We start from the raw sequence: 72,089 nt of genomic DNA on the forward strand, positions 1-72,089 counted from the left end.
AACATCCGGGTATTCACAAACCACTGGCACAGATTCAGGCTTCTTTTCTAACTCTTTGTCATCAAGTACATACGCAAGGTATGCTTCACACCCCTTTCTTTCATATTTCTGAGCCAACATCGACGATATTACAGCTGGCAACCTATTCAAGTCAGTAGATTCGACTCGGATTATCTCGTTATTTACACACCTCAAATCGATGGTTTTTCTTTTGCAATTTACAATTGCATCATGTACGGTCAACCAATCCATACCGAGGATAACATCAAATTCGTCAAACGGTAACAGCATCAAATCAGCCAGAAAACAGGAACCTCAGATTACTAGGGGACATTTCTTGCACACTTTGTCGACAAGCACGTAACGACCCAAGGGATTTGACACCCGAATCAAAAACTCAGTAGACTCAACAGGTAGAGTCTTACTGGATGCTAAGGTTTCACATATATAAGAATGAGTAGAACCAGGGTCAATCAAAGCAATCACATTAGTATCAAAAAGAGTAAAAGTACCGGTAATAACATCTGGCGAGGAAGCATCCTCGCGTGCGCGTATAGCGTAAGCTCTAGCAGGAGCACGAGCCTCAGATCTGGTTGTAGCATCTCTAGATCCTCTCTGACCGCCACTAGCATTGCCCGTATTCCTAGATGGTCTACCCCGGGCAGTAGTAGCACCAGGTTTCCCACTCTGATTTACGTTTTGTTCAGACAATCTCGGGCAATCTTTGATAAAGTGGTCGGCTAACCCGCACTTGTAACAGGAGCGGTCATGGAATCTACAACTCCCCGAGTGCCATTTACCGCAATACCGACACTCCGTTTTGTCTCGACGATCATTTCCAACACTGGCGACCGAAGTAACTCCTGCACTCACAGAGGGTCGATCACGGTCTCGTCTAGAAAAACCCGAAGTGTCTCTAGATCGCCCCAAGTCATCTCTGAATTTCTTCGATGACTGTTGAAAGGGCCTCCCTAAAGACCTCTTACGAAACTCCTTTGCTCCCATATCAGCTTTTCTTTTCTCCATACTAAGCTCCTCGGCTTTGCAAGCTCGCTCGACAAGTACCACAAATTCTCGGATTTCCAAGATGCCAACATACAGCTTTATATCATCATTTAGTCCATCCTCGAAACGTTTACACATTACGGCTTCTGAGGAAATGCATTCTCGTGCGTACCGGCTAAGCCTCACAAATTTTCGTTCATAGTCGGTAACCGACATGGAACATTGTTTAAGTTCAAGAAATTCCTTCTGTTTTTGATCCATAAATCTCTGACTGATATACTTTTTCCGAAACTCGGTTTGGAAAAACTCCCAAGTTACTTGCTCTCTGGGCACAACAGAAGTCAACATATTCCACCAATAGTAGGCAGAATCATGTAGCAAGGAGATAGTACACTTTAGGCACTCATCGGGTCTGCAAGATAGCTCATCGAGTACCCGAATAGTGTTGTCCAACCAAAATTCAGCTTGCTCGGCATCATCGCTATCCGTAGCCTTAAATTCAGTAGCCCCGTGTTTTCGGATTCTGTCAACTGGGGGCTTATTTGACCTTATTTGGTCAGTTGCCGGAGGTATTGTAGGTGCGGGGGTGGCATTAGTCGGGAATGGAGGTTGTGGAACAGCCGTATTAGTTCGAATGTATTGGTTGAACCAATCATTCATCACGCAATAGAAAGCTTGTCTAGCTTCATCATTCGGATTACTAGCAATAGGTTGAGAGTCCGCCGGAGCTGTCCCTTGTGCGGGAGCAGGCGCTACACTCTCATGATCATCAGCTACCGCTCGGTCGGGATCGGGATCCATTACTATAAATTAACACATTTTCAATAGTCAGAAATCACCACACTATCAAATAATCACAAAATGGCATGTATAGCTAGACCCAAACGTATTACGGTAGTCCTAGAATCGACTAAACCGTAGCTCTGATACCAATAAAATTGTAACACCCCGTACTCGAGACCGTCGCCGGGGTCAGACACGAGGGGTTAACAGCCTTAATTCACTTATTTTCATAGTCCATTTTAAAAATTTCCAGACAGCTGGCTGACTGCGTCACAGTCACCTTAAAAATCATATCTTGAGTTCCACAACTCGAAAATCAGTTTCGTAATTTTTCCTTGAAACTAGACTCATATATCCATCTACAACTATTTTTCTAGAATTTTTGGTCAGGCCAATTAATACATTTTATTAGTTAAATTCTCCCCTGTTACAGGGTTTGACTACTCTGACCGTCCTGAAATGCGACTTAGATAACTCCTTGTACAGGGCTTTAATTCTTATGACGTTTGTTTCTGATGAAACTAGACTCAAAAATGAATCTATACATATATGGCATGACTTCTAATTATCTCTGGTTAATTTATAATGAATTTCCAAAGTCAGATCAGGGGATCCAGAAATCGCTCTGGCCCAGTCCCACGAAAACTTAAATATCTCTTAAAATACAACTCATATGACCGTTTCGTTTCTTCCATATGGAAGTAGATTCATCAAGGTTCGATTACATCATTTATTCACTATTTAATTACATTCTTACTATTTTTAGATATTTTTCAAATTCACACCACTGCTGCTGTGAACATCTGCCTTTAGGGTAGACTTTACCTATTACATAGTTTCCATGATTCAACTAACCCTTTAGCATATATAGCACAAATTATGATAGTGAATAACCATTCTAATGGCCATTCCTTGCCAAGCATATCCACACCTCTCAATAACCATATTCATACCAAATGATTATAACATTATGCTCAAAACATATATAAGCCATTTTCGCATGGCTATCCAAAATTATACAAATCCAAAGGGTCCATGACCCACAACAAAAAGAGTAGTCCTATACATGCCATTTCAAATTTCAACCAAAAGTGTACCAAAAAGGGGCTTTGATAGTGTGGACGACTTCGACTTCAACAATCCCGAGCCCGATAGCTGACGAACCAAAATCTATAAAACAGAGAATCAAAGAAACGGAGTAAGCATTTAATGCTTAGTAAGTTTGAGCCATGAAATTAGACACAACCAAAGTATAGCATTCATATGGCTAAACGGATAATCTCATATGCACAAATTCTCAATATCATACTTACTTCACATTACCAACCCTTATATTCATACACAAAAGATCAACTTAGCCAAGGCCGGAAGCTCATTAATTTACTGAGCGAATATTATTTAAACGGAATCACTACCCCAATGCATATACGAAACGTACCTCATCGTTGGGTTTTACGAGCGTATCAATTTAAATTATTACAGCAAGATCACTCGTTCTCAAACCAAGTACCTTCGGAGTTTAGCCGGATATAGCCACTAGCTCAAATGCCTTCGGGACTTAGCCCGGTATAATAACTCGCACAAATGCCTTCGGGACTTAGCCCGGTATAATAACTCGCACAAATGCCTTCGGGACTTAGCCCGGATATAATAGCTTGCACAAACGCCTTCGGGACTTAGCCCGGATATAGTAGCTCGCACGAATGCCTTCGGGACTTAGCCCGGAATTAGCCACTAGCACAAATGCTCTCGGGACTTAGCCCGGTTATCATCCGAACATTCATGCACATATCAATAAATCATGACACATCTAATTTCATTTTCATAATTAGAGTTCAAACACAAGTCACGTATTAAGCATTCCCATTTTGGCTCACTAGCCACATACAAACAGCATGGTTTAGTTTGCTTTATAACACGATCTCTATGCACATACGGCTACCCGTCATACGTATAGACTAATTAACTCAACATATAATTCAAGTAAAAATCATCATATCACTGTATATTTGTTATGCTCATACATTATGACTTAATCAAATCATAAACTAAGTCTCATTGCTCGAAAACTTACCTCGGATGTTGTCGAACGATTTCGATGGCTATTCGACCACTTTTCCCTTCCCTTTATCGGATTTAGTTCCCCTTTGCTCTTGAGCTTAATTTAACAAATAAATTGATTTAATCATTTGAGCATCAAAAGAGGAACTCAAGGTACTTAGCCCATATATATACATTAGACACTAAAGTCACATACATATGAAATCATGAATCAACTCAACATATTAGCCAATATTCACCTTAGCCGAATTTTCTAAGTCAAGATAAAGCCATCAATATGTTTACCTATGGCCGAACATACACATCAACCTATGTACTCATTCATGTGGTCGAGTATACATATTCCAATATGATATCATTTCCATTTCGTTTAACACTTAACTTTTACCACATATCAAATAACCCATTTCTTTACTCATGTGGCCGATTATATTCGGTCATGCATACACACATAAAATCAATTTGGAGACTCTATCAATCCAACATACATTCGGCAATAGTCCATATTCTCTCTCTCGGCCACTCATTTCACACTTAACAAAGCTTCCATTCGAACTCATTAGTGAGTATCAATTAACTTAAGCTATCTTTTAAACCTTTATTTATCACTTCATGCCAAATCAAAGACCACATTCGGCACTTTCATCCACCATTCTACCAAGCATGCAATATTCAACCACAACCAACTCACATTCGGCCCTAGTTCATAACAAGGTAGCCGAATTCTTTTTATGGTTCAAACACTCATCCATCATCATTCACCTAACTTTAACATGGAACAACAAAACTCACCATTATTAACTACCATAGTCAAAAACCTTACTCAATCCAAAATCAAAATTTCATCATGGGTTACAAAAAAAATAACTTGATATCTCACTCAAGATCAACTAAAATTTCAAGAACTAATATGAACACCTTACCTTAATATTGACCTAAGATGGCCGATTGCTTCACTCCTTTCTTCCTCCTTTCAATTCGGCCAAGAAGAATCAAAGGACACAACTTGTTTTCATCACCGAATGCTCTTGTTCCCTTTTTTTTTTCTTTAGATTCGACTAGCAAGAACATGAATGATGATCCCTTTTTTTTTTCTTTCATCATTTTCCTTTTTCCATTTCTTTATTACTAACTTTTTATTTTGTTGTTCCTCCCATGATGCACCAACATAACATGTCTATGACATGTTTTGCCCATCACACCTTGTCCACCCTATTTGTCATGGCCGGCCACTACTAAATGGGGGGGAAATTGACATGCAAGTCCCCCCTTTTTCTTACATGCACTAATAGATCCTTATGTTTTGATCTATCACATTTCAAAAGTGTCACACATAAGTCCTATTGACTAAATTCACATGCAATATACTAAATCGAAGCTTAAAACTTTCACATATTTATATTCACATATTTTAGACAATAAATATCATATTCAAATAATTTGGTGACTCGGTTTATCAGTCCCGAAATCGCTTTCCGACTAGGGTCACTTTAGGGCTGTCACAATCCTGAGTCCGATAGCTGACGAACCAAAATCTATAAAATAGAGAATCAAAGAAACGGAATAAGCATTTAATGCTTAGTAAGTTTTGAATAATGAAATTAATTCGGCTAAGGTATAACATTCATATGGTTAAATGAATAACTTCATAAATGTACATTCTCATAATTATACTTACTTCATGCTTCAATCAATATATTCATACACAAGGTATCAAACCTAACTAAAGGCCGAAAATTCGTTAATCAATTGAACGAATATTATTTAAAACGAATCGAACTTTCCGATGCATATACGAAACATACCTTATCGTTTGGAATTTTATGAGCGTATTAATTGAAATTATTACAGCAAGATCGCTCACTTCCAAACCCAAGTATCTTCGGGATTTAGCCGGATATAACAACTCGCACAAATGCCTTCGGGTCTTAGCCCGGATATAGTAACTCGCACAAATGCCTTCGGGTCTTAGCCCGGATATAATCACTAGCATAAATGCCTTCGGGACATAGCCCGGATATAGCAACTCGCACGAATGCCTTCGGATCTTAGTCCGGTTATCATCTGAATAATCATGCGCATATGTCCACAAATCATAACACATTTTTATTTCGTTTCCATTACTAGGACTCAAACACAAGGCACTTATCTACCATTACCATTTTCGGCTCAATAGCCACATACAAAGAGCATGGTTTTGATTCGCTATATAACATGATCTAATCGAATCATAATCTAAGTTCCATTACTCGAAAACTTACCTCGGATGTTGTCGAGCGACTTCAACGGCTATTCGATCACTTTTTCCTTTCCCTTATCCAACTTTGATCCTCTAAGCTCTTGAGCTAAATCAAACAATTTGCTTCCCAATCAAACACAATCACATGGCATCCATATATATTTTAAAACCATTCTTAACATACTACTCATTTACAAAACAAAACACTCATATCACATTTATAAAACTACAAGCCGAATATACCTATACTTACCTCACTTAAACATCAACCCTCAATTCATGTACATTCTCAAATAGAGTAATCCTTACTTGAACTATTAGCCAACTTTATCAAATGAACAATTTTACTTAAAGTGCCATATATATATATATATCTACATAAGTGCTTAGATACCATGTTTCCAACAATTATTTTCTAGCTTAGTAGCCGAACCAATATTCAATAACAAACTCCTCTTTGATCAAATATATATTCGGCAAGGACATGATAATTTATACTACATCAATTTTAAGCACATAAATTACTCAAACATAACCAAATTCACATTCGGTCTTGGCACATAATAAGGTAGCCGATTCTTTACCCTTAGCACCCAATGCTCACATATGATTATTTGTATAGTTCAAACACTCATCTACCATCGTTCATCTAAATTTAACATGAAACAACAACAATATATCTCTTCCATTTTCTACCATGGCCGAATGCTCTAGCTACCACACCGTTTCAAATTTTGCCATGGGTTAAGCAAATGACTTAATGACTAACTCACAAATGCTAAAAAGAAAATCCAAGAATCATCAATCCACCATCACATGTATCATTTCAAAGCTTCACACTTAGCATGCTAATGACATCAACACAAATCCACCTTAGCCGAAACTTAACTCATACAAAACCTATCTTCAAAACATAAAATAGGTAGAATTTAACTAATCATCCAAATGGTGCATAAGTTTTTTTTTTCAAGAATGGCATTGAACTTACCTTCCTCTTGCTATCCACCTTGGCCGAATTTCTTCCCTAAAGATTTTTCTTCCTCCTCTTTCTCTAGTCACGGCAATGGGGGAGTAAGGGTGAGACAACTTTGGTTTCTCCTACCACTCACCTCATGTTTTATCATTCTTAATTCACTATTTTATTTTCTAAACTAATAATGCTAATAGAAAATTCATATTATCATCAATGACCCATCCATGGCCGGCCACTACTCATTATAATTGGAAATTTGACATGCAAACCCATCATTCTTATAACATGCATTAATTGATCCTTATAGATTAACCTGTCACATTTTAAAAGTGTCACACATAAGTCCTATTAGCTGAATTCACATGCAATCGACTAAATCGAAGCTTAAAACTTTCACACATTCATATTCACACATTTTAGACAATAAATATCATATTCAAATACTTCGGTGATTCGGTTTAGCGATCCCGAAACCGCTTTTCGACTAGGGTCAATTTAGGGCTGTCATAACTAAAAGTAATCCCCCATTACAAATAGTAAAATGGAATAAGAATGAGTTTGCCAAAGTAGCAAAGTCTACTGAAAGTCAGCATAATACAAAAATAACAACAAGTTCTTTGGGACCAACGAAAGGTAAGAGGGACGTTGCCAAGGACTAATCCGACTATGGAAGTTCACCAAGAAGGGTATGTCTTAAGAACACTTGGGTGGAAAGGTGAGAAAGCTAATATGGAGGTACAATATGGTAGATGGGCATATAGCCAAATAAGAAAGAGAATGACGAATACCCTAAATGTGGGTGTATGAAAAGAAGGAAAGATAAGAAGTAAAGATAGGAGTCGCGAATATGATGAGGTGTTTGGGTTGCGAATAATAAGAGAGTCTGACCAGAGGAAGGTCTCATAGCGAGTCGAGTAGCTTTAAGAATTGAGTGGAGTCCGCCACCCTGATATCAAACATTCACCTTGAACAAGAAAGGAGTACTTATGTTATTTTATTTTACATTCAGTATGTAACGCCCCATACCCGAGACCGTTTTCGGAGTCGAACACGAGGTATTTACGGACTTATTTCATTTACTTACACAGTTCATTTTTAAATTTCCAGACATGCTGGTTAAATCCATCACAGTCACTTTAAAAATCATATCTCGAGTTCCAAAACTCGAAAACTGATTCCGTAAATTTTTCCTGAAACTAGACTCATATATCTATCTAAAAATTTTTTTCTAGAATTTTTGGTTGGGCCAATTAGTACAGTTTATTAGTTAAATCTCCCCTGTTTCAGGGTTCGACTACTCTGCCTTCATGCATTACGACTTAGATATCTCCCTGTACAGGGCTTCAATACTTATGCCGTTTGTTTCTAATGAAACTAGACTCGAAGAGGAATCTGTACATATAGGGCATGACTTCTAATTATCTCTGGTTAATTTATAGTGAATTTCCAAAGTCAGATCAGGGGATCCAGAAATCGCTCTGGCCCTGTTTCACGAAAACTTAAACATCACTTAAATTACAACTCATATGATCGTTTCGTTTCTTCCATATGAAAATAGACTCATCAAGGTTTGATTACATAATTTATTCACTATTTAATTCCATTTCTACCATTTTTAGTGATTTTTCAAATTCACATCACTGCTGCTGTTGGTATCTGTTTTTAAGGTAGACTTTACCTATTTCATACTTTCCATGATTCAACTAGCCCTTTAACATACATAGCACAAAAATATGATCGTGATTAACCATTCCAATGGCTAATCATTTCCAAGCATTTCCACACCTCTCAATAACCATATATATACAAAATGATTATAACGCTATGCTCAAAATATATAAGCCATTTTCGCATGGCTATCCAAATATATACAATACCAAAGTACTTGACTAACAACAAAAGGGCAGCCCTATACATGCCATTATCAGAGTTCAACTAAAAGAGTACCAAAAGGGCTTTGATAGTGTGGGCGACTTCGACTTTGACACTCCCGAGTCCGATAGCTGACGAACCAAAATCTATAAAACAGAGAATCAAAGAAACGGAATAAGCATTTAATGCTTAGTAAGTTTTGAGCAATGAAATTAGGCACAACTGAAGTATAGCATTCATATGACTAAACGGATAATTTCATATACACATATTCTCAAAATCATACCTACTTCACATTTCCAACCCTTATATTCATACATAAGGGATCAACTAAACCAAAGGCCGGAAGCTTATTAATCGACTGAGCGAATACTATTTAAAAGGAATCAACTATTCCAATGCATATACGAAACATACCTCATTGTTGGGATTTTACGAGCGTATTAATTGAAATTATTACAGCAAGATCGCTCATTCCCAAACCAAGTACCTTCGGGATTTAGCCGGATATAGCTACTCGTTCAACTGCCTTCGGGACTTAGCCTGGATATAGTAACTCGCACAAATGCTTTCGGGACTTAGCCCGGATATAGCAACTCGCACAAATGCCTTCGGGACTTAGCCCGGCTGTCATCCGAATATTCATGCACATATATCAATAAATCATATCACATCTATATTTCATTTTCATCACTAGAACTCAAACACAAGACACTTATCAATCATTCCCATTTTCGGCTCAATAGCCACATACAAAGAGCATAAATTGATTTGCTTTATGACATGATCTCTATGCACATTCGGTTACCCGTCATAGGTATAAACTAATTATCTCTACATATAATTCAAGTAAAATCATTATATCACTGTTTATTTGTTATGCTTATACGTCATAACTTAATCAAATCATAAACTAAGTTCCATTACTCAAAGACTTACCTCGGATGTTGTCGAACGATTTCGACGGCTATTCGATCACTTTTTCCTTCCCCTTATCCAACTTTGATCCTCTAGGCTCTTGAGCTAAATCAAACAATTTACTTCCCAAATCAAACATAGTCATACGACATCTATATACATTTTATACTAGCCGAAATGTACCATCAAGATATACTTTACTCAAATAATTTACTTTGGCCGAACATGTATAATGTTTTGTAGCTTAATAAATTTAACATACACCATGTATTTATAATATTTTTGCAGCCAACTGTCCATAGTCATGCACACACAATCAAAAATAAATACCCAAAATTTTCATATCCTTATGCCCTAAGCCGAATACACTTGTCATGTTCACCTACATTTTTTTTTCAAGTACAACATCCCCATATTTGGCATTAGTATCAAGCATAATAGCCAATTCTTCCCACTTTGAATCTATGCATCCATTTAATCATAGTTTGTTCAAGCACTCATACAACAAGACACATCCATATGACTAAAAATTTTAAGTTTAAACACAATACAACATTTTAGCACCATGGCCGAATACTTCATGAAGTTGTTAAGACCCATCCTTATCAAATTCTCACACACACTCACATTCAATCCTTTTTATTAAGCACTCAAATTCAATCATCTTCATGCCTTATCACCATAACATCAAACACCAACCAAGAAGACAACACCCATGGCCGAGTATCATCTCCATCACATAGCAAAGATTTAAACCATGGGCTAGGTAGAACTCAAGCTAACAACTAAAAATTATGCATGAATCTCATGGAACAACATCAAACATACCTTAACCTAGTTACAAGCATGGCCAAACCTCTTCAACCTTTCTTCCTTTCTTTCCTTTGATTTTTCGGTCAAGAAGAACAAAATGAGAACCTTTTTTCTTTTTCTTTTTCATCACCCCCCCAATTTTCATTATTTTATTACTAACCCTTTTTATTTTATTATTTCTAACATAAAGCATTAACACAACATGTTTATAATAGGTTTTAACCCATAGCATGGCCGGCCACTAGTTCAAATTTTGGGTAATTTGACATGCAAACCCATCATCTTTATAACATGCATTAATAGGCCACTTACATTTGCCTAGCACATTTCTAAATTTTCTCACATAAGTCCTATTAACTAAATTCACATGCAATCGACTAAATCGAAGCTTAAAAATTTCACACATTCATATTCACATATTCTAGACAATAAATATCACATTCAAATACTTCGGTGACTCAGTCTAGCGGTCCCGAAACCACTTCCCGACTAGGGTCAATTTAGGGCTGTCACAAAGTACCCTCATACGATAGAGTTTAATTATGAGTGACCTTGTGAAGGTACTCACTAAGTTCATTTGAACTTATAGCAATGTGAAAGATGTTCGCAGGATTTGCGAGGTTGATCAAGGACTCAGAAGAGCAACCAAGCCAGATGGAGTAGAGATCGAGGATTGTTGATGGATCAATTTATGTACATAGGGGTACCATTGGAGGCTTTGCTTCAGGATCAATAACAATGAAGCTAGATAACCTCCCATGGAATCTGGATTTTTAAGACAGATAGTCCTTAGTAAGATTTTAAGAGTTGTATTGTAAACAAATAGTTAGACTAGAGATAGAAATTTAATAAACAAGCACTCAATGGCTTAAGGCCTTAGTTGTAGGAATTATGATTATTATTGATTTTATGTTTAGAATATTTTATTTTAGACTTTTTTGTAGCAATTAAGTTAGTCAAACTAAGTATGGGTCCATTTGTGACTCCTCATACCCGAATTTAGTGGACGGATCGGGCATAAGGTGTTACAAGTTCTCTGTAACATTGCTCTTGGTTGTTTACTCATTTGTTCTCCTTTGCTTTAATGCAAATTTACTCCTCAGGTGGCCGGTCTTGAGAGCTTTAACACTATAAAATTGCTCACTCAAGTTTCTCTCAAATGTAAAGAAAATGAAGAAATGAAAATGAGAGAAGAGAGATGCTTGAATGACTGAGGAATGATGAATGCTTGAAATGGAGAGCAAAGGCCTCTATTTATACTAAATGGAGTGGGATGGCCGACCCTTGAATTGTGGAAAAGGAATGGATATGCTTTCATTGTGGAGCTTAATTTGTAGAAGAGGTTGCATGGAATGAGAATAAAGGTGAACGATTTGCAATTTTTGAGGAATGAAGGCTTTTTGCTTATTTTGCTATTTACCAAGTCTTTTTTGGACGGTTGGGCATCCCAATGGGTAGTTTGGGGTCTTTCTTCCCTTAATGGATGGTTTGGGCCTAATTTTTCGTGGCAGGCTGTCCAGCTTTAGTGACCCAATTAAGAACTAGGTTAAAATGAAATTAGAAGTCCAATAATCTTTATTTTGAACGTCCCGAGCTAGTAATTTATTAGCTCAACACATAAGTCCCTTTGTTGTGGAAATGCTACAGTATTAAGCCTCAACAAGTAAGTTTCAAGCTTTAATTTCTTTCTAGTGCACAAAATTCTAATTAGTTTATATTTTTTAAATAACTTTACTTTAAGAAAAATATATTTACTTTATTATTAAAATAAAGGGATTTTATGAGTAAAAATCATAACTTAAGGGCTTACTTAACTATAAAAATAGGTTAAGGGCTTGTTTAAAACACAATATAGTGAGTTAAACGGGAATAAAAAAAATAATAAATAAGGAGGACTTACAAGGTAATTAGCCACATTTAAGGTTTGATGCCTAGGAGCACCCATTCACCTTTTTTTTTCTCTAGCAGCCACTTAAAATAAAAATTTTCACATTAAATCTCTTAATACTTTAGATAATTACATTTCAGTCTAATACCACCAATTTAATAGGCGCACCAATAAATTCTTACAATTTTAGTAAATAATCTTATGGACATCATTTCAGTTATTAATTTTATTTTTTTATATTATTTAGGTAAAAAAAAAACCTACAAACCACGTGGTAAATAATTGTAAAAAACCCCCAAAGTAGGAAACGCTCGGACCAGTTTGTTATGCTGGCACTTTATAAGTTCTCTAAACCTCACGCTTTTCAACATGACGCCACATGTCAGAATTTCATTAGCTGGCTTACTCAAATTTTCACTGGCCTTCTAATAATACGCCCTTCGTTTTATAACAAAAATACCTACATGCAATATTAAAACAATCTTCTGTATTTGGGCATATTAGTAAAAGCATAAACCATACGCGGATTGAAGCTCGGATAAAGTCAATGCATAACGTTAAAATTAAAGATAAATAAATATAAATAAAAGAGTTGACTACTTTCTAAACTATTTTCCTTTGTATCAACTGAAAGCATGGGCCATCTTCTTCTCCTTTAATCTTCCAAAATACTATCCCTCCTTGAATCTCCTTTTCTTTTCTTTTCTTTTCTTTTTAAAATTTTTTTCTGAAAATCACTCAACGAAACTCTTATAAATTTATTTTATCAACATTTGTCATGGCTGTTCTATCACTGAATTCACTGCCTACCGGATTTCGGTTCCGACCAACGGACGAGGAATTGATCGATTTTTACTTACGGGCTAAGATAAACGGAAAAAGAAACGATGAGGTTGAAGTCATTCGTGAAATCGATGTTTGTAAATGTGAGCCCTGGGATTTACCTCATATGTCTGCTATAGAGACTCGTGATCCCGAGTGGTTTTTCTTTTGCCCACTCGACAGGAAGTATCCAAACGGCAATAGGCTTAATAGGGCTACTAAAGCTGGTTACTGGAAGGCTACGGGTAAGGATCGTAAGATTAAGTCTGGGTCCTGCTTGATCGGCATGAAGAAAAGTCTGGTGTTTTATACCGGCAGGGCTCCTAGGGGGAAGCGAACTAATTGGGTTATGCACGAGTACCGTACTACACTCATTGAGCTTGACGGCACCAAGCCTGGACAGGTTCCTCCTTTTACCCTTTACTTACCCTTTTCCCTATGATCATGGAAGATAAAGGTTGGTTTTGAATATGAGTAGTGTAAATTAGTTGACATCACGAATTTCCTTGATGTGGTTTAATTTTGGTGCAAGAATTGTTATGCGACTCCGTTTACATTGATTTCTGTTTTCAATTGGGTTCATAGTTCTGTTTTGTACACGATTTCTAGTGTTGTTGGGTCAATTGTTGATAATGTGTTGAAGTTCGGGTGATAGTTTTTTCACATATTCGTTATTTTTGTGCAGAATCCGTTTGTAATTTGTCGTCTCTTCAAGAAACAAGACGAGAGCATTGAAGATACCAATGGTGATGAAGTTGATGTATCTTCTCCTACTGAAGACATGCAGTCTGAGTTAGAAGGGCCTCAAGACTCACCTGCGCTGGAAGGGGTAGCCCAACCAAAGTTTCCCCATAACAATGGAACTTTTTCTTGGGGCCCGCCAAATGATGTGGTTTCTAACGCTGTTCCACCTATGTTAGAGTGCAATATCGTTGACTCTAAAGCTTACAGTGTAACCGGTCAAGTGGCAGAAATTGTGACTGACAAGGTGAAAAAGGAAACTGAATTTGGATTTTAGATTTTGTTTTTTAATAATTGCTATAGCATTAATGTTGTTCGGTTTTAGGTCGATCAAGTTGGAGAAGCTTTGAATCATTTTTATGATCCCATGGTGGAGCCACCGGACCGCAAATTCTTTTCTCCACTGCGCTCACATGTTGAAGCAGAGCAGGCTCCTTGGACGTTCCATCAAGTGGGGAGCAGTTTAAGTGCGGTGGAGGTTGAGCATGAGACAAATAAAAATGATGCTTCTATTTCTGATTTCTTAAATTCTATCCTTAACAATTCAGATGACTACTACAGTGTTGATTCTAGCAGTCAGCAGTATTCAGCTAATGAAAGTGAGACCCCTAAAACCATGGCCGTTGTTGAGGATGGTAGAATACGCAGTGAACAAGATGCTGAAGTGGCCCAAGTATTGATGATTGGAAGCCAGGTATGACATCTTGTTTATTTTAGTACTTGCTTAACATTGTACAGTGTGAAGATTCATTCAAGTGTATGGTTCAGACTGGTCTATGAATTATGATTGCATATATGCATAGTTTCATATTTGCATCTTCTAGCATTGGATATATATTTCTTTTCATTGCAAATTATCCTTTCTTCCTCCCTAAAACGAGAATTTTCCTTTGGAACAGCTTGGGAGAGAAATTGCTGACAAAGGAACTCCTCTAGAGATTAAAGCCACTGCCCAATATTGCACGATTCCAATAAACAAGGACATTGTGTTAAATAGTAAAGAAGAACCAAGCAATCATGTGACTACAACTTGTAATCTTGATAATGCTATCACCGGAATCAGGATTAGGTCTCATGCTGCTCAAAGTCAACCAAACACTGAGAACTCCGTGACACAGGGTTATGCCCCAAGAAGAATACGTCTGCAGTGTAAACTTCAAGTTGGCACTTATTATAGTGAAGGAAAAAAACATGGTTCAAAACCAGTTGTTACCAAGGTGAGAAATTTATAACTGATATAGTATAAAACCACTGCTAAATCCAGATATGTATTGGATCTTATTAGAAGCTGTCTTTGCAGGACGTAAAAGTCATGGAACAGAATATAGTATCTGGTACTGATGCTGCCTGTGGCACCATGGACATACCCCATGAAATATCCCTTTCTGAATCAAGCATAAAGGGTTTTTTGAAGTCAAAGGCCATTGTTTCAGCTGGTTGCTCAAAGCAGTTTTCCACTAGCCGCTGGCATAAGCAGTTTGCTGTTATGTTTCAAGTAGCTTTGATGTTACTCTTGCTTCTTGTTTTGGTTAGCAAAATGAATATCTTGTAATTCGATGCTCTGTTTTCTATTGTGTATAGCTGACATGTTTCATTTAGAGTCCTCCTATTAATTAGGACTACGGTGATGATTTAGTATTACAATTATGTGTACGAGTATATCTGTTCAGTGTAATCTACAGAGCTTCAGTTTATGCAGTATGTAAGTGCTTTTTCCTGTCTTTTTTGCATATTGCTTCTGGGAAGCTCTGCCATTGAGGATACTATGAGTAATACCATTTCTTTGTGTACGAGGCCTTCGGTTTTGGTCTGTGAGTGTCAATACGAGCTGTTAGATGTAGGACCGGAATTTAATATGCTTTCTGAATACTTCACTGTCGAATTTGCAATATCATCAAAGCAGGTAGGAACTCGAATTCCTCGACTACAGCTCTTAAATTACAGACCTTTAATTGGTTAGTCTTTAAATTGATACAAGGTATACTTCAGTGGAATATATGGGATTTGGAATTTAAAATCAGGGATTTGTACAAAGGAAAAAAAAAAGAAAAAGAAAAAACTCGACCTCAATTCTTGAACATTGCAATTTTTCTTTATTTATTTTCATTTCTTGAACATTGCAACATTTTCTTCATGATTCATTGTTACATTAGACGAAGGCTAAATATGGCATATATGCTGATTTTTTTTATTTGGCCTTTTAGGTCTTTTTTTTTTAATTTAGGGAAATAGATCGTTTTAGAGAGAACATGTGAAAGTACATCCAATTAGGTGTGCTTTCCGCCAACGGTCATTTTTTTTAAACATTGGCAACGGTAAAGTTTTTGAAGGGTCCAATTATAATTTTTTGTTCATTTAAAAACCAAGCTATTTTTCATTCTTTTCATTCAAATCCAACTTTCTCAATTCTTTTTAAACTCTTAATTTTCTCAAGTTTTATTCTAAATTTTCCAATAAGCTTGTTTAAAAATATTATAGTTTTATTTAATTATTTTGTATATTATTCGTTTCAATTAAAATTTCACGAATGACTACCTTTTCGATTCATTTCGACGACAAACACATTTTTGTCGCTGACTATCTCTTCGATTCATTTCGATGACAAGTACATTTCTGTCGCTCAAGCGATAATGGTAGGACGAAATTTAAATTTCATTATTTTCAATTAAGTTAAATTTAAAGTATTCTATTTTTGAAAATATTTTAAATTAAACTTTTTTTGTCGATATAAATAGACGGATGATCGTGTTTTGAAGGGGGTTCATACATAACCTGTCAAAGAGTCCAGATACCAAAATTCGTGGTTACTTGCAAGACACGAGATTCTTGCATGCATCCTATGCTCAAGGGTTGCAAACTTGATCCTACACTCATCAGAGCATTGGTGGAAAGATGGAAGCCCGAGACACACACTTTTCATCTTTCATGCTGCGAGTGTACAATCACACTCGAGGATATAGCTTTATAACTCGGTTTACCGGTAGATGGGCCAATCATCACGAGGTCAGCAGTCGCTTCCGATAACGAGGACATTTGCGAGGCATTTTTGGGGAAGATGTCAAATAAGTTTTACAATGGCAGGATAGATATGAAGTGGTTGAAAACCAATTTCAAAGATCTTTTTAAGGACGCACCCAATGTTGTCAAATAACAATACACTCGAGCATTTATCTTGAGGTTAACCGGGGGCATTTGAAATGCTCGATAAATATCAAAATTTGGTACACATAAGGTGGCTACTGCACCTAGTCGACTTCAAAGAAAGAGGACGGATGAGTTGGGGATTAGCTATGTTGGCTACATTGTACTGGGAGTTGTGTTGGGCGACGAAACTAGATAAGATGTCAATCGGTGGTTGTTTTCTCCCACTGCAATCATGGCCTAGTGTCACGGACTTAGAGTTTTCACAAGCAATCCGTGCGGCCTTAGGCAGTTTCTTCGCTAAAAAATGCCTAAGTCAGCCTAACTCGCAACAACTGAGGATTCAACAAAACTCCTCTAAGGCACCCACGAAGAACAGCAGAAGAACAAAGTAAGAACAAACTTGAAAGATGAACAAAAGCCACAAAAAAGCAAGAACACTTGAGAGAAAAGTTTGAGTGAATACTCTTAGAATTCTATTAATAACTGAATGAAGTACAATGAGGGGGAGAGGCCTCTATTTATAGCTGAGCCTTCCTAATATCAACGGTACAGATTGAAATACATCAATGGCTAAGATTTAAAGATATCTAGATGTAACATCCCGAATTAGGGCCTAGTCAGAACAGTGGTTTCGAGACCACAAATTCGAAGATAGAAATAATCATTTTATGATTCTTATGAGATTTATGTTATGAATGCATGCTTGTGTAAAAGTTTCATGAAAAAATTCTATGCATAAAATGTCTAATTGCATTTTAGGGACCAAATTGAATAAAGTGCAAAACTTGCATTCTAGAAGCTTTAAGCATGAAATTGCATTAGATATTGAATTAGAGGGTCCTAATTAGCAATTTGACCAATTTCTATAATTCTGGACAAAAATGGACATGAATGGAAAAAATGTGAAAGAGAAACCCTAAGGGCATTTTGGTCATTTGGTAATTAAAATAATAAAAAGGGAAAATAGGTCAAAATTGGTGTCTATCTTCTTCCTTCATTGCCGAAAATTGCAAGACACCATAGCTAGGGTCTGTTCAACATTTTCAAGCTCAATTATCAAGAAAAATGTGAACCGGGACTTGATCGAGGAAAGAATAAAGTACACAACAATTAAGCTCGATTATCATCATTTTGTACCGAGGTAAGTACATATGCAAATAATGTGGTGTTGTAGCATGTTTTAATGTTTTAATATGTACTGTAATAAATGTTTTATTGTAATGATGAACTATATGCTTGCTGATTGTTATGAAAATATGAATGTTATTATGGTCGTTATCCATGATGTTATGAGTAAGTACGATGGAGATGCTATGTGCAATGAGAAAAACCCTGTTTGAACCTTAGGAATAGTTTAGGATACAAGTGACATGTCACTAGGAACTAAGACGTCCGAGCTCGTTGAGTGGTCCAGGTTCTTGAGATATGTGGCATCCGAGCTCGTTAAGAGGTTCGAGTTCATTATGGATGCGAGCATCCGAGCTTGTTGAGTGGTCCGAGTTCATAATGGATGCGATTCATGCTGTAACACCCCTTACCCGTATCCGATGCCGAGACAGGGTTCGAGGTATTACCAGACTTAAACGTACACCATTTCATAAAACTGGACCATAAAATTTCATTTAAGATAGAAACATTCAATCACATGCATAATGTCCCTTACACGAGCTACCGAGGCTCTAAACAAAAATTAAAGGCAGTTTGGAAATAAACCAAAAACTTTGGAAAGTTCAGGAAAGTTTATAAATTTTTTTTCCATAAAGCAGAGTCACACGCCCATATGGACACAGGGACACGCCCGTGTCCTCAGGCCGTGTAACTCCCTGACTATGATGTCATATTGCAAAATGAACCACACAGCCAAGCCACAAGCCCGTGTGCTAGGCCGTGTCCTCCACAAGGCTTAGACACATGGCAGTATCTCTGCCTGTGTGGCCAACACTTAGGCTATTTTCCAAGCCTTTTGTTGTCTTTAATTCTCTCCCATACTTAAACACGTCATAGGCACAAATTATAACATTAATTTAATGGTTAATCATCCTTTAGTACCATTCAACTAAAGCATTTGCATGTTGTCATACATGTGTTTATCACATATACTCATGTTACACCAAGTTGGGCTTACCAATTCACACTCAATAGTCCTATCATACTGATGACCATTTTTACCAATTACCCATAATATTTTACCCAACACTTAATCTCTATTTAATCAACAATGTTCATGTTCAATCATTATCAAATTATTACCATGCCACACATTTATTCCATGGCCATGACCACCTTGAATGGTCCTAGGGCATTCATAATGTGCATATGCCATATACTACCCATTCATAGTAATAAGCATAATCACATCACAAGGTATTAACACATAGCATGGATAAATTGGCTTACGAGCCATAACCATTATAAGCCACATCCCATGGCTATATACAATAAATCAATATATACCAATACATTTGGCTAATCATAATAACATCTATCATAAAAACTAAGTCCCTATACATGCCACTCACTTATGTACACTTGACTTATACATGTTAACACTTCAAAGGTGATTGCTTGATAGTGTGATGCTGCCTCCGACGATCTCCAACCCCGAGCTAACTTGACAACACTAAAAGAAATGGAAATGAGGGACTAAGCTTTACGCTTAGTAAGCTCGCATGAAAATAATAAGCAAGGAATTAATATGCTATTTCAATTTCTCACTATTTATTCAAAATCCAGTAAAGTTGTTTACTTGAGTCACAATCACTAAGTTATTTATATCTGGAGCTACGAAACTCCAAATTAAGATCCGCTAATTTTCCCTGAAACTAGATTCACATACCTTCTTATCGTAAAATTTTCAGAATTTTTGGTTTAGCCAATAAGTACAGTTTATGCTTCAAATTTACCCCTATTTTGCTGTCTGGCAGTTCCGATCTCTCTTCACTATGAATTAATTATCTCATAGTACGGGACTTAGATGATGATTTTGTCTATTTCCCTTGAAAATAGACTTATTAAGGATTTTAAGTATAGAAATTATAATTCATAATCGTTTTTGTACAATTTTTAATGATTTTCCAAAGTTAAGATAGGGGAGTCCGAGATCACTCTAACCCTATTTCACAAAAATTCGAATATCTCATCATATGAGATTCCTTACACTGTTTCCTTTATCTAAAGCTAGACTCGATAAGATCTAATTTCATATTTTACTCAGCCTCTAACTCAATTTCCATTATTTTTGGTGGATTTTCAAAGCCGGACTATTGCCGCTATCCAAACAGTTTTAGAGAAATAAAATGATAATCATCATAAGATTGCCATGAAAATTATTCACACATGAATCACTCATTCATTTGCATTCTTACCACAAATCCATTTCATTTCACATGTCAAACACATGTTCGTGGGTTTTGAGTATGTACCTGTGCTATCTCTTAGCACAACTACTCGTCCAAACATGACAATCTTATATATATATAGTAAGAACTTTTAATTCATTTCTCGTATTAATCCCGTTAAATTTTCTCAGAAATTTCGATGGATATCCCATGTACCGTCAAGTCGTACAGGTGATCGTTTCAAGTACGCACTCCCGCGAACCTCACTCATTACTATAGGATTACCAGTCCAGGCTAAATCCCCTATATCATAACTTACAGAGTGTTGTCGGGATTACCAGTCCAGGCTAAATCCCTTACAATGACATACACTCTCATAAACTCAGATTTGAATCACCAGTCTAGGCTAAATTCAGTCCTTAATCAGATTACCCGTCCGGGCTAAATCCTTTTCTGCAACACATGCAAGATCTCATGTCATGTAAACAATGATTTATCCATCGGATATCCCTTTTTATTCTACCGAGAGTTTTCTCTTTTCATCAAGTATATCAATATGCATATATAATCATGCAATGTACATTCAACTCAACACATTCTCATGTTTATTTGGGCATTAGTCCATACAATAAAAATAACATATTGCCTAGTTTTCATACAAACTTATTCATCTTATTCATTTCATTTAAAATATCATATTCCATCAAATTTCCATTAACATCAAATTCAATACAATCATAGCAAGATGTATTCCATGTATAACAACAATAACTTGAATAATAGGCTTATTAAATCATGCGAACTTACCTCGAATACGGAAATGGCAAAGTTACCATTTTAATCCATAACCTTATATTTTCCTAATTTAATCCTGAATCTCTATTTCCTTGATCTATCATTTCAAATATAGCCTATTCAAGACTCACATTGTTCAAATTGTCCCAAAAATCATATTTTGATAAAATTACATTTTTGCCCTTAAACTTTGTCAAAATTACACTTTTTCCCCTGGGCTCGTAAAATGATTTTTATTCAATTTTCTTGCTCTATAGGCCTAGCCGAACCATTTTTTATAACTATAGAAACCTGCAATTCTCATCAAAACACCATTTTATACCATTTTTACAACTTTTACAAAATGGTCCTTTCGGACGTTTTCGTCGAAAATCGTTTAGTAAAAGTCATTTGTTTAGCACCCAACACTCATTTTCTACCATTTGACATCAAAATTCATACATGTCAGACATGGGTCAATTTTTAAACATGAACCCTAGCTCAAATTAATGGTAGAAACAGATAGATCTTGTTACGGGGATTGGAAAAACATAAAAATCATTAAAAACGAGGCTAGAACGGACTTACAATCGAGCTTGGAAGCTTGAAAAAACCTAGCCATGGTTTCTCCATGCAAGTTTTTCCAAGAGGTTGTAGATGGATGAAAATTGGCTTTTAATTTTCTTTTTAATTCATTTTAATAACTAAATGACCAAAATGCTCTTAATGAAAAACTTTGGAAACATGCCTAACCATGTCCATTTTTGTCCACCAACTTAACCAATGGTCTAATTACCATATAAGGACCTCCAATTTAAAATTTCGTAACAATTGGACACCTCTAGCATGTAGAACTCAACTTTTACACTTTTTACGATTTAGTCCTTTTGACTAAATTGAGTGCCCAAACATCAAAATTTTCAAATGAAATTTTCACGAAATCATTCCGTGAAATTGTAGACCATGAAAATATAATAAAAATAAAATTTTCCTCATCTGATTTGGGGTCCTGAAACCACAATTTCGACTAGGCCCAAAATCGGGATGTTACACATGTAACATTTGAGCTCGTTGAGAGGTCCAAGTTCATTATGGATGTGTTACATGTTATGTGGTAGCTTTGGCTATGTTGTATATGTGGCACTTATGTGCAAGGTTTCTGCGTATCCAATAGTATTCTGAGAGTTCAACGGGTAATGTAATGAATGTAATGAGAGTCCCGAGAAGGACATATGAAAGATGTATGGTTATGGATACTTTACGATGAATACAGGTATGTATGCTAAACTTATGAGTAATGCCTTAATAAATATCGATTTACGATGAGCACGTATATATATATGTCCGTATGATGAATAAGCAAGAAGGTTTGAATGATGAATACTATCTATGAATATGTTGCTATGTTTCTACATGTTGATTCCTTACTACCATTTATATTATTTGTATGTTGTAACACCCCATACCTGTGCCCTACGCCAGAATAGAATACGAGGCGTTACTAAACTTAACACATGCATTCCACATTTTGATGTCATTAAAACTCGGTCATAATGAAAACTTTTTCCAAACTTTGTCTAAAACTTCTTCTCAATGGACTATAAGGTCCAAAACACCTCTTAGAAACCACTCGGGACCCATTTCAGATCCTTTAACCAAGACTAGGAAAATGAATTTTAAAACTGGATACACGTCCGTGTGGATGGGCAACATGCCAATGTAGCTGGGCAACACACCCGTGTGGTCGTTAGAACATGGCCGTGCTGATGTCCCGTGTGACACACACGACCTAAGCATCTAGGGACACGTTCGTGCACCATGCCCGTGTGAATTTAATTCCAAATTTGTACCTACAAGGGTTTTCACACGGCCTGACACATGCCCGTGTCCATGGCTCGTGTCCCTCACACGGCCATGACACACTCGTGTCTTAGCCCGTGTCTAAAAACCTTGACATTCTATTTTTGACATCAGCATCCAAATTGAGGCACACGGCCAAGGCACACGACCGTGGCCAGAGGCCGTGTCCTCCACACGGCTGAGACACACGGCCGTGTCTCTGCCCGTGTGTTTACTACCATGCATACTGACTTGAAATTTTTACGTGCAGGGGACACACAGCCTGGCAACACGCCTATGAGACTAGCCATGTGTCACACATGACCTAGACACACGCCCGTGTGTCTACCTGTGTGGACAACATAGGGCTATTTACCAGGCCCTTTGCCCCCCTGAAACACAAAATAACAACATCCATCATGCTAAAGATCATCATAATAAGATCCCTCAATCCAACAACCACATCTAAGGCCTTTACACATTTCATATTTACTAAAACAACTGACAAATTACCCATTCATGAAATAACTTTTTGTATTCATATAACAACTTTTAACTTTAGCCATTTCCATGGCCTTATACATAATGAATCAAAATGCTAAAGTAAGCCAACACAATTTGGCCAATTAATAATGACACAAAATCATAAACTTAGGGTCCTATACATGCCATAATCAAAATAAATAGATCTAATAATACCAAGCGCTTCGATTGATAGTGTAATCGATGCCTCCGACGTCTGTTGATCCATGAGCTAACTATTTATCATAATGCAATATGCTCATAACCTTTCATAATTTATTCATGAGTACCATAATTAAATGTAAGTACAACTTACTCATCACCATTCAATACAACTCATATTACATACATTGAGCCCATATCTCATACATTTCAATTAGGTAACTATACCACTTATCACATTATCATAACTTTTCTCATTTCGATACAAATCATAAACCTTTTATTGAACTAGTTGGAATACTACCGGATACTCAATAGCCCTAACATGGGTTAAGATGCCGACGCCATGTCCTAGACATGGTCTTACACTGGCTTTCATATGGCGAGGCCAATGCCATGTCCCAGACAGGTCTTACACTGGCTCTCATCTATTGGTGTCGATGCTATGTCCCAGACAGGTCTTACACTAGCTTGTATATCATGAGGCCAATGCATGTCCCAGACATGTCTTACACTAGCTCTCGTCTTAATACTGATGCATGTCCCAAAAATGTCTTACACTGGCCCTCATGCTGTGGCTGATGTACGTCCCAGACATGTCTTACACTAGCACATGTATCACCTATTGTCATGGTACAAATATCCAAGTCTATGCCAAATGTTCAACGAAAGTCTTTACTATATAAATTTCTCAACATGTATTCTCGCATGCAAAATTCAAGACAATTTAGGCCATATCAACTCATTTAAACATCATAAAGATATAATTGTATTATTAACATACAACTTACCTTAGTAATCAAAATGTAGGTGACTAGTCAGTTTTAGTCTGCTAGCTTTGCTTTTCCTCGGTTTAGGCCTGGATTGTGTAATTCTTGATCTAAAATGATAAAATTCACAAGTTTAGTCATTTTATCGCTCTAGTTACTCAAGAATCATAATTGGGCAAAATGACCATTTTGTTGCTAGGCTTTCATAAAATGACCACTTTACCCTTAGACCCGAAAATCGATTTTATCCCATTTTCTCATTAATCAAGCCTAGACGAATACTTTTCATGCTAGGAGTAGCCTACAATTCTCATTATTTCACACATTTATCACCCTTTTTACAACTTATGCAAAATGGTCCTTAGTTAGGGTTTCCATGAAAACTACTTCACAAAAGTTATTTATTTCACAACTATAACTCATATTCTTCCATAAAATTTCAGAAATCAACTTGTCTACTATCATGGAAAAACCCTATACTTTCAACCATTTTGCAAAATAGTCCCCTTGTTAGAAAGTTCATGCTACAAGGACCTCAAAAGTATAAAAATATTCAAGAAAAACCCTCAAATCACTTACTTGCAAAGGCTTTAAGTTGCTGAAAATTTTTCAAGCTTACATGGCCATTTTCTTAGAGAAAAATCGGTGGAGAAGAAAGAGAGAGATGAAAAAATGACAACTTTTACTATTTGTTTTATTTTATTCAATTTCAACACCTAATTTCACCAAATTTTCTACTTTTGACCACCTTTGTCTCCTATGGCCGACCATGCTATTCTAAAGAGTCTAATTGCCCTTTGAAGACCTCCAGTTTAGGTTCTCTAGCTATTTGACACCCTTAACTATCAAAATAGGACTTTTGCACTTTATGTGATTTAGTCTCTTTTTTTTCACAATTAAGCATGCAATCACTAAAATTACTTCACCAAATTTTTCATGCACTAATATAAACATGTTATAACTTAAAATTTATAATAAAATACTTTCTCTGACTTCAGATTAGTGGTCCCAAAACCACTATTCCGACTAGGCCCAAAATTAGGCTGTTACAATTCTCCCCCTTAGAGATTTTCGTCCCCGAAAATCTTACCAGCGAATAAGTTTGGGTATTGATCTCTCATAGTCTCTTCGGGTTCCCACGTGGCTTCCTCGACTCCATGTCTAAGCCATAAAACCTTTACAAGTGCTACTCTTTTATTTCTCAACTGCTTGACTTCTCGATCCAAGATCTTAATCGGTTCTTCATCATAGGTCATATTCGGGCTTATTTCAATTTCTTCTGGTGAAATCACGTGTGAAGGGTTAGATCGGTAGTAGCGCAACATCGATACGTGGAATACATCATGAATTTTCCCCAGCTCATGAGGCAAGGCTAATCGCTATGGTACCGGCTCAATTCTCTCGGTCACCTCATAAGGTCCAATAAACCGTGGACTCAGCGTGCCTTTTCTACCAAATCTAAAGACTTTCTTCCACGGGGATACTTTCGAAAACACTTTATTCCCGACTTGAAACTCAATCTCTTTTCGTTTCAAATCTGCGTAGGATTTCTATCTATCCAATGTGGCCTTTATACAATATCGAATCACTTTAACCTTTTCTTCAGTCTCTCTGACTAAGTCGACCCCGTGTATCAGATTCTCTCTTAGCTCGGTCCAATACAAGGGTGTTCCAAACTTACGACCATATAAAGCCTCATAAGGTGCCATTCTCAGACTTGACTGATAACTGTTGTTGTAGGTGAATTCGACTAGCAGTAAATACTTTTCCCAACTACCTTGGAATTCAAGAACATAGAACCGTAACGTGTCTTCTAATATCTGAATCACTCTTTCTGACTGACCGTCAGTTTTCGGATGAAAAGCCCTGCTAAAATTCAATTTCGTTCCCAATGAACCCTACAACTTTTTCCAAAATTGCGAGGTAAACCTTAGATCTCTATCTAAAATAATCGACATGGGCACTCCGTGAAGTCTTACAATCTCCGAAACGTACAATTCGGCCAATTTCTCAAGGGAGTAGTCGGTACGCACCAGTATAAATTATGCCAACTTTGTAAGCCTATTAACAATGACCCAAACGGAATCTTTTTTCCAAGGTGTCGAAGGCAACCCTGACACAAAATCCATGGTTACTCGATTCCATTTCCACTCGGGAACCATTACAGGCTGAAGTAAACCCGATGGTACTTGGTGTTTGGCCTTCACTTGTTGACAAACTAGACACTTAGAGACAAACTCAGAAATGTCTCTTTTCATCCCCGACCACCAATACATTTTCTTCAAGTCATTGTACGATTTCACACTACCCAGGTGGATAGACAAACAACCACTATGTGCCTCTCGTAAAATCTGCTGAATGAGTTCATCATCCTGGGGTACACAAATTCAACCTTGGTATATCATACAACCATCAGTACCAATATTAAACTCTGATTCAACACCCGACTCACACTGAGTTCTCTTGGCTTGTAATTCACTGTCGTTATTCTGAGCTTTGCAAATCTTTTGCAGGAACATCGGTCTAGCTCTCAGCCCTGCCAGAACTGAACCATCAATAACCACTGACAATTGAGCATTCATAGCCCTCAAGGTGAACAATGATTTCTTACTCAATGCATCGGCTACTACATTAGCCTTTCCGGGGTGATAATCAATCACCAACTCGTAATCTTTTATCAACTCTAACCATCACCGTTGTCGTAAGTTCAACTCTTTCTAAGTCATCAAATACTTTTGACTTTTATGATCGGTGAACACCTGACATCTCTCGCCATACAAATGGTATCTCCAAATTTTCAGCAATGGCTGCCAACTCTGAATCGTGCGTCGGGTAGTTCTTCTCGTGTGGCTTAAGTCGTCTTGAGGCATATGCTATCACTTTGCCTTCCTCCATGAGCACGCACCCCAATCCATTTAAAGAGGCGCCACTATATACCACGAATTCTTTCCCTGATTCTGGTTGCACCAAAACTGGGGCTTCGGTCAACAAAGCCTTTAGTTTCTCAAAACTCTGTTGACACTTCTCTGTCCATTCGAACTTGACATCCTTTTGCAACAACCTACTCATTAGAATAACTATCATGGAGAATCCATTTACGAATCTTTTGTAGTACCTAGCTAAACCCAAAAAGCTTCGTACCTCTACTACATTCCTCGGCAGTTTCCACTCAACAATAGCCGAGACCTTGCTTGGGTCCACTGTGATCCCATCTCCCAACACGATGTGTCTTAGGAATCCAACCTCTTTAAGACAAAATCCACTCTTACTGAACTTAGCATATAATTGCCTATCTCTCAGGGTTTGTAAAATAGTTCTTAGATGCTCCGCGTGATCACTCTCATCATGCAAATAAATCAGTATGTCGTCAATAAAGACCACTACAAACTTATCCAAATATGCCGAAAAATACGGTTCATCAAATCCATAAACACCACAGGAGCATTTGTTAAACCTAATGGCATAATAAGAAACTCATAGTGCCCATACCTCATCCTAAACACGGTTTTCTGTACATCTCGCTCTTTAACCCTTAACTAATACTAACCCGACCTTAAGTCGAGGCTCCCTTCAATTGATCGAACAAATCATCGATCCTTGGCAAGGGATACTTGTTCTTCACGGTTACCTTGTTGAGTTGTCTGTAGTCTATACACAATCTCATCGACCTGTCTTTCTTTTTCACAAAAAGTACCGGAGCACCCCATGGTGAATAACTTGGTCTTACAAAACGTTTATCCGTTAACTCTTGTAACTGAGCCTTCAACTCCTTTAACTCCATTGGAACCATTTTATACGGAGCAATTGAGATAGGTACCATACCAGGGACCAACTCGATGCCAAACTCGACTTCTCTATTTGGAGGCAATCCAAACAACTCTTTCAAAAACACATCTAGATACTCACATACCACCGGCACTGTCTCAATTTTCACATCCAACTTTTTGGTGTTCAATACAAATACTAGGTAGGACTTATATCCTTTTCTCAAATATTTCTCGGCAGTCAAAGACAAAATCAGTATTGGTGAGCTATCAAGTTCACCTGATTCAACCCGAATAATTTCCCATTATCACATTTCATTTCAATGAACTTGTTCCCACAATTCACTATCACATTATGAGCAGTTAATCAATCCATGCCAAGAATTAGGTTAAATTCATCAAACAGTAGTAGCATGAGGTTAGTCGGAAAACAATGATCTCGAATCATCAAAGGACAATTTCTATACACCTTATCAACTATCACATGCCTGCCTAATGGGTATAACACTTTTATCACAAATTCGGTGGACTCAACAGACATTTCATACTGGGTACTAATTTCATACATTCATAGGAATAAGTAGACCTCGAATCAATCAAAGCAATAATAGAAATATCGTGAAGAGAAAAAATACCCGTAATCATATTTGGTGAAGATGCCTCTTCGCGAGCGCGAATGGCATATGTCCTTACAGGCACATGGCCCTTAAACCTCACAGCTCTAGTGCTAGCCCCACTGTTCGGGTTCTTCTGTGGTCTACCCCTCGTAGGAGCACTACTCGACCTCACTTCTTGCTTTTTCTCTTTCCCATCTAATTCAGGGCAGTCTTTGATGAAGTGGTCTAGTGATCCATATTTGAAGCACCCTCTCTCATTTCCTCGACACTCGCCGAAATGATGCCTATGATACTGCGGACACTCCGGCCTATTTGGCCGAGCACTACCAACACTCGCAACAGAAGTGGTCTGAGCTTTAAAAGCCGTATTCTACTTGTTCTTGCTCTTATTTGAAAACCCCACTGACGCGTTTGATCGGGTAGGAAACTCTCTTGATCTCTTATATGGGGTCTACTGTGATTTCCCCATTTGTCTTTTCCTCAAGTCTCGAGACTCAACGTCAGCTCTTCTCTTCTCCTTGGCCAATTCCTCGACCTTACATGCTCTCTCCATGAGCACAAAAAATTCCCTCAATTCTAAAATGCCAACTAATAGACGGATATCTTCGTTTAGACCATCTTTAAACCTCTTACACATGATGGCTTCTGTAGATATGCACTCTTGTGCATATTTGCTGAGTCTCAAAAAATCACGCTTGTACTCCGTCACCATCCTATGACCTTGCTTCAATTCTAGAAATTCTTTCCTTTTCTGGTCTATAAACCTCTGGCTAATGTACTTCTTTCGGATCTCTTCTAGGAAGAATTCTCATGTAATCCTTTCTCTTGGTACAACTGACACAAGTTCCACCACTGGTAGGCCGAGTCTTCTAGGAGCAACACTGCGCACTTCACACACTCTTCTGGTGTGCACTATAGTTCGTCAAATACCTTAATGGTATTTTTCAGCCAAAACTCTGCTCTCTCTAGGTCATCATCAATCTTAGCCCGAAATTCCTCAGCCCCTTTCTTTCGTATCTGATCTACTGGGGGTTTCTCTCTCCTAACTAAGTCCACTCTTTGTGGAGCCACAGGGGCATACTAAGGAATCAGAGGAGGTGGGGGAGGTGGAGTGTTCGGATTCGCACGAACAAACTCCGTGTATCAGGCATCCATCATGTGGAGGTAAGCTTCTCTAGTTCCTCCGCCTTGACTTAGTGTCACAGGCCCACTATCCATAGGCGCTGTCCCTTCAGTGGGAGCCGGCGCATTGCTCTCCACATCATCCGCTGTAGCTACGTCAGGATCCATTTACTATATAAATAAAAACACAATTTATCTCGTCAGGAGTCGTCACACTATCAATATAAAATTATGGCATGTATAGCTAGACTCGTACTCACGCTAGCTTAGTCCTACAACCGACTAAACCATAACTCTAATACCACTAAATGTAACACCCCATACTCATGCCCTATGCCGAGAAAGAATACGAGGCGTTACTAAACTCAACACATGTATTCCACGTTTCGATGTCATTAAAACTCGGTCATAATAAATTTTTTTTCCAAACTTTGTCTAAAACTTCTTATCAAGGGCATATAAGGTCTAAAACACCTATTGGAAACCACTCGAGACCATTTTGGATCCTTTAACCAACACTAGGAAAATGACCTTTAAAATTGGACACATGCCCGTCTGGATGGGCAACACTCCTAAGTGGTCGTTAGAATATGGCCGTTGTGACAGCCCTAAAATGACCCTAGTCGGAAAGCGGTTTCGGGACTGCTAAACCGAGTCATCAAATTATTTGAATATGATATTTATTGTCTAAAATATGTGAATATGAATGTGTGAAAGTTTTGAGCTTCGATTTAGTCGATTGCATGTGAATTTAGTAATAGGACTTATGTGTGACACTTTTGAAATGTGATAGGTTAATCCATAAGGATCTATTATTGCATGTAATCAAAAGGGTGGACTTGCATGTCAATTTCCCCCATTTAATTACTAGTGGCTAGCCATGACAAAGGGTGATGGGCAAAACATGTCATAAAACATGTTGTGCTAATGGTTTATGGGAGAAAGGATAAAATAATAATGGGAAGGTAAATGATGACAAAAAAAAATGTGTGTGGTTGCCCCCCCTTCCATTGCCGTGAATTGAAGGAAGAAAACAAAAGAAAAAAATGTTCATCTTCTTTTCCTACCTCTCTCAAGCCGAAACTAACCAAGAAATGGAAGAAAGCACACCTAAGGCATTCGGCCATCTTGTGTGGGGGGAATTAAGGTATGATATCATGTGATTCTTTTGGAATTTTTGTGAAGTTGAGTTTGTTTTGGTGCTCATAACATGACCCATGTGTTAATTTTTGAGTTTGTGTTGCAAGAAACATTTGGTTATGTCCTTATATGTCAAATTGATGATAAATTTTTGATATTTGGTGAATGAATATGGGTTTCGGTCATGGTAGATAACAAAGAATGTGGTTGTTGTTCTTGTTAATTTGGATGAATTTTTGGTGGATAGGTGCTTGAATCAAACAAATGATCATGTGTGTACACTAGGTGCTAGTTGAGAAGAATCGGTCACTATATTGGAGGCCATTGCCGAATATGAGTTTAGTTATTGAGTTGATGGAATAAAAGAATGCTTAAAGATGTGTCACAACAAATTATATGTTAAGCTAAGGTTGTTAAATTATCAATCTTTCTTCCTAGCCGAATATGTGTTTATAAAGTTGTGTTGTTAAATAGATTTTGAAGTTAGCTCATGCATTTATTTTTGAATTTAAGAAGAATGATACATTCGACTATGCTTTGATGTGCTTGGATTGTTGTTCATTGAGTAAATGATTGAGGAATGGTTAGAAGAATTTGAATGCTAAACTAGTTGATTTGTTTGATGATATATATATGTATTCGGCAATGGGATAAAATGTGTATTAAGGTAAGTTTCATGGTGATTATGCTTGTGATGTTGGGTTAATATTCGGCATTGAGTAATGTGGGGTAAGGTGATTAATTGGCTATGAAATTAGCTAAATTGAATAGGTATGTTTAATAATATGCTTAGTATAATGTATGATCTTATAACTCGGTTTGGTATTGAGATAAAGGTTAGATGTATGATTGGATTTTGGTATGTGTTAAATTGGTCAATCAAAGATTAAATGATATGTGATTGCCAAATGTGATTGTTAAGTGAATAATATTAGTTAAGTACTTAAGCAAATCTATTGTTTTACTTAAGCTTAAGAGCAAAGAGGATCAAAGTCGGATAGGGGAAAAGAGAAAGTAAACGAATAGCCGTGGACATCTAATCGTCGACCACTTCCGAGGTAAGTTTTAAGTGATTAAACGTTGAGTAAATTCAATCATAATAGGACATAATGAGTTGATTTAATAAGATATGATGTGGCCATGATATGTCTTAAACTCAAATGGTAAGTTCATATGTGTTTGGACTTGGAAGGTTAAGAGCAAATTGTAATAATTTGCTTTGGACAGCAGCAGTAACGTGATTTTAGAAAATCACTATAAATTGTTGGTGTGGAATTATAGGCCGAATAAAATATGTAATCAAGGCTTAATTAGTCTAGTTTCTTATAAAAGAGACCTTGTGAGCAAACAAATTTCCTATAAAGAGATATTTAAAGTTGTGTGAGACGGTGTCAGAATGACTCCGAAATCCCCTGTTCTGTTTTTAGAAAATCATTATAAATTGTACAAAAATGGTTATAAGATAAAATTTATATGCTTAGACTCCTTAATGAGTCTAGTTTCAAATGAAATCAAATACAACACATTTTGAATTCTGTAAAATGAGAAATTTGATTCGTAGTGAACAGTGGTCAGATTAGTCAAACAGTGAAACAGGGGAAACTTTAAGAAAAATCTGGTATTGATTGGCCAAACCTAAAATTCTGAAAATTTTATGGATGGAAGATATACGAGTCTATATTCAGGTAAAATTTACGGCAAGTGATTTGGAGTTTTGTAGCTCCAGTTATAAATAATTTAGTGACTACTGCTCAGGAAAACAGCTCGTAGTGAATATGTGATTTTGTTGTAAACATGGATAAAACTTGTTTTAGTTACTCATAAGCTATTGATTAAACCCATACGTGAATTCTAAATCGTGATATTGTGAAACGATACATGAGTGTTAGATGGATCTTTGATATTAAAATTTGTGAAATTGTAAGTTTATGAGTATTCGAATATGAAATGATAGTATGGCATGAAATTGAATTATTCATTGGGAAATGATTAATGTAGATTCGGCCAAGACAATGTGTATACATGATAGTATATGTGATATGTGAAGTATATTTGGATAATTGTGATGTGAATGTATATATATGTGATAAGGCCTAATGGCCGATGTGATGAATGTGAAAGTGTATATATGTGATAAGGCCGAATGGCCGATGTGATGAATGTGAAAGTGTATATATGTGATAAGGCCGAATGGCCAATGTGATGAATGTGAAAGTGTATATATATGTGATAAGGCCTAATGGCCGATGTGATGAATGTGAAAGTGTATATATATGTGATAAGGCCTAATGGCCGATGTGATGAATGTGAAAGTGTATATATGTGATAAGGCCTAATAGCCGATGTGATGAATGTGAAAGTGTATATATGTGACAGAGCCGAGTGGCCAACGTGAGGGATGTGAAAGTGTATAAATGTGATAAGTCCCGAAGGGCAATTGTGCCAGTACTATATCCGGGTTAAAACCCCGCAGGCTTTATGCGAGAGTATTATCCTGATTAATGTCCGTAGGCTTCGTGCTCGTACTATATCCGAGCTTTAAAGACCCGACGGCTAAATGCTAGGATTCAAGTAAGACTTTGATATTGAGTATCTGCATTAAGTTACCATCAAATAAGTATTATGTATTCAAGATGTTCAGGTACGTATTACTTACTCATCGGTGGAGTGATTTCGAGGTGAATTATCAGTATCAAAGAGGTAGGTAAATGTGATTAATATTATAACTCCAAATGTGAGAATGTGCTTTGGAAATATTTGACCATCTAGGTCATTATTATTCGAAAGTATATATGTGGTAGCCAAGTGTTGAGTTTAATGATATTATAGATCGAGATGAAGCTCTAGATTAACTTCATCGAACAGTTGAAATGAATGACCAATAATAGTGATTGAGAACACTTTGTCTTGCTTAAAACTTACTAAGCATTAAATGCTTACTCCGTTCTTTGAATCTCTGTTTTATAGATTTTGGTTCGTCAGCTATCGGACTCGGGATTATTGAAGTCGAAGTCGCCCACACTATCAAAGCCCTTTTGGTACACTTTTGGTTGAACTCTGAAAATGGCATGTATAGGACTACCCTTTTGTAGTGGGTCATGGACCCTTTGGATTTGTATAATTTTGGATAGCCATGCGAAAATGGCTTATATATGTTTGAGCATAATGTTATAATCATTTGGTATGGATATGGTTATTGAGAGGTGTGGATATGCTTAACAAGGATTGGCCATGGGAATGGTTAATCACTATCATAATTTGTGCTATTTATGCTAAAAGGGCTAGTTGAATCATGGAAACTATGAAATAGGTAAAGTCTACCTTAAAGGCAGATGCTGACAGCAGCAGTGATGTAGATTTGGAAAATCACTAAAAATAGTAGGAATAGAATTAAATAGTGAATAAATTATTTAAATTAACCTTGATGAATCCACTTTCATATGGAAGAAACAAAACGGTCATATGAGTGGTATGTTAAGAGATAATTAGGTTTTTGTGAGACAGGACCAGAACGGTTTCTGGATTCCCTGTTCCGACTTTGGAAATTCATTATAAATTAACCAGAGATAATTAGGAGTCATACCATATATGTATAGATTCCTCTTTGAGTCTAGTTTCTATAGAAACAAACGGCATCAGCATTGAAGCCCTGTACAGGGAGATATCCAAATCGTAATGCATGAAGGTCAGTGTAGTCGCACCCTGTAACAGGGGAGACTTTAACTAATAAACTGTACTAATTGGCCCGACCAAAAATTCTAGAAACAAATATGTAGATGGACATATGAGTCTAGTTTCAGGCAAAAATTACGAAACTGATTTTCGAGTTTTAGAACTCAAGATATGATTTTTAAGGTGACAGTGACACAGTTAGCCAACTGCCTGGAAATTTTTAAATTGGACTGCAAAGAAGTGATTTAAGTCTGCAAACCCCTCGTGTCCGACTCCGCCGACGGACTCGGGTACGGGGTGTTACAGCCGTGCTGATGGCCCATGTGACACACACAGCCTAAGCATCTAGGGACATGCCTGTGCCCCATGCCTATGTGAATTTAATTCCAAATTTGAACCTACAGGGGTTTTCACACGGCCTGACACATGCCCGTCTCCATGGCCCGTGTCTCTCACATGGCCATGACACGCCCGTGTCCTAGCCCGTGTCTAAAAACCTTAACATTCTATTTTTGACGTGAGCATCCAAATTGAGGCACACGGCCAAGGTACATGCCCTTGGCCAAAGGCCGTGTCCTCCACATGGCTAAGACTCACGGCCGTGTCTCTGCCCGTGTGTTTACTACCATGCATACTGACTTGAAATTTTTACGTACAGGGGACACACGGCCGGACAACACGCCCATGGGGCTGGCCGTGTGTGACACACGGCCTAGACACACGCCCGTGTGTCTACCCATGTGGACAATATAGGGCTATTTAGTAGGCCCTTTACCACCTTGAAACACAAAATAACAACATCAATCATGCTAAAGATCAACATAATAAGATCCCTCAATCCAACAACCATAGCTAAGGCCTTTATACATTTCATATTTACTAAAACAACCAACAAATTACCCATTCATGAAATAACTTCTTGTATTCATATAATAACTTTTAACTTTAGCCATTTCCATGGCCTTATACAAAATGAATCAAAATGCTAAAGTAAGCCAACACATTTGGCCAATTAACAATGACACAAAGTCATAAATTCAGGGTCCTATACATGCTATAATCAAAATAAATAGGTCTAACTATACCAAGTGCTTTGATTGATAGTGTGATCAATGACTCCGACATCCGTTGATCCACAAGCTAATTAGGTGGCACTATAAAAAATGGAAAGAAACGGGGTAAGCGTAAAGCTTAGTAAGTTGCATGAAAATAAACAACAACCACTTATCATAAAGTAATATGCTTATAACCTTTCATAATTTATTCATGAGTACCATAATTAAATGTAAGTACAACTTACTCATCACCATCCAATACAACTCATATTGCATACATTAAGCCCATATCTCATACATTTCAATTAGGTACCTGTACCATTTATCACATGATCATAACTTTTCTCATTTCGATACAAATCATAAACCTTTTATTGAACTATTTGGAATACTACCGGATACTCAATAGCCCTAACATGGGTTAAAATGTCGATATCATGTCCCAGACATGGTTTTACACTAGCTTTCATATGGTGAAGCCGATGCCATATCCCAAATAGGTCTTACACTGGCTCTCATCTATTCATGTTGATGCCATGTCCCAGACAGGTCTTACACTGACACACCACAAGCTAACGCCATGTCCCAGATAGGTCTTACACTAGCTTGTATATCGTGAGGCCAATGCATGTCCCAGACATGTCTTACACTAGCTCTCGGCTTAATGCCGATGCATGTCTCATATATGTCTTACACTGGCCCTCATGCTGTGGCTGATGCACTTCCCAGAAATGTCTTACACTAGCACACATATCACCCATTGTCACGGTACAAATATCCAAGTCTATTCCAAATGTTCAACGAAAGTCTTTACTACATAAATTTCTCAACATGTATTCTCGCATTCAAAATCAAGATAATTTAAGCCATATCAACTCATTTAAACATTATAAAGATATAGTTGTATTATTAACATACAACTTACCTCGATAATCAAAATGTAGGTGACTAGTCGGTTTTAGTCCGCTAGCTTTGCTTTTCCTCGGTTTAGGCCTGGATTGTGTAATTCTTGATCTAAAATGATAAAATTCACAAGTTTAGTCATTTTATCGATCTAGGTACTCAAGAATCATAATTAGGCAAAATGACCATTTTGTTGCTAGGCTTTCATAAAATAACCACTTTACCCTTAGACCCGAAAATCGATTTTTATCCCATTTTCTCATTAATCAAGCCTAGCCGAATACTTTTCATGCTAGGAGTAGCCTACAATTCTCATTATTTCACACATTTATCACCTTTTTTACAACTTATGCAAAATGGTCCTTAGTTAGGGTTTCCATAAAACTACTTCACAAAAGTTATTTATTTCACAACTATAACTCATATTCTTCCATAAAATTTCAGAAATCAACATGTCTACTATCATGGAAAAACCTTATACTTTCAACCATTTTGCAAAATAGTCCCCTTGTTAGAAAGTTCATGTTACAAGGACCTCAAAAGTATAAAAATATTCAAGAAAAACCCTCAAATCACTTACTTGCAAAGGCTTTAAGTTGCTGAAAATTTTTCAAGCTCACATGGCCATTTTCTTAGAGAAAAATCGGTGGAGAAGAAAGAGAGAGATGAAAAAAATGACAACTTTTACTATTTGTTTTATTTTATTCAATTTCAACACCTAATTTCACCAAATTTTCTACTTTTGACCACCTTTGTCTCCTATGGCCAACCATGCTATTCTAAAGAGTCTAATTGCCCTTTGAAGACCTCTAGTTTAGGTTCTCTAGCTATTTGACACCCTTAACTATCAAAATAGGACTTTTGCACTTTATGCAATTTAATGCTTACATATGTGGAATTACATATGTAGAGTTACTAAGCTTTAATGCTTACTCCCCTCTCTTTCCATCCCTTGTAGTTCCGCCAAGCTAGCTCGTGGATCGAAAGCTGTCAGAGTATTCGATCACACTATTAAAAGACTATCGGGTATAGTGAAATTATTATTTTGAGTATGGTATGTATAAGAATCTTGGTCATTTTGTGGTATGTGTCATGCTATTTGGCCAAATTGTGAAGGCCTATGATAATGATGATTCATTTTGTAATGGCCATGTGATATGGCTCATATTTAATCATTCGGGTTGTAATTTTATTACCCATGCATGCATGCGCTAGTGTTTTGATGGTAGGATATGTTATTGCTTGGTGAGTGCAGGATAATGATGTGATATGTTGTTGATCGATTAATGTATGGTAAAGTATGAATTGGGTGCTAAAGGATAAGGGATGACCTAATGGCTTAAAATGACTAATACACAATTTGAAGTCATGATAATAAGTTTAATAATGCATGAAATTGGTGTGGAATGCCTCTAAATAGTGTAACAAATGAATATGCAATAGGATGAAGTTACGAAGATGTGAGAGTGCCATGTGTGGAATATTTGAATGCTTGAATATGTCATGTTGCATGTTATAAAGTATGTTTGAATGTATGAGTGACTATGGGTGACTATTGGCTTGGAAAGTAGCCTTTAAATGGTCTATACGGGTAGACACACGGGCGTGTGTCTAGACCGTTTGTAACACATGGTCTGCCCTATGGGCGTGTTGAATGGCCGTGTCTAAAATTCCTAAGTCAGTATGTATGGTAGTAAACACACGGGTAGAGACACGGCCGTGTGTCTCAACTGTGTGGAGGACACGGCCTAATGCACGGGCGTATGCCTTGGCTATGTGCCCTTAAATGAGTGATGATGTCATAAACAGAATGTCCAAGTTTTTGAAGACGCGCGATGACATGAGCGTGTCCAGGCCGTGTGAGGGACAAGGGCCAGGGACACGAGCGTGTGCTCGACCATGTGAAAACCCCTGTAGGTTTGAAATGAAAAATAAATTTTAGTAATTCCACATGGGTATGGGACATGGGCGTGTGCATTGCCTCCACACGGGTGTGTGAGGCTTAAACCTAGAAACTTTATTAGAATTTTCTTAAGTTCTCGATTTAGTTCCAGATTTCTTTTAATGTATGTTTTAGACCTCATAGGTCCATAATAAGGATAATATGATCGTGTTTGATTGGTTTTAATTTGGAATGAAATTTCATGATTAGTAATTTCTGAAAATACCTTGTTTATGTACGGTAATGCCTCGTACCTTGTCTCGGTCTCGGGTACGGGTAAGGGGTGTTACACTAGATATCAAATCTCTAAGATTACAAAATTGTATCTTCTAAAGATTACATTTAATGTTTAGATCACATATCTTTGGAGGTCTCCTTCCATATTTGCTGAGCATATCTTTGAAGATCACTTTCCATATTTACCAAGCTCCGGAGATGGGCTTCCAATCTCTCCAAGCAATGGACCAATCGATTGGGCCAAATGACCTCCCTTGAATGTGATGGATCGCACAAGTTTGTCATGGTTGCAGGTTTCCATTTGCAACCTATGACATTCTCCCCCACTTGTTCTAGTGACTCCCTTGTCGTATCCCCCTCATGGAACTGGTCTATCTTCTCTTGGAACTGCCACAATGCCTCGACAGGTTCCCAACTTGCTTTGCTGTCAGGAAGTCCCTTCCACTGAACCAAGTATTCATGTTGCAGGCGTTGATACCTTCGTCTCATCACACGATCTGCCTCAATGTTTTCTACTTCATGGTCATAAGAGACCTTTACCCACATTAGTGCTTGTTCAGACTTGCCTCGATTCAGATCCTCTTGATCCCCATGGTATAGCTTAAGCATGCTTACATGAAACATTGGGTGGACCTTGAGCTTTGCTAGCAACTCAAGTTTGTGGGCCACCTTGCCTACTCTCTTCACAACTTTAAGCGGCCCCTCATATCTTCGCACAAGCCCCTTGTGCAAACCCGTATATCGTAACATCAAGTGTAGTTTAGCAAGAACTGAGTCACCCTCCTGAAATTGCACATTCCTTCGATTCTGATCGGCCTATTTCTTGTTGTGCTTGCTTGCCTTGTGTAAACAAGCTCTAGCCAAGTCATTCTTTTCTTTCCAACCCTTCACAAACCGGTATGCTGCAGGATTTGGTCATATATAGCAGGTCGTAACAGCATTGGGTGTGAGTGGTTGTTGGCCCGTCACTATCTCAAACAGGCTTTGATTCGTAGCCCTACTTCACTGCAAGTTGTACGAAAATTGGGCCACATCCAACAAATTTGGCCAATCCCTTTATGTGGCACTCACATAGTGCCAAAGATATATTTCCAATAAGGTATTCGCTCGTTTGGTTTTCCCATCTGTTTGTGGATCAAGTCTGAGCCCATTGACCTGAATAAATCCATTCAGAACCGGCCTGTAAATCGCCCATCTCGATCATTGATAATAGACAGTGGCACTCCCCATTATTTCACCACGTGTCTAAGAAATAAACGGGTTGTTTCCTCAACAGGACACTCTTTGGTAGCTGGGATAAACATAACATACTTTGAAAACCTGTCCACTACAACAAGAATACTGGCAAACCCATCAAACTTAGGCAAACCAACAATAAAATCCATAGATACACTCTCCCATGGCTTTTCCAGAATAGGCAAGGGTTGTAGCAAACCGACGGGACTCTTTAACTCGACCTTGTCTTGTTGGCGTACTAAACAAGTTTTCACATAGGTTTCCACATCTTCACCCATGTGAGGCCAATAGTAATGATCCTCCAAAAGGGCCAAAGTACGGTGCATTCCTGGATGACCCACCCATCTTGAGTCATGACATTCCTTCATGACTTCCTTGCGTAATTTCCCATAATGAGGCACATATAGACGGTGCCCATGAGTGTATAGCAATTCCCCATCAAGCCAAATTCTCCTCATTTTTCCCTCCATGGCAAGCTCAATCAAGCTTTAAGCTGTAGGGTCATGGGACAATCCCTCTCGAATGCGCTCCAATAAGGACCCATCGGATTGGCTAATTGCCGCAAATTCCATCTTTCGGCTATGTGCATCAGCCACAATGTTGGCACTCCCTGGCTTATACTCCATTGTAAAATCAAACTCCGCTAGGAAAACCTGCCAACGAGCCTGTTTGAGAGACAACTTTTTCTAGGTTAGAAAATAACTATTGGTAATGTTATCGGTAAGGACCACGAACCTAGAACCTAGTAAATAATGCCTCCATGTGTGCAAGCAATGCACCACAGTGATCATTTCCTTTTCTTGGATGGTGTACCTCTGCGCCATGTTATTAAGCTTTCGACTCTCAAAAGAAATTGGATGCCCATCTTACATCAGTACTCCCACAATGGCATAATCTGATGCATCCATCAGTACCTCATAAGGCTTCAAATAATCTGGCAAAGCAAGTACAGGCTCCTTCATCATCGCTTGCTTTAATTTATTAAAGGCCTCTCACATTGTGGATTCCAATCCCAGACCTTCCCTTTTTTCAACAAGTCCGTCAAGGGTGTGGTAATTCTAGAGTAGCCTTCGATGAAGTGTCGATAGTAATTTGCTAACCCAAGAAAGGATCTCAACTCAGTCATCTTGATTGGAGGCTCCCACTCAGCAATAGCCTGAATCTTGCTCTCATTTATTTGGATCTTGCCACCTACCATAATGTGGCTTAGGAATGGTACTTCTTTTTGAGCAAATGAGCACTTCTCCTTTTTGACGAATAGCTCATTTTCCCTCAAAGTTTGGAACACCTCCCACAAATGTCCCACATGCTCCTTGGGAGACTTACTATACACCACAATATCGTCAAGGTAAACAACCACGAAATGATCAAGAAAAGGTTAAAGTACCATATTCATTAGGGTACAGAAGGTAGCAGAGGCGTTCGTGAGTCTGAAAGGCATCACAAGGAACTCATACAAACCATACCGCGTTACACAAGCTGTTTTTGGCTCGTCCCCCTTAGCTATCCAACTTGATGGTACCCCGATCTCAAATCTAACTTGGTAAACCATCTTGCACTACCAAGTTGATCAAACAAGTTCGCAAATAAGATCAACAAGATACCTGTTCTTCACGGTGATCTTGTTTAGGGCCCGATAATCGATGCACATTCTTAACGACCCATCATATTGCTTTTGGAACAATACTGGCACACCATATAGATATTTAGATGGCCTAATAAATCCCATATCTAAAAGTTCCTTCAATTGTTTTTGCAACTCTTCTAATTCCGATGGAGACATATGATATGGGGCCCTTGCTGGCGGCACCATGTTGGACACTAAATCGATCTTGTGGTCCACCTCCCTCTTAGGTGGCAAGCTTTTAGGCAACTGAGTAGGCATCACATCCTAAAAAGATTCTAATAACTCCCCCACTTCTTTCAGAACCCACCAACAGATTTAACCGCCTCCTCGTTCTTCAAGGTGGCCAAATAGGAGACTTCCTCTCTACGTACTCCCTTAGCAAATTAAACTGCTAACAGTGTTTTTCCCTCCAAGCCTCTTTTCTTTATCATTTTCACCATACATTGATGGTTTGAATCCGAAATCACCATGTAATTTCCCAAAAGAACAATGAAAGCATTAAGCTGGTCAAGGAAGCTTAGTCCAACCACAAAATCATAGTCATCAAGGGGTATTACCTTAATGGATACTTTATCGGTCCAATCGCCAAGTTAGAGATTTACTCCCTTCGTAACCCTCTTGATTGGAACACTTTTTGAGTTCACCGTTTTGATTTTACTTGACTCGTTCTCTATCTTGAGGCCAAGTTTACGAGCAGCCTCTTCGAACATGAACAAATCAGACGCACCTGTGTCGACAAGCGCTACCAATTTTCTGTTGGCCACAATGATGTCTACAAACATCAGCCCATGACTCATCTTATCTTCGACACCCCTAAGTATCAAACCAAGATTGTTATCCTCCACATCTAATTCCACTTTGGTTTCCATAGCAGGGAGGACAGCCTTCTTTGGACAGTCTTTGATCATATGAGGACCATCACAATGGAAGTAACTTATAGGCCCACTTTTCTTTTTGTCCCAAGGCGGGGCTGTTGCCATTCCTAGGGCGCCTTTCTTTGTCTCCCCCACTATTCCCCTTTTGATTGAATTTGGCCTTAGAAGACTCAAGCTTGTCTTTCTTCCTGCCAAATTCAGCCAATGATTCTGCTACAGACATGGCCTTGGTAAGCTCTTGGACTCCTCGGCATTGTAAGTCTTGCTTCGCCCATGTCTATGAAGAAAAAGAATGCCTCTTTCTCACCCATATATGATAATTGAAGCATAAGTTTGCTAGACTCCTGCACATACTCCCTCACACTGCCTTGTTGTGAAAGCTGAAGCAACTTTCCCCGAGCTTCATCTTTGGCATACTCTGGATAAAACTATGCCTTGAAATCGCATTGAAACTCCTTCTAAGTTCAAATTTTTGTCCCACCACATCTCACATCGGTGGACCTACACGCCATCACAACAAGGCAACGTCAGTAAGATACATAGCAGCAGTAATTACCTTAATGGCATCATCTGTGATGCCTTTGGCATGGAAGTATTGCTCGACTCCCCACAGGAAATTATGAACTACTTAGGATTGGGAACATTCACACTGGGCTTGGGTGCGATAGCAGCTAACCTCCATTGCCCAAAGTAGCCTTGTAGATTGTGAGTTTACCCTTGAGCTCCGCAATCTCCTCTTTCAAGGTCGCCATCATAGCCTCAATGGCATCAGTCCTACCAGTCATCATAGCCTCGATGGAATCATCCCTACCAGTCAGCTTTTCAACATTATCCAACACATACTCTTTAAGCTGCTCTTGTATAGACTGTAACCCATCATTAAGCCTATCATAGACATCATCATTCCTCTCATTGGTATCCCCTATGGATTCCTCGAGAGTGACGACTCGATCCTTCGAAGCTAATAGTATGTCCCTCGAACGGGTAGCTTTCCTAGCCTTCCCACGGGTCTCTATTCCATCAACATTCTCAAAAACTTCTTTCGACATCTATCAACGGTACCTTCGAATGCTAGCTCGGATACCAATTGTCATGGACTTAGAGTTTTCACAAGCAATCTGTGCAGCCTTAGGCAGTTTCTTCGCTAAAAAATGCCTAGGTCAGCCTAACTCGCAACAATTGAGGATTCAACAGAACTCCTCTAAGGCACCCATGAAGAACAGTAGAAGAACAAAGTAAGAACAAACTTGAAAGATGAACAAAAGCCACAGAAAAGCAAGAACACTTGAGAGAAAAGTTTGAGTGAATACTCTCAAAATTCTATTAATAACTGAATGAATTGCAATGAGGGGAGAGGCCTCTATTTATAGCTGAGCCTTCCCAATATCAATGGTATAGAACGAGATACGTCAATCGCTAAGATTTAAAGCTATCTAGATATCAAATCTCTAAGATTATAGAATCGTATCTTCTAAAGATTACATTTAATGTCTAGGATCACATATCTTTGGAGGTTCACTTCCAAATTTGCTGAGCATATCTTTGAAGATCACTTTCCATATTTATGAAGCTTTGAAGATGGGCTTCCAATCTCTCCAAGCAACGGACCAGTCTGATTGGGCCGAATGACCTCCCTCGAATGCGATGGATCACACAAGTTCATCATGGTTGCAGGTTTCCATTCACAACCCATGACACTAGTGGTGACTACCATTTCTCTGTCCCCGAGTAAACAGCCCATATATGTAACACCCCTTACCCATATTCAACACTGAAATAGGGTACAAGGCATTACTGTACTTAAACTCAAACAAACATTCGAAATCGAGACATGAATTTCCAATCAAATTTAAAACTTTTCAAAAACATTCATATCATCCCTTAAATGAGCCTACGAGGCCCAAAACATGCATTAGAAGTGGTTCGAGACTAAATCGGAACTTTAGAAAACTTTCCAACACTTAGAAAATTTTTCATCAAAATAAGGGTCACTTGCCTATAAGGCTTGGGACACGCCCGTGTGGGTAGGTCGTGTGGTCACACACGCCCGTATCCTTAACCCATGAAACGCATTATTTATGATGTCATCAACAAATTGAAGTCACACAGCCAAGTCACACGCCTGTGTACTTAGGCCGTGTAGGGGATTTAATTTTCATAATTTTTCATAAAATAGGTGCAGACTTTACACGCCCTGGGTACATGCCCATGTCCCTAGGCCATGTCATTCACATGGCTGAGACACACGGTCGTGTCTCTACCCGTGTGGCTAATTTGAAGCTCAAATTCAAAATGCAGGGGACACACGGCTGGAACACACGTCCATGGGACAAGTCGTGTATCACACACGGCCTAGACACATGCCCGTGTGTCTACCCTTGTAGACAAAAATAAGGCTATTTACCAAGCCATTTTGCCACCCTTACCTGCACCAAACTACATAACATCAAGTAACACAAATCCAAGTATATACATACAACCAATTCAACCACAAACAAGATATCAATGTATCATTTACATGCAACCATCTACCACATACAAACATCACCTACTTATCAATTCAATCTATGCAATTTCACACATCCATGAAAGACATCTTTATATTCATATATATACTTAACCAATATTAGCCAATTTCAATGGCCATTTACAAAATGAATTATCAAATAACATAAGCCAACACTTTTGGCCAAATCAACTTTGACACATAACAAAAAGACCAAGTCCCTATACATGCCATAACATAAAATATTAAAGTCATTGGTACCCAAAATGTTAAGTTGATAGTGTGAATGGTTCTCCGACAGTCTCCGATCCCTGAGTTGGCTTGGAGACACTATAAGACAAGGGAAAAAGAAAGGGGAGTAAGCTTTAAAGCTTAATAAGTTCCTATGCAAAAATAGGCATCATAAACACACTTTAACATTTATTTAACATAAAGTAAATTAACATAATTGTCATTTTGAATTCATATTCAAGCATAGCATAGATGCATTTAAAATCTTAACTTCATAACTTACTCGATTAAATCAATCCAAGGTTTCATCTCATATCGAACTCATTAAGTATGAGTTTTGTGTACATACCTGTACCAACTTGCAACTCACCATAATCTTTCACAACATACCATAGTCTTTCCCAACTTTAACATTGCCGTTAAGTTTCTCGTTGAACCACTTGGAATACTAAAGGATACTTGGGATATCCCACACACATAGTACCATCCCAATGCCATATCCAGATATGGTCTTATATGGGATCTCATATCGATGCCAATAGCCCATGGTCTTACATGAAATCTCATATCAATGCTATATCCCAGATATGGTCTTACACATAACCTCAGCTAACCCTATTGTCATGACATTTGTATCCTAACTATTCCTAAGGTTCAACTGGGATATTTTTCACAGGTAGAAAATTTGTCGAATTCATTCAAAGAGAAAATCACAATTGATACAATAATAACATTATTAAAGCATAAATAATAATGCATTATTTACATACGAACTTACCCCGGTACAAAAATAGGAGAAATGAATTTAATCGTCAAACACCTTATTCTTTCTCTGATCAAGATCCAAACTTCGTTTTTCTTGATCTATAATAGAAAATTTAGCTTATTTATTATTCACATTATTCAATTCAGTCCAAAAATCATATTGTGAAAAATTATATTTTTGCCCCTAAACTTTAACATATTTACAAATTAGTCCCTAGGCTCGTAAAATAAAATGTATTCAATTTCTTGGTTACCCTAAGCCTAGTTGAACCATAAACATGCTCATATCAGCCCAAATTTTTCATCAGATCATATTTTTACTACCCATTTTACATCTTTTTACACAGGTCCTTTTTAGGTATTTTCATGAAAAATCACTTAGTAAAAGTTGTTTATCACACCTTAAACATACAATATCTTCCATCAAACATCAAAATACATGCATGTCACACATGGGTAAATTTTTAAACATGAACCCTACTGTAACGCCCCCATACCCAAGACCATCACCGGAGTCGAGCACGAGGTGTTAACGGACTTAATTCATTAATTAAACAGCTCAAACAATTTATTTTTAAAATTTCCAAACAAGCTGGCTAACTGTGTCATAGTTGCTTAAAAATTCATATCTTGAGTTTTGAAACTCAAAATTAAGATCTGTAAATTTTTCCTGAAACTAGACTCATATATATATCTACTAATTTTTTTATAAATTTTTTTGTCAGGCCAATTAGTACAGTTTATTAGTTAAAGTCTCCCCTGTTTCAGGGTTTGGCTACTCTAATCCCTGTGCACTACGAATCAAATTTCTTTCTGTACAGAAATCAAATCACTATTTTATTTGTTTCACTTAAAACTAGACTCAATAAGGAATCCATACATATTAATTTTGAGTCCTAATTATTTTTACACAAATTATGGTGAATTTCTAAAGTCAGAAAAGGGAATCCGAAAATTGCTCTGACCTTGTTTCACCAAAACGTAAATATCTCATAAAATAAAACTCTTTTACCTATTTTGTTTCTTCCATATGAAAATAGATTCATTAAGATTCAATTCCATATTTTATTCATCATCTAATTCTATCTCTACTATTTTTAGTGATTATTCAAACTCACGTCACTGCTGCTGTGTGATTCTGTGTTATAGCCAATTTCACCATTTTATGGATTTCATAGATTAGTTAGCACATAAAGCATATGTGTTATCAAATATAATCTCGATTAGTTACTCCAATAGCTAATCATTCTCAAAAATTTCCATGCCATCCATGAACTATATCATAAGATTATATACACAAAAGGATTATAATTCTATACATGCCTTATTTCCAAAATATGCAAACCACCATACCGAGATGGTCCGTTGATAGTGTGAGCGTGCCTCCGACCGTCCTGATCACCAAACTGGCTTGTCAAAACTACAAGGAATGGAAGGGAAGGAGTAAGCATAAATGCTTAGTAAGTTCACAGGCAAATAACAAATAACTTAACAAAGCAATTATACCAACCAACATTAGCATAATATCACCAAAACATATATCACATTTCTATTCATGATTCATCGTCTTACTACATTATTGTTGTCGTATCAAGTCTCAATCCGAGGGTTAAGTACATACCTGTCCAAAATGCCCATTCCATAACACTTACCAATACGTCACTTGCATCTTGAGTATTCTTCCATTTCACTAGAATTTTACCATTTGAACACATCAGAATATAACTCGGATACATGGAAAGTTTGCACATAAGTGCCACATATGTAGCCAAGCTACCATGTAACCCGCCCATAAGCGAACTTGGACTCAACTCAACGAACTCAAGCGTTTTTGCATCCATAAGTGAACTCGGACTCAACTCAACAAGTTTGGATGCCTAGTTACATTTCATGAACTCGGACTCAACTCAACGAGTTCGGACGTTCGCATCCATAAGTGAACTCGGACTCAACTCAACGAGCTTGGATGCCCAAATATTTGAATCTATTCCTAAGGTTCAACGGGACTTTCCTCGTTCGTACTTCTTTACCATTCTCCTTGGAATACCAATGACGATACTGTGGTAGTCTTTCACATTTTTCACATAATTCATAAAATTTTTGCATGTTGTCCAACAATGATCACAAAGCATAGAATTGCATGATAACAATCATAATATCATATAAATAGCATTAAATGATTTAAAATAACGGTTATATTACAATATTTACATATGAACTTACCTCGTATGCGAAAATTGTCATTTTTACCATTTTGTCCACAACTTGGTATTTTTCCGATTTTAGCTCGAATTTTGATTTTCCTTGCTCTATCATTTCAAATGTAGCCTAATTAGAACTCATATTATTCAAATCAACTCAAAATCATATTTTGGAAAAATTATAATTTTGCCCCTAAACTTTCACATATTTACACATTTTCCCTAAATCTCGTAAACTAAACTTCATCCTATTTCCTTATGTTTTATGATATGCTGATCATTTTTTCCTTCTACAGCAACATCCAGTTCTCACTCTAACATGTACTTATGAACATTAGGTATTTTTACCGATTATGTCATTTTAGTCGTTTTTACGTAAAATTACTTAGCAAAAGTTGTTTAACACAATCTCAAGCTTCATATTCTACCATAAAACATCAAAATTCATGCATATCATTCATGGGTAAATTTTTAAATATAAACCCTAGCTCAAAATATTGGTAGAAACAGGTAAATTGAGCTACGAGGATTTCAAAAATGTAAAGAACATTAAAAACGGGAATAGAAATCACTTACAATCAAGGCTTAAAAGTGTTGAAACCATAGCTATGGTGGAGAGAAAAATTTGGCAACAACTTATGGAGAAGATAATCATTTTTGTGTTATTTTTCCCATTTTATTTCATTTAATATCAAAATGACCAAAATGCCCTTCCTTATTAAACTTTCAAAAATTCCATCCATGTCCAATTTTTGTCCATAAACTTAGAAATAGGTCAAATTTCTGTTTAAGACCTCCTAATTAATATTTCAAAGCAATTTCATACTAGAAACTTCTAGATTGCAAATTTTGTAACTTATTCAATTTAGTCCCTAACTTCAAATTAAGCACTTTATGCATAGAATTTCTTCACGAAATTTTCACACAATCATGCAATCATATAATAAACCTCAAAATAATCATAAAATAATTATTTTTATCTCATATTTGTGGTCCCAAAACCACTATTTCAATTAGGCCCTAATTCGGGATATCACACCTACTTCAAAATAGTGGTAGAAATGAAAGATCGGGTGAATATGACTTCAAAAATGTAAAGAGCATTAAAAACAGGGCTAGGATGCACTTACAATCAAGCTTGAAAGTTGAAGAAAACCCTAGCTACGGTATCTTGAGAATTTCGACCAAGGAGAGAAGATGGACATCAATTTTGACTTGATTTTCTGTTTTTATTCTTTTATTTACCAAATGAATAAAATGCCCTTGAAGCCTTTCTTTAAAATTTTTCCTAAACATGTCCATTTTTGTCTACTAACTTAAAAAATGGTCTAATTATCATATAAGGACCTCTAATTTAAAATCTCATAGCAATTGGACACCTCTAGCATGTAGAACTCAACTTTTGCACTTTTTACAATTTTGTCCTTTTTACTAAATTGATTGCCCAAACATCAAAATTTTCGAATGAAATTTTTATGAAATCATTCCGTGAAATTGTAGACCATAAAAATGTAATAAAAATAAATTTTATTGCGTCAAATTCGTGGTCTGGAAACCACTATTCCAACTAGCCCCAAAATCGAGTTGTTACAACTCTCCCTCCTTTAGGGATTTTCGTCCCCGAAAATCTTACCAGGAAAGAGATTTCGGTACTGCTTTCTCATAGCCTCCTCAGGTTCCCACGTAGCTTCCTCAATACTGTGTCTTTGCCACAAAACTTTCACTAGGGCTATATTTTTGTTCCTCAATTGTTTAACTTCCCGAGCTAAGATTTTAATCAGTTCTTCACCATACGTCATATCTAGTTGAATCTCAATCTCTGTTGGAGAAATCACATGTGAAGGATAGGAACGATATCATCGCAACATCGACATATGAAACACATTATAAATCATTTCCAACTCTGTCGGTAAAGCTAACTGATATGCTACTAGCCCAATTCTGTGAAAAATTTCATATGGCCTAATAAAACGTGGACTCAACTTGCCTTTACGGCCTAAACTGAGAATCTTCTTCCACGAAGATACTTTAAAAAATACTTTATGTCCAACTTGAAACTCAATCTCTTTTCTTTTCAAATTCGCTTATAATTTTTGTTTATTGGAAGTAGCTTTCAAACAATCTCGAATTACTTTTACTTTCTCTTCAGTTTCCTTAACCAAGTTGACCCGTGAATCTGTTTCTTACTAAGTTCGATCCAATACAAAGGTATTTGGCACTTGCGGCCACACAATACCTCATAAGGTGCCATTTTTATACTCGACTGATAGTTGTTGTTATAGGAAAATTCGACCAATGATAGATATTTTTCCCAACGACCCTCAAATTCTAGAACACAGCATCGACGCATATCTTCAAGTATCTGAATTACCCTTTTGGATTGATCGTCGGTCTATGGGTGAACTGCAGTACTAAAATTCAATTTCTTACCCAAGGTTTCTTGTAACTTTTTCCAAAACCTCGAAGTAAACCTTGGATCCCTATCTGAGATAACAGAAATAGGTACCCCGTGCAATCTCACAATCTCAGCAATGTATAGCTCAGCTTGCTTATCAAGTGAATAATCAATCCGTACCAATATAAAATAAGCCGATTTCGTCAATCTATCAACCACAACCCATACGGCATCTTTCTTTTTCGGAGTCAAAGGCAACCCGACACGAAATCCATCATAATCCTATCCTATTTCCACTCGGGTACCATCACTGGCTGAAGTAAACCCAAAGGCACTTGGTCTTCAGCTTTCACTTGTTGACAAATCAAACATCTCGAAACAAACTCGGAGATATCTTTTTTCATGCCTGACCACCAATATAGTTTCTTCTAGTTATTATACATTTTTGTACTACCCGAATGTATAGATAAACAACCATTTTGTGCTTCATGAAGAATTTTCTGAATAAGTTCATCATTTTCCAATACACAAATTGTATCTCAGAAAATCAAACAATCATCAGATCCGATATGAAAATATGAATCACTAATCGATTCACAATGAGCTCTCTTGGCTTGTAAATCACTGTCACATTTCTGGGCTTTACAAATCTGCTGAATAACCATCGACCTACCTCTCAACTCAGATAGAATAGAACCGTCATCTGATAAAGTCAATCTCATGTTCAATGCCCTCAAAGTAAACAAAGTCTTTCTACTCAAGGAGTCTGCGGCTACATTCACTTTACCCGGGTGATAGTCAATCACTAACTCATAATCTTTCAACAACTCAAGCCATCTTCGTTGCCGTAAGTTCAAGTCTTTCTAAGTCATCAAATACTTTAAACTCTTATGGTCGGTAAAAACATGACATTTATCACCGTACAAATGGTGTCGCCATATCTTCAAAGCAAATACAATAACAGCTAATTCCAAATCATGCGTCGGGTAATTCTTCTCATGTGGCTTCAATTTTCTCGAGGCCTTCTGCATCAACATACATCCTAATCCATTCAGTGACGCATCGCTATAAATTATGAATTCTTTTCCCGGTTCAGGTTGCACTATAACTGGTGCCTTGGTCAATAATGCCTTCAACTTCTCAAAACTTTGCTGACATTTTTTAGACCATTCAAACTTAACATCTTTTTACAACAGTTTGGTCATTGGAGTAGCAATCATTGAAAATCCCTTAACAAATCGAACACATTTCTTGGTGGTTTCCAATCAACAATCACTGAAATTTTACTCGGATCAACCCGAATACCATCACATGAAATGATATGTCCCAAAAATCCAACTTCTCTGAGCCAAAACTCATTTTTGCTGAACTTAGCATACAACTATTTGTCTCTCAAAGTTTGTAAAATGGTTCTCAAATGTTCGTCATGTTCGGTCTCATCTCAAGAATAAATCAGTATGTCATCAATAAAAAACAACTACAAACTTATCCAAATATGGTCAGAAAATTCGGTTCATCAAGTTCATGAGAACAAAAAGGGCATTAGTTAATCCAAATGGCATAACAAGAAATTCATACTACCCGTACCATATTTTGAAAGCAGTCTTTGGCACATCCGACTCTTTAACTCGCAACTGGTAATACCCAGATCTCAAATCAATCTTGGAAAACATTGTTGCTACTTTCAACTGATCAAATAAGTCATTTATCCTCGGCAATGGGTACTTGTTCTTTATGGTTACCTTATTGAGTTGTCGATAATCTATACAAAGTTTCATTGATCCGTCTTTCTTCTTTACAAATAATACCAGAGCACCTCAGGAAGAATAACTCGGTCTCGCAAATCTTTTATCTGTCAATCCTTGCAACTGAGCTTTCAATTCTTTTAACTTAGTCGGAGCCATCCTATACGGAGCAATCGATATCGATGAAGTACTAGGGACTAACTCAATGCCAAAATCAACTTCTCTAATTGGAGACAATCCTGGCAACTCTTTTGAAAAAACATCTGAATATTCACACACTATAGACACTGATTCAATTTTCAATTCAGACTTTTTCGTATTCAGCACATAAGCTAGGTAAGCTTCACAGCCCTTTCTTATACATTTCTGAGCCAACATTGAAGAAATCACCACAAGCAATCTATCTAACTTATCTGATTCAACCCGAAGAATTTCACCATTTTCACATTTCAATTCAATAACTTTATGTCTACAATTTACTATAGCATCATGCAATGTCAGCCAATCCATACCCAAAACAACATCAAACTCATCAAATGGCAACAACATTAGGTCAGCCAGAAAACAGTAACCTCTAATCATCAAAGGACATTTCTTACTTACTTTGTCAACTAAAACATACTTGTCTAAAGGGTTTGACACCTTAATCACAAATTCGGTAAACCCGACAAGAAATTTATTATTATTTACCAAATCCATACAAACATACAAATGAGTAGATCTAAGGTCAATCACTGCAATAACATCAATATCATAAAGAGAGAAAGTACCAGTAATAACATCAGGAGACCTCGCTTTTTTGCGAGCACAGATGGCATAGGCTCTTGCCAGTACTCGAGCTTTGGATCTCATAGCGGTTTCTTTAATCACACCTTTACTACTGGCTCCATTTCCAGTATTCCTCGGGGATCTTCCTCTAGAAGCAATATTAATAGGCCTTGCACCTTGTAATTTCTCTTTCTCTGTCATCTTTGGGCAATCTTTGATAAAATGATCTTGAGAATCACACTTAAAACAAGCCTGGTCATTCATTCTACATTCGCCAGGATGTCTTCTTCCATATTGCTGACATTCGAGTCTGTTAGACTGTACATTACCCACACTTGCCATAGAAGTAGCTTGAGATTTAAAACTCAAATGTTGTTTCCCACGATCTCTGTGTGAATACCCCGCTAAAACATACGAATGGGAATACATTTCTTTAGACTTCTTGGACTGAGATGGAAACGACTTACTCATTGGTCTCTTCCTCGAATTTCTAGCTTCAAGATCTGATTTCCTCTTCTTTTTATTCAATTTTTCGGCCTTAGAAGCCCGCTCAACCAATACCACAAACTCTTTCAGCTCTAAGATCCCAACTAACACACAAATGTCTTTATTCAATCCATCCTCAAATCTCTTGCACATGATGGCCTCAATGGAAACACACTCTCGAGCATACTTACTCAATCTGACAAACTCTCGCTCATGCTCTATTACGGTCATACGATCCTGTTTCAGCACTAGAAATTCCTTACGTTTCTGATTGATGAACCGTTGGCTAATATACTTTTTTCAAAATTCCTCTTAAAAGAAGTCCCATGTGACCCTTTCTCTCGGAACTACAGATACAAGTGTATTCCACCAATGGTATGCAAAATCTCTTAAAAGTGAGATAGCATACTTTAAGCACTTATCCGGTGTGCAGGACAACTTATCGAATACCCTGATGGAGTTTTTGAGCCAAAACTTGACTCTCTCAGGATCATCTTACACATTAGCTCAGAAGTCTTCAGAAAAGTCCATACCTTGTGGGGCTACGGGAACCAGTCGAGGAATAGGTTGGGGTAGAGGAGGTTGGGCATTCGAATTTGTTCAAATAAATTTTGTATACCACTCATTTCATATGAAGAAAGGCTTCTCTGCCTCCTTCTCCCTAACTAACCATAGGACATCTACTATCAGACAGTGCTGCCCTTTGAGCGGTAGTCGGCGCATTACTTTCGACTTCATCAGCTTCAACTCGATTGGGATCCATCACTATATGAAAACACAATTTACAATTGTCAGAAGTCATCACACTATCACAATTCATTTATGGCATTTATAGGTAAACTCTTACACACGCTTCGTTAGTCCGAGAATAAACTAAATCGTAGCTCTGATACCACTAAATGTAACACCTATTACCCGTATTTGACAACGAAACAGGGTACGAGGTATTACCGACTTAAACTCAAACAAACATTCGAAACTGAGACATGAATTTCCACTCAAACTTAAAATTTTTCAAAAACATTCATATCGTCCCTTAAACGAGCCTACGAGGCCCAAAACATGCATTAGGATGGTTCGAGTTAGGTACTAAACCGAGAACTTTAGAAACCTTCCCAACACTTAGAAAATTTTTCATCAAAATAGGGGTCACATGCCCGTGTGGCTTGGGACACGCCCGTGTAGGTAGGCTGTGTGGTCACACACGCCCGTATCCCTAACCTATGTAACGCTGTGTTTATGACATCATCAACAAATTGAAGTCACACGGCTAAGTCACACGTCCGTGTACTTAAGCCATGTGGGCGATTTAATTTTAATAATTTTTCATAAAATAGGTGTAGACTTTACACGCCTTGGGCACACGCCCATGTCCCTAGGCCGTATCATTCACACAGCTGAGACACACGGCCGTGTCTCTGCTTGTGTGGCCAATTCAAAGGTAAAATTCAAAATGCATGGGACACACAGACGAATTACACACGAATGGGACAAGCCGTGTGTCACACACGGCCTAGACACACTCCCGTGTGTCTACCCGTGTGGACAAAAATAAGGCTATTTACCAAGCCATTTTGCCGCCCTTACTTGCACCAACCTACACAACATCAAGCAACACAAATCCAAGTATATACATACAACCAGTTCAGCGACAAACAAGATATCAATATATCATTTACATGCAACCATCTACCACATACAAACATTACCTACTTATCAACTCAATCCATGCAATTTCACACATCCATGAAAGACATCTTCATATTCATATATATACTAAACCAATATTAGCCAATTTCAATGGCCATTTACAAAATGAATTATCAAATAACATAAGCCAACACTTTTGGCCAAATCAACTATGACACATAAAAAAAAGACCAAGTCTCTATACATGCCATAACATAAAATATTAAAGACATTGGTACCCAAAATGTTAAGTTGATAGTGTGAATGGATCTCCAATAGTCTTCGCTCCTCGAGCTGGATTGGGGAAACTATAAGACAAGGGAAAAAGAAAGGGGAGTAAGCTTTAAAGCTTAATAAGTTCCTATGCAAATAATAGGCATCATAAACACACTTTAACATATATTTAACATAAAGTAAATTAACATAATTGTCATTGTGAATTCATATTCAAGCATAGCATAGATGCATTTAAAATCTTAACTTCGTACCTTACTCGATTAAACCAATCCGAGGCTTCATCACATATCAAACTCATTAAGCATGAATTTTGTGTACATACCTGTACCAACTTGCAACTCACCACAATCTTTCATAACATACCATAGTCTTTCCCAACTTTAACATTTCCGTTAAGTTTCTTGTTGAACCACTTGGAATACTAAAGGATACTCAGGATATCTCACACATATAGTACCATACCAATGCTATATGATCTTACATTGGATCTTATATCGATGCCAATAGCCCAGCTACAGTCTTACACAAAATCTAATATCAATACCATATCCCGGATATGGTCTTACATGTAATCTCAGCTAACCCTAATGTAACACCCCTAACCCGTATCCATCACTGGAATAGGGCTACAAGGGATTATCGATTAATTACAACAAACAACTTACATTTCTCATACATGAATTTATTATCACATAAATATTAATTAAACATAATCATATTGTCCCTTACAAGGCTCTACGAGACCTTAAAACATGCTTGAAAGAGACTCGAGACTAAACCGATAACGTTTGAAAACTTTGGGAAACTTAAAAAATTTTCATGTATACAGGGATCACATGCCCGTGTGAACAGGCCTTGTGCCACACACTGCTACCAGACACGCTTGTGTCATAGGCCATGTGGAAACAGGGCATATATACTGACTTGCATCACACGGCTGAAGACACGCCCGTGTGTCATGGTAGTGTGAAATCTGGAGGGTATACTGACTTGGGTCACACGGCCGACCACACGCCCATGTCCAGCCCGTATGCCACACAGGCCAATAGACACGTCTGTGTGTCTAAGCCGTGTAACTCACTGACTTATTTAACTAAGTTACTGCAGGTACACGGTCGAGAAACACACCAGTATGCTCAACCATGTGGGGCAAAATTAGGCTTGGTTTAAGCCACATTTCTCATCTTCCTCAAGCATACCTATACCACATCATTTCATACCATTTCAATACATTCAAAGGCAACCAAAACATGCTATTTTATACACATTTCATACCATTTATAAACCATTCATTCAACCCCTAAAATCATAACAAAAAATACACCACATCAATATGTCATAACCAACATTTTTCACCTAACTTCCTTATACATATCCTCACAATATTATCAACTAATTCATGCTACAAAACATACTATTTCATCATCTCAAAATCAAGCCACGATATGCCATCTTCCAAGAAATAATACACCAATTAACATCTAGCTAGTTGAGCAACTCATAACCATCATAAGAACCATATCAAATATGCCAAAACGTAAGGCAACTATTACCACATATATCACTTATCAAACTCATAAATCAAGCCAACTTAAATGGCTAAATACACACCAACATTACATCATTTCACAAGCCAAAACACATGGCTAATATCATAACTCAAAACTTATCAACAATTCACTAGCCTATACATGCCATATACCATATTTACAAAGCATCCAAAAATACCAACAAGTAGTCGATAGTGTGATGACAGTTCCTGATGATCCCCGATGTCTGAGCTAGCTTCGATAATCTATAAAACAGAGAAAGAACACACAAAGTAAGCTTTAAAAGCTTAGTAAGCCATATACAAATAAAACTATCTCATGAATCAACATCATTTCCATCAAATAAGCAAATTATGAATAAGCACATATAGATACACAAACCTTTCTGAATGAATACTTATTCAAATTCACATGTAATTTCATCAAATACTTCCCTTTTCAATACTCATATGAATCTCATACGTACCTGTGTAACACCCCAAACCCGGCCCAGACGTTATGGCCAAATCTGACGTGCCACTTTGAAGTTGAAAACCCACGCTCCATATTAGTGTTTTAAAAACCATATATTTTGTTGAGTTAACAAAGTGTATAAAAGCTGGGCACCAGGTAGGTATCCGAGACAGAGGAGGTGAACCATGAAGGCTGCTTAAGTACCAAACTCTTTGATTGGATCCAATCCTAGACATGCCCACAACCATAGCCACACTTTGTTATATCGAGTTTAAATTTGTTTAAGTGGACGTCTTTGATAAATCGATTAATCGTGACATTGAGCTATTTTGAAACCAAGTATCGTTTTGAAAACACGCCCTAAGTCTATCCCATTTGAATAATTAACAACCAGGTTTAAAATTGAAATAATCCCAAAAAGAAATAAAAGGAAAGTTAAAATAGCCTTATTACAACCCAAAAATGAATAATAATTAAAGGAAATTTAATGAAAACCAACGCTTATTTAAAAGTCCAAAGGCGATCACCATGGCTACTCTGAATCCCCTCCGGCCCAAGTCCCCACATCAAGGCTCACCTGCAAGGTTAAGGAAAGGGGGTGAGTTTGGAAACTCAGTATGCAACAAGCCCCTTTTAGAGCCCAAAACAATAACAGCCTGTTGGGCCTAAGCCCAAATCCAATCTCAACATGTACTGGGCCATAGCCCTTTTCACATTTCATATTTCATATTTCATAACACCGGGCCGAAGCCTTTTCATATTTCATATTACTAGGCCGAAGCCTTTACTGTAAATGGTATGGCCCATAGGCCCATTTCAGTATCACATATAATGTCAATGAAAGAATGCAAGCCCATTTGGGGAGACTACTCAACCCACCATCCGCTACTCTCCACCCGTACCAACCAACACACCATGTGGGGATTAACTCAACCCACCCCGCCATAACTCTCCACTGGCAGCATAGCTGCTTTATCATATAACTGGAGGCCTAGCCTCTTTTAATAACTGGGGCAAAAGCCCTTTTAATAACTGGGGCATAAGCCCTTTAATAACTGGGGCATAAGCCCTTTTACACTTCCTCCAATCATATAAAAACCCAACCTAATGCATTTATGATTACATCACGTGCATGTCATACATATCATGTGCATATCATACATGTCATGTGCATATCATACATACCATGTTTATCAAAATCCCATGTATTAAATTCATACGTAAACCCTAGGGGTATAATGGTCATTTTTACCTAGGGGCAAAACAGTCATTTTCATGTTATAAGGGTAATCTTGTAATTTTACCAAAAATTAGGGTTTCCATGTTCATTAACGGTTACTAACAATTCATAGGTGCAAACAGTGATTCTGGCCCATTTTTTAGCGAAATCGAGTTATTGGGCCTAAAATCCCTAATGGGCCCTACTTAGCCGATTTTGTCATCTAGGCCCATTTAGCCTATATCCATAACAGTATTAACAGTCTTAACATGCAATTTAATAGATTTTTGTTTTCTACCAATTTTTCCCAAATGGGCCCGAAAGCCTATTGGGCCCTATCGCAACCCCTCGAGGCCCATCTTACCGTGAATGCCAAAAATCACGATCTTACCGTTTCCAATGTTCCTGATCATCATCTCAATGAATCTAACTAACTAATGAGCATTCGCTTGCTCACAAGTCCTCGAAATGCCAGAATTTCGGCATTTCGGCTTTTCGGCATTTATCGCTTTAAGCTATGAAAAAGGGTTCGTTACACACCTGTTTGGCGATATTCCTCGACGAGATCTTCTACACGATTTCTCCTATAATCCATCGTTAATAATCAGCTTCCCATAATTGAACCAAACCAAAAATAATCTAATATTAATACTTACACATTCGGCCACCATCCATAATGGCCTTAAGAACCTTACCTTGCCGATATTGATTGACTAGATCTAGCCACTCCAAAGATCCAAACTGATTCAAGTCGACACTACACCTTGCTGCTCCTCCACTAAATAAACCACAAAAATATTAAAAGAAGACCCCATAAAGCCTATACCCATATTCGGCCATCTCCTTAAATTATAGGGTTTTAGCTTTTGGCCAACAGTTACTCTAGGAATCGTTTAGAGTTCGAGCACTTACCACAGTCTTTCTTCTCTTGAACCCGTATGCATAAAAGGTAAAAGAATTGAACGCCAATAATTGAAAAGGAAAGAAAAGGTTGCTGGTCACAAAGAATTGGCACCCCCTATCTTCACTGATTTCGGCTTTTGCGGTATTTCGGCAGAAGTAGAGATAAGGGAAAGAAACAATGGTGAATGGAGGGAAATAGTGGGCTGATTTGAAAGAAGGAAAAGGAAGAAAAAATGAATAGGAAGGAGGTAGATTTAGCTGGAAAAGAAAAGAGAGAAAAAGACTACACACCAAAGGAGAAATCGGCACCACCTAGCCCCTAAAGCCGAAAATCCCCACCTAAAACCCCTCTGCCGAAAATCCCCTCTCCAATCTCCCTTATTCGGCCAACTCTATCTCCATATCACATCCCTAAAATCTCTCCCCTTATCCCTCCTTAATCTATGCATTTGACTTGATCAAACTCTCCTCTTACAGAATCCACTTAGGTTCCAACACTTACCCTTTCTGCACATAAAAATAAATGCTCTTATTTGCCAACACAGGGACTCGATCCCATGTCTTCCCTTATGCTCCACACGCCATCTTTTTAGGAGCTTAGTGGCGTCACCCTTGCCATTTTACTAAAGCTCTTTTTGTGATACATTTTACCCACAACTTTATATAAGGGCACCTAGCCAGAACCCCTAACTCCTCAGTCCAAAATTTAAAAATTCTACCGGGTTTTGGCCAACTCATGGGCCTTCCATAAGCCCATTTACATACCCAAATTATGAATTCCATAATCACATACCAAATTTTAGAAACTTACTTAAATATAAAGAATCGCAAAAAAACCCGAAAATCAGGATGTTACAACTCTACCCTCCTTAAAGAAATTTCAGCCTCGAAATTTACCTAATTTAAACAGTTGAGGGTACTGCTGACGCATTACCTCTTCGGTCTCCCAAGTAGCTTCTTCCTTGCCATGGTTCCTCCAAAGTACCTTTACTAATGGGACTGACCTCCTTCTCAACACCTTGACTTCGCGATCAAGTATTTGTACAGGTTCCTCTTCAAAGGTCAAATCTGACCGTACCTCGATTTCTGCAACTGGCACGATATGAGTTGGGTCAGAACGATATCGCCTTAGCATGGACACATGGAAAACGTCGTGAATACGATCCAGCTCTGGAGGTAACTCTAGCTGATATGCCACCGGCCCTATTCGCTTAATGATTCGGTAAGGCCCAATAAACCGTGGGCTTAACTTATCCTTCTTAGTAAATCTCAAAATCTTCTTCCAAGGCGAAACTTTCAAAAAGACCATGTCCCCTACCGCATATTCAATATCCTTACGCTTCAGATCGGCATAAGACTTTTGTCGATCTGCCGCCTCTTTTAACTGATTCCTGATCACCTTAATCTTGTCTTCAGTATCTGCTACCAACTCTGGTCCAAGTATTTGCCTTTCCCCCAATTCTACACAACAAGTAGGCGAACGACACTTTCGCCCATATAGTGCCTTATATCGAGCCATCTGAATACTTGCTTGGTAACTGTTGTTATACGCGAACTCCGCCAATGGCAAATGGTCCTCCTAGTTGCCTCTAAACTCAATAGTACAACCCCTCAACATATCCTCCAAAATCTGAATAACTCTCTCTGACTGCCCATCCGACTGAGGGTGAAAAGTCGTACTGAGATCCAATCGCGTTCCCAATGCCTCATGCAACTTCTGCCAAAACCGAGATGTAAACCTTAGGTCTTGGTCCAAAATTATCGATACTGGCACACCATGCAACCGCACTATCTCCGCCACATACAATTTGGCCAACTTCTGAAGTGAGTAATCGGTTCGGACAGGTGTGAAATGAGCAGATTTCGTGAGTCTATCCATAATCACCCAAACCGAATCCTTCTTAGAAGGTGTCAACGGCAACCCACTTACAAAGTCCATAGTTACCCTTTCCCACTTCCAAAGTGGTATCTTTACCAGCTGTAACAATCCCGAAGGTAGTTGATGCTCGGCCTTCACTTGTTGACATGTCAAACATCTCCCTACAAATTTGGTCACTTTTCGCTTAAGCCCAGGCCACCAATATTGCTCTCGCAAGTCTCGATACAACTTACTCCCTCCTGGATGCATAGCACAAGGTCCATTATGTGCCTCTTTCAAAATCATCAATCTCAAGTCGGAGTCTTTCGGCATACAAATTCTTCCTCGAAAACAAAGAACTACCTCATTATTTAACCCAAAGTCCAGATTCTCCCCCTTCTCAACTTGTTGAAACCAAGAAACCAACGACTCGTCCTCCAACTGTTGCTTCTTAATCTGTTCTACCCAAGTCGGTCTTACTTGCAACTCCGCCAATAAGCTTCCGTTGTCATACAAACTTAGACGAGCAAACATCGCCTTTAATTTCGCCACAGCCCTTCGACTTTGCGAATCAGCCACGACATTCACCTTACCTGGATGGTGCTCAATCGAACAGTCATTGTCCTTTAACAACTCTATCCACCTTCGCTGCCTAAGATTCAACTCCTTTTGAGTCAGCAAGTACTTAAGACTTTTGTGATCCGTATAGATGATGCATTTCTCCCCATACAGGTAATGCCTCCATATATTAAGTGCAAAGATTACTGCTGCCAACTCCAAGTCATGCGTAGGGTAGTTCACCTCGTGCGGCTTAAGCTGTCGTGAAGCATAAGCGACCACTTTACCCTCTTGCATCAACATGCAGCCCAAACCTACATGTGACGCATCGCTGTACACAGTGAAATCCTTACCAGACTCTGGCTGAATCAATACTGGCGCTTCCGTCAAAACCTTCTTCAACTTCTCAAAAGCCTCTTGCTGCTTATTTGTCCAAACAAAAGGTGCTCCCTTCCTTATAAGTTTCGTTAACGGTGCTTCCAACACCGAAAATCCTTCAACGAATCTCTGATAATAACCTGCCAACTCCAGAAAACTTCAGATCTCTGTTTCCGACCTCAGTGGCTTCCATTCCAAAATTGCTTCAATCTTTTGAGGGTCCACCTTGATCCCCTCAGCAGACACAACATGCCCCAAGAAGGTAACTTCTTTCAGCCAAAACTCGCACTTACTAAACTTTGCATAAAGTTACTTCTCCCTCAACACTTGCAGTACTACACGAAGATGCTCATCATGCTTCTCTTTCGTTTCCGAATACACTAAGATATCGTCAATAAAAACAACTACGAATCGATCCAAGTATGGTTGGAACACCCGATTCATCAAATCCATGAATGCCGCTGGTGCATTAGTCAACCCAAAAGGCATTACCAGAAACTCGTAATGACTGTATCGAGTCCTGAATGCTGTCTTATAGATATCCACTTCTTTAACTCTTAATTGATGATATCCCGACCGAAGGTTGATCTTAGAAAATATCGAGGCTCCTTTTAATTGGTCGAACAGATCGTCGATTCTTGGTAACGGATACTTATTCTTGACCGTCAGTTTATTCAACTGCCGATAGTCAATACACATTTGCATAGTCCCATCTTTCTTCTTTACGAACAGTACCGGTGCGCCCCACAGGGAAACACTTGGTCTTATAAACCCTCTATCCAACAGTTCCTGTATCTGAGCTTTCAATTCCACCAATTCCTTTGGTGCCATCCGATAAGGCGCAATGGACACAGGAGCTGTTCCAGGTAATAAGTCGATTCCAAACTCGACTTCTCTGCTCGGGGGTAATCTCGGAAGTTCATTTGGGAATACATCCTGAAATTCCTTAATAGTTCTAATCGACTCTACTGTTATCTCCTCAAGTCCAGTTTGACTTACAAGGGCCAAGTACGCCTCACAACCTTTCCGAATCAACTTCTCGGCTCTTAAAGCCGAAACAACATTGGACAAATAATCCCTTCGTTCCCCTATGACCATTATCTCCTCATCTTCGGCAGTTCTTAGTACCATCCTCTTTGCAGCACAATCCAACGTCGCCTTGTGCTTAGTTAACCAGTCCATTCCCAAGATAAGATCAAAATCCCCAAATGGCAGCTCCATCAAATCTCCTTCAAAGATTTTATCTTGTGTCACTAACGGTACTGCCCTAAAAAGTTTATCTACCTTAACCGAATGTCCCAATGGACTTATCACCAATACCCCACTCACAGTCTCCTTAGGAAGCACATCCAAAGCCTCAGATACATCACAAGCTACATACGAGTGAGTGGAACCCACATCAATCAAAGTAGTGTAAGGCATGCTATGAATGAAGAACGTACCAGTTATAACATCAGGAGCGTCACCCTCCTCACGACGTCGTGCAACATAAACCAACACTGGCTGTCGGGCTTCAGCATGTCCAGCACCTCTGCCAGGTGCCCCACGTCCCCGTCTGTTACCATTGCCACCTCTACCTTGCCCACGACCCCTCTGTGGTGGTGGTCCTCCTCGCCGTGGTTGGACATCCCTTTGCTCTACAGCTAGCTCCTGAGCTGTCCTCCGAGGACACTCTCTGAACTTATGCTCCTTAGACCCACATCGAAAACATACTCCAGTTCGTTTCCAGCACTCCCCTATATGCACCTTACCACAGTCCCTGCAAGCCTGCGGTCTATAAGTATTTACTGGAACTGCTCGAACCAGTTCCTCCATCCTTGCTCTTTTAACATTTCGATTCGTGGCAGTTGAGGGTCTAAAATCCTTCTTGAATCTGGGTCGATCCTTCTCACGATTCTGTCGCTCAGTCAGCTTCACCTCATCGGCTATCTTAGCCTTTTCTACCAATGCAGCAAAACCACACTCCCTCTGTGGAGCTATCAATATCCTAAGCTCATCGCGGAGACCATCCTCAAATCGGACACTGCGCTCATATTCAGTTGCCACTATCCCACTAGCATATCGACTCAGCCTCAAAAATTCTGCCTCATACTCTGCCACAGTCTTATCACCCTAAGTCAGATACAAGAATTTATTCCGACGAGCATCCACATAACTAGCTCCAACATACCTCCCCTTAAAAGCAGTTTTGAACAATTCCCAAGTTACTTGCTCAATTGGGGTACTCTCCCTTACGGTGATCCATCGGTATGCCTCGTCACGTAGCAGCGACACAGTTCCTTTCAGCTTTTGCTCCACTGAGCAGTCTAGATCGTCCATGATCCGTTCTGTTGCCTCTAGCCAATATTCTGCCACATTTGGGGCTACTCCAGATACACCCTTAAATACTTCTGCCCCGTTGGCCCGGAGTCGCTCCGATATAGACCCCATATTCATTGTCCCAGTACTAGCTCCAGCAACTCTCTCTAAAACCCTTAACATCGCTTGGGACAAAGCGTCATCCCCCGCAGCCAGATCATAAGACCCAGTTTCCGTTGCTTGTGGCACAGATGCCTCATCAGCTGGCCTATGCCCTGAGGATGAAGATTCAGCTTGCACCCTTCCGCGACCACGTCTGCGGCCTCGTCCACGAACTCCTCTTATACTCATATCGAATTATCTGATTTACGAATTTTATGAAATTAGTATAATGTTCCACTGTTTATTAAGAAAATGTCTTATGGAAATGTAGCAGTTCAAGAATTGTTTTCGTATCGTCGTAGTCTAGCTACAGTCTCATTTCTACCGTTTCACAGTTTTCCCCTATCTACAGTATCATAGTAGAGTCTCAGTACTATTCATAATATCATATCATTATCATATAACGTAAAAAATATACTTACAGACTTGGTGTCGGGGATTCAGTGCGCCACCTCTTTCTCCAATCCAAAACCTAAAAACCATGTTTTTGATCACCGAAAATAAAATTTGAAAACTTTGATTTGAAAACACCCTTTATTTTAAACTCTTGATTTAAAAAGGAAAAACTTGGACCATTTTAACATGTATACTCTGTAAAACATCTTTGAAAAGAATTTTCAAAACTATTTCCAAAAATACCCTTCTTGGGCCTAAGTTTTTTTGAAAAATTTTTTGAACCCGATCCACAGCCGAGTTGTTGCAACCTAGACTCTGATACCACTAAATGTAACACCCCAAACCCGGCCCAGACGTTATGGCCGAATCTGACATGCCACTTTGAAGTTAAAAACCCACGCTCCGTCTTAGTGTTTTAAAAACCATATATTTTGTTGAGTTAACAAAGTGTATAGAAGCTGGGCACCAGGTAGGTATCCGAGACAGAGGAGGTGAGCCATGAAGGCTGCTTAAGTACCAAGCTCTTTGATTGGATCCAATCCTAGACAAGCCCACAACCATAGCCACACTTTGTTATATCGAGTTTAAATTTGTTTAAGTGGACGTCTTTGATAAATCGATTAATCATGGCGTTGAGCTATTTTGAAAACAAGTATCGTTTTGAAAACACGTCCTAAGTCTAGCCTATTTGAATAATTATCAACTAGGTTTAAAGTTATTAAAATTGAAATAATCCCGAAAAGAAATAAAAGGAAAGTTAAAATGGCCTTATTACAACCCAAAAATAAATAATAATTAAAGGAAATTTAATGAAAACCAACGCTTATTTAAAAGTCCAAAGGCGATCACCGTGGCTACTCTGAATCCCCTCCGGCCCAAGTCCCCACATCAAGGCTCACCTGCAAGGTTAAGGAAAAGGGGTGAGTTTGGAAACTCAGTGTGCAACAAGCCCCTTTCAGAGCCCAAAACAATAACAGCCTGTTGGGCCTAAGCCCAAATCCAATCTCAACATGTACTGGGCCATAGCCCTTTTCATATTTCATATTTCACAACACTGGGCTGAAGCCTTTTCATATTTCATATTATTGGGCCGAAGCCTTTACTGTAAACGGTATGGCCCATAGGCCTATTTCAGTATCACATATAATGTCAATGAAAGAATGCAAGCCCATTTGGGGAGACTACTCAACCCACCATCCGCTACTCTCCACCCCTACCAACCAACACACCATGTGGGGATTAACTCAACCCACCCCGCCATAACTCTCCACTGGCAGCATAGCTGGTTTATCATATAACTAGAGGCCTAGCCTCTTTTAATAACTGGGGCAAAAGCCCTTTTAATAACTGGGGCATAAGCCCTTTTAATAACTGGGGCATAAGCCCTTTAATAACTGGGGCATAAGCCCTTTTACACTTCCTCCAATCATATAAAAACCCAACCCAATGCATTTATGATTACATCATGTGCATATCATACATATCATGTGCATATCATACATGTCATGTGCATATCATACATACCATGTTTATCAAAATCCCATGTATTAAATTCATACATAAACCCTAGGGGTATAATGGTCATTTTTACCTAGGGGCAAAACAGTCATTTTCATGTTATAAGGGTAATCTTGTAATTTTACCAAAAATTAGGGTTTCCATGTTCATTAACGGTTACTAACAATTCATAGGTGCAAACAGTGATTCTGGCCCATTTTTTAGCGAAATCGAGTTATTGGGCCTAAAACCCCTAATGGGCCCTACTTAGCCAATTTTGTCATCTAGGCCCATTTAGCCTATATCCGTAACAGTATTAACAGTTTTAACATGCAGTTTAATAGATTTCTATTTTCTACCATTTTTTCCCAAATGGGCCCGAAAGCCTATTGGGCCCTATCGCAGCCCCTTGAGGCCCATCTTACCGTGAATGCCAAAAATCACGATCTTACCGTTTCCATTGTTCTTGATCATCATCTCAATGAATCTAACTAACTAATGAGCGTTCGCTTGCTCACAAGTCCTCGAAATGCCAGAATTTTGGCATTTCGGCTTTTCGGCATTTATCGCTTTAAGCTATGAAAAAGGATTCGTTACACACCTGTTTGGTGATATTCCTCGACGAGATCTTCTACACGATTTCTCCTATAATCCATCGTTAATAATCAGCTTCCCATAATTTAACCAAAACAAAAATCATCTAATATTAATACTTACACATTTGGCCACCATCCATAATGGCCTTAAGAATCTTACCTTGCCGATATTGATTGACTAGATCTAGCCACTCCGGAGATCCAAGCTGGTTCAAGTCGACACTACACCTTACTGCTCCTCCACTAAATAAACCACAAAAATATTAAAAGAAGACCCCATAAAGCCTATACCCATATTCGACCATCTCCCTAAATTATAGGGTTTCGACTTTTGGCCAACAGTTACTCTGGGAATCGTTTAGAGTTCGAGCACTTACCACAGTCTTTCTTCTCTTGAACCCATACACCTAAAAGGTAAAGGAATTGAACACCAACAATTGAAAAGGAAAGAAAAGGTTGCTGGTCACAAAGAATCGGCACCCCCTATCTTCATTGATTTCGGCTTTTGCGGTATTTCGGCAAAAGTAGAGATAAGGGAAAGAAACAATGGTGAATGTAGGGAAATAGTGGGCTGATTTGAAAGAAGGAAAAGGAAGAAAAAATGAATGGGAGGGAGATAGATTCGGCTGGAAAAGAAAAGAGAGAAAAAGGCTACACACCAAAGGAGAAATCGGCACCACCTAGCCCCTAAAACCGAAAATCCCCACCTAAAACCCCTCTGCCGAAAATCCCCTCTCAATCTCCCTTATTCGGCCAACTCTATCTCCATATCACATCCCTAAAATCTCTCCCCTTATCCCTCCTTAATCTATGCATTTGACTTGATCCAACTCTCCTCTTACAGAATCCACTTAGGTTCCAACACTTACCCTTCCTGCACATAAAAATAAATACTCTTATTTGCCAACACAGGGACTCGATCCCATGTCTTCCCTTATGCTCCACACGCCACCTTTTTAGGATCTTAGTGGCGTCACCCTTGCCACTTTACTAAAGCTCTTTTTGTGATACATTTTACCCACAACTTTATATAAGGGCACCTAGCCAGAACCCCTAACTCTCAAGTCCAAAATTTAAAAATTCTACCGAGTTTTGGCCAACTCATGGGCCTTCCATAAGCCCATTTACATACCCAAATTATGAATTCCATAATCACATACCAAATTTTAGAAACTTACTTAAAATATCAAGAATCGCAAAAAACCCGAAAATCAGGATGTTACAACCTGTGTCACTTAATTCAATCTCATATTCTTTCTTGTCTTAACTTAGCCCATTGAACCTTTTGGAATCGTTATGGATACTTGAAAATCACATATAGCTCGTACAATGCCATATCCCAGATATGGTCTTACATGTTATCTCATATCGATGCCAATAGCCCAACTATGGTCTTACACGAAATCACATAACGATGCCAATGTCCCAGATCTGGTCTTACATGTAATAACAATACAATGCCAATGTCCCAGACATGGTCTTACATGTAATCACATCTCGGCAATCCTAATGTCATGACATTCGTATCCCATACTATTCCTAGGGTTCGTACAGGACTTTTGGATATTGTAACCCTGTCGATTCTTGCTTGTATTTGATCATTCAACATTCATAGCAATTCAATGACAATTAAACACATATAATTCAATTTAAAGACATTTATTTGTATATGAACTTACCTTGTATTTGGGATAAACGGACTGGATCGACTATTCAATAACTTTTTATTTTCCCCGATCTAAATTCGATTCCTTTCGTTCTTGATCTATATACATTCAAAATTTACTCATTTATTCATCAAATCATTCAATTTAGTCCACAAACACTTATTTGGGCATTTTTACATTTTAGCCCGTAAAGTACCACATTTTTACAATTTAATCATTATCACACAAAACACAAATTATACAATTTCTTTCTAAATTCATGAGTGTCGAATTTCTATAGGGTCCTTAGCAACCCTAAACTTTCATTTATTTTGCATTTCAACCCCCAAATTAACAAAATTCACAATTTAATTCCTAACTTGTATTTTATTCAATAATCACTAATAAAACATGAAAATCTATCATTTTTCATCATCAACTATCACAAAACTCATGGATTCATTAATGAAATTTTACAAATTACCAACAAACTCAAAAATTAGGGCATGGGCTAGCTAGTACTCAAAGCAACGATCACAAAAACGTAAAAATCATCAAAAATCGAGCAAAGAACATACCTTAATCAAGCTAGAATTTTGCTGAATATCACAAGCCCTAAATGGCTTTCTTCCTTCTCTAATTTTGTTTCAAATAAACAAAGATGAACATGTTTTCATCTTTTGTTTTATTTATTATTCATTGTTTTATTTAATTACCAAATTAACCTTAGTTAAAAGCCACCCAATTTCATGTTATTAAGCCCATTTATGTCAAATTCCACTATCAATGGTCTAATCTCGTCATAAAGACTTCCACATTTAAATTTCATAGCCAATAGAAACTTTTAACATATAGAATGCCACTTTTGCATTTTACGCAATTTAGTCCTTTTATCAAATTAAGCATTCAAACGCTAAAATTATTTCATGAAACTTTCACACATATATAATCACATGATATAAACACTGAAAATAATATTAAAATAATTTTTTTACCTCAGATTTGTGGTTCTAAAACCACTGTTCTGATTTAGCTAAACCTGGGCTGTTACATCTAATGTCATGACATTTGTATCCTAACTATTCCTAAGGTTCAACCGAAATATTTCTCACTTGTCGAAACTTTGTCAAATTCATTCAAAGAGAAAATCACAATTCATACAATAATAACACAATTAAAGTATAAATAATAATGCATTATTTACATACGAACTTACCTCGGTACAAAAATAGGATAAATAGATTTAATCGTCAAACACCTTATTCTTTCCTTGATCAAGATCCGAACTTCATTTTTCTTGATCTATAATAGAAAATTTAGCTTATTTATTATTCACATTATTCAATTCAGTCCAAAAATCATACTATGGAAAAATTAAATTTTTCTCTTAAACTTTGACATAGTTACAAATTAGTCCCTAGGCTCGTAAAATGAAATGTATTTAATTTCTTGGTTATCCAAGCCTAGCCAAACCATAAACATGCTCATATTAGCCCACATTTTTCGTCAAATTAGATTTTTACTACCCATTTTACATCTTTTTACAAATAGGTTCTTTTTAGGTATTTTCATGAAAAATCATTTAGTAAAAGTTGTTTATCACACCTTAAACATACAATATCTTCCATCAAACATCACAATACATGCATGTCACACATGGGTAAATTTTTAAACATGAACCCTACTTCAAAATATTGGTAGAAATGGAAAGATCGGGTGAATACGACTTCAAAAATGTAAAGAGCATTTAAAATGGGGCTAGGATGCACTTATAATCAAGCTTTAAAGTTGAAGAAAACCCTAGCTATGGTGTCTTGATAATTTCGGCCAAGGAGAGAAGATGGACACCAATTTTGACTTGATTTTCTCTTTTTATTCTTTTATTTACCAAATAACCAAAATGCCATTGAAGCTTTTCTTAAAAATTTTCCTAAACATGTCTATTTTTGTCCAAAAACTTAAAAAATGGTCTAATTATCTTATAAGGACCTCTAATTTAAAATCTCATAGCAATTGGACACCTCTAGCATGTAGAACTCAACTTTTGCACTTTTTACAATTTAGTCCTTTTTACTAAATTGAGTGCCCAAACGTCAAATTTTCAAACGAAATTTTTATGAAATCATTCCATGAAACTATAGACCATAAAAATGTAATAAAAATAAATTTTATTGCGTCAGATTCGTGGTCTCGCAACCACCGTTCTGACTAGCCCCAAAATCGGGCTGTTACAATATATGTTCCTATTGGTGACAAGGTAAAAATCATTTCTTAATAAATATGTAGTATGAATAGTAAATTTTGTTTATTTATTATATGTTTGAATTACATATCACTTGTATAGGCGAAACCATGACGTGGACTACCCAAGCAGCTCAAAGATGTTTGACTACTATTAATTCAACGGTAAAAAGCTAAGGTTAGTTACTTATTTTTCCAAACCTATAATAATTATGCAATGATTTATAAAATAAAATTCCATACATAACATAAATTACAATTGTGCACTATAGTTTGAATGGATGTCATACATCGACTAGGATATCATAAAATGTGTCTCGCCAGAATTTTGGTCAATCGGAGTATTTGGAATGCGAAGGTGTTGTTGATAGTGTACGCGATGGTGGAAATGCATGAATTGGATCAAGTGATGCGGTAGTTTGGGTGCAGGCAATAAATTCCACCGCCATCGTGAAAC

At 37.8% G+C, this 72,089-nt stretch overlaps 2 protein-coding genes across 2 annotated transcripts; one reads left to right on the top strand and one right to left on the bottom strand.

Moving 5' to 3' along the window:
* Positions 1–13,123: 13,123 nt before the first annotated feature.
* On the top strand, positions 13,124–15,816 carry LOC107920931 (NAC domain-containing protein 62). Its single transcript, XM_016850765.2, has 5 exons — positions 13,124–13,777; positions 14,060–14,362; positions 14,441–14,809; positions 15,015–15,332; positions 15,416–15,816. Exons 1-5 carry the CDS (start codon positions 13,331–13,333, stop codon positions 15,665–15,667), a joined length of 1,689 nt encoding a protein of 562 aa, XP_016706254.1. The 5' UTR covers positions 13,124–13,330; the 3' UTR covers positions 15,668–15,816.
* Positions 15,817–27,051: 11,235 nt separating this feature from the next.
* On the bottom strand, positions 27,052–29,757 carry LOC107921614 (uncharacterized). The gene is made up of 6 exons (XM_016851444.1): positions 29,501–29,757; positions 29,064–29,368; positions 28,359–28,708; positions 27,806–28,003; positions 27,424–27,658; positions 27,052–27,227 (listed from the first exon to the last, which is right to left on the bottom strand). The coding sequence occupies exons 1-6, from the start codon at positions 29,755–29,757 to the stop codon at positions 27,052–27,054; spliced, it is 1,521 nt and encodes a 506-aa protein (XP_016706933.1).
* Between the last annotated feature and the right edge of the window lie 42,332 nt (positions 29,758–72,089).

The sequence above is a fragment of the Gossypium hirsutum genome, chromosome A08, assembly GCF_007990345.1.
Source record: "Gossypium hirsutum isolate 1008001.06 chromosome A08, Gossypium_hirsutum_v2.1, whole genome shotgun sequence".
Taxonomy (NCBI): Eukaryota; Viridiplantae; Streptophyta; class Magnoliopsida; order Malvales; family Malvaceae; genus Gossypium; species Gossypium hirsutum.

Bases quoted from the DNA above. Each gene is read 5' to 3' on its own strand.
- LOC107920931 (XM_016850765.2), top strand. From the start codon at position 13,331: ATGGCTGTTCTATCACTGAATTCACTGCCTACCGGATTTCGGTTCCGA. The intron at 13,778-14,059 runs GTTCCTCCTTTT...ATTTTTGTGCAG, and splicing joins ACGGCACCAAGCCTGGACAG to AATCCGTTTGTAATTTGTCG. The intron at 15,333-15,415 runs GTGAGAAATTTA...CTGTCTTTGCAG, and splicing joins CAAAACCAGTTGTTACCAAG to GACGTAAAAGTCATGGAACA.
- LOC107921614 (XM_016851444.1), bottom strand. From the start codon at position 29,757: ATGGTGACGGAGTACAAGCGTGATTTTTTGAGACTCAGCAAATATGCA. The intron at 28,004-28,358 runs GTACTTTTTGTG...TTGCATGATGAG, and splicing joins ATTCACCATGGGGTGCTCCG to AGTGATCACGCGGAGCATCT. The intron at 27,659-27,805 runs GTACGAAGCTTT...GAGAAACTAAAG, and splicing joins TGCCGAGGAATGTAGTAGAG to GCTTTGTTGACCGAAGCCCC.